General features: G+C 29.4%; 3 protein-coding genes and 1 long non-coding RNA gene across 5 annotated transcripts; 2 read left to right on the forward strand and 2 right to left on the reverse strand.

Annotated features, from left to right (window-relative positions):
• The first annotated feature begins 14,755 nt into the window (after positions 1-14,755).
• Positions 14,756-21,065, forward strand: LOC145842487 (uncharacterized). Of its 2 annotated transcripts, XM_082949940.1 has the most exons (3): positions 14,756-14,866; positions 16,652-16,748; positions 19,270-21,065. In XM_082949940.1, exon 3 carries the CDS (start codon positions 19,289-19,291, stop codon positions 20,543-20,545), a length of 1,257 nt encoding a protein of 418 aa, XP_082806066.1. In that variant the 5' UTR covers positions 14,756-14,866; positions 16,652-16,748; positions 19,270-19,288; the 3' UTR covers positions 20,546-21,065. The 2 variants fall into 2 exon arrangements, with proteins under 2 accessions (XP_082806066.1, XP_082806067.1); XM_082949941.1 differs by lacking the exon at positions 16,652-16,748 and having other exon boundaries at positions 14,758-14,866.
• Positions 21,066-28,945: 7,880 nt separating this feature from the next.
• Positions 28,946-33,840, reverse strand: LOC145842602 (uncharacterized). Its single transcript, XR_014370199.1, has 3 exons — positions 33,725-33,840; positions 31,677-31,798; positions 28,946-29,250 (listed from the first exon to the last, which is right to left on the reverse strand). It is a non-coding gene; the product is annotated as an uncharacterized LOC145842602 (long non-coding RNA).
• An 878-nt stretch (positions 33,841-34,718) lies between these two features.
• On the reverse strand, positions 34,719-35,318 carry LOC145843169 (derlin-1-like). The gene has a single exon (XM_082950630.1). It carries the CDS (start codon positions 35,316-35,318, stop codon positions 34,719-34,721), a length of 600 nt encoding a protein of 199 aa, XP_082806756.1.
• An 8,938-nt stretch (positions 35,319-44,256) lies between these two features.
• LOC145842650 (IQ calmodulin-binding motif-containing protein 1-like) lies at positions 44,257-57,336 on the forward strand. The gene is made up of 11 exons (XM_082950123.1): positions 44,257-44,386; positions 46,897-47,012; positions 48,096-48,257; positions 48,953-49,158; positions 49,573-49,740; positions 49,873-50,023; positions 50,338-50,527; positions 54,744-54,892; positions 55,647-55,796; positions 56,263-56,419; positions 57,091-57,336. Exons 1-11 carry the CDS (start codon positions 44,278-44,280, stop codon positions 57,264-57,266), a joined length of 1,734 nt encoding a protein of 577 aa, XP_082806249.1. The 5' UTR covers positions 44,257-44,277; the 3' UTR covers positions 57,267-57,336.
• The last annotated feature ends 10,305 nt before the right edge of the window (positions 57,337-67,641 follow it).

Below are 67,641 nucleotides of genomic sequence, written 5' to 3' on the forward strand. Positions count from 1 at the left end.
TTCTGGTTCAGGTTCTGGCTCAGGTTCTGGTTCAGGTTCTGGCTCAGGTTCTGGTTCAGGTTCTGGTTCAGGTACAGGTTCAGGTACAGGTTCAGGTTCAGGCTCTACTTCCACTACTGTCTCTTTTCTCGATTCCTCGACCGGCTCCACTCTGGCTGTTTCCTGCTTCGCCTGCCTACCACCAAAAAAGTCGGCCATGTTGATTGCAATGTTCTGCATGTTGTTCACAGTCGAGGGTAACCCCCCTTGACCCTGCTGCTCGTTCAGCTGGTTCACCCGCATCATGGTCGGCGCCCCATCGTTGCCGGGCATGCTGATCGAGAAGTTCTGCTCGTTCCTCGTCTTCACTGCTTCGACAGGTTCTACCACTTTTTCAGGTTCTCTACAAACCAGCACTTCGGGTTCTGGTTTAATAACTGGTTCTAAACTTACAACCGGGTCATCAACTACAACTTCTTCAAGCTCCGGCACTGAAACTACCTCCGATTTCGCTTCTTCAACTGTTTCAGGCTCTACTTCTACTTGCACAACTGTGTCTGGTTTCACTTTTTTTACAGATTCTTTTTTCTCAACATTTTTGCACTCCACAGCTTCGCTCGGCTTGGGCTCGTTTTTTTCCAAACTTTTCGGCTCGACTTTCACCACTGTCTCTTTCCTCGCTTCCTCGACAGCCTGCGCCTTTGTCGCTGCCTCCGGCTTCGTTTCGCTTGAGTTTGCCTGCCTGCCACCAAAAAAGTCGGCCATGTTGATTGCAATGTTCTGGATGTTGTTCACAGTCGAGGGTAACCCCCCTTGACCCTGCTGCGCGTTCAGCTGGTTCACCCGCATCATGGTCGGCGCCCCGTCGTTGCCGGGCATGCTGATCGAGAAGTTCTGCTCATTCCTCGTCTTCACTGCTTCGACCGGCTGCACCTTGTTCGACCTGAAGTAGGAGAACAGGCTCTTGCGCGACTTTTGCGCGGGAACGACGTCCTTTATGGACTTTTTCGAAACTGCCAGCGACGGCGCGCTTTTCTTGTTCAAGTTCTCGCTTGCAACTGGAGCGGTGGCGAGCGCAAAGTCGTCGTTTTGAGTTGCGATTTCATTGGTGAGCGAAGACTCTTCGACCTGGTTCTTTTGCGGCTCTTCGCCGCGCTTTTCATACGTCGGAACATCTGCAGGCAGCATTTGCTGTTTGCTGCTGAAGAAATCCACGAGGCTTTCCTGCTTGCTGTCACCCGCGTGGGGGTTTGTGTACCTGTAATTAAATTTTCTTGGTTGCGGGAATTACAAAAATAAGAAGTTAACATTCTAGCATAAAAAAAATATGTTGGAAAAAAATTTGACTAAACTTAAGGAAGTTTTAATTAAAGAATGCCTAAATTTTGTTCTACCAAATAAAATAACAAACTTTAAATTTTTATAGGGTTTTGTTTAATTTTAAGTACTTCAAAACCTCCTCAAAATCTTCACAGTCTTTAAGAAAATGTAAATTTAAAAGTAATGTATCTTTTCGACACGAAAAACATCTTTAATTTAAATGAAACAACTCCGAATAACGTATAACAAGCCTAACAAAGATAATAAAAAAGTCATTACCACAGTGAGTACTCTGCCAGTTCATCGCCCACTTTGTTGTGCTTCTTCATGCAGAGCGGGAATGGGCAGCAGAACAAGCAGCAGACCATGCAGCACCCCCACAAGGTGGCCATCAAGAATATGAACATTATGAAGCCCAGTCCCCCCAGTGCGTCCGCTGTGGTGAGCAATTCAGGTAATTTGATGAATAAACAAACATAGTTCAAGTAATTGTTTTTGTTTTCAAAGTTTTTTCTTGTACTTCTTTTTATCTTGGTGCAAAAAGATTAGACAAGCTTTGATTAACCATTTTTGTATTAATTCATTCTCATATTAATTTATCATTCTATTTTAACTAAGATTATTTTTATTATACTTCTAATAATGTACTCTTTCTTTTTGTTAAAACATTGTTCGACTTATTTTTGTTCGTAAAAGTAGACTAGGTGGGAAATAAAAATCTAAAGATAGTTGTAAATATTAAGTTTGAAATTAAAAATCGGTATTTACTATTTTTATTTGCAGTTTGTTGTGGTAAAACAACTAACCTGACAAAGCGCCGACTTCAGGTTTACAGTTTCCACCTTGAGCAGCTGAAAAGTTATTTTGCTTACAAAACATGTTTCTATTTATCAAATATTAATATAAACAAAACAACTTTTTCAGTTTAAATAATTTAGTTCATAACAATTTCTTAAAATCTATGCAAATTTACTAGAATTCATTTTAGTTTTGGAAAGTAAGTGAAAAACAAATGCTAAAATAAACTTAGTATTTTAATATTAAAACGATTGTTGCTACGAAAAAACCTCGAAAATCATTACAAAAAATAAAAATTTAGATTTAAAACTTTATTTACTTCTGTTTGAAAATAAAAAAAATTTCTCTAGCCTAAAGAATATGCTTGTGTCTTAAAAAGTTGTATGTTTAATGCATTTTTATCAACATGAGAATTTAAAGTTTAGTAAACATATTTAAGTTTCATATTTGAAAAAACTGTTTAGTAGATGACTTAAGCTATATTTTATTGCTATATAAAAAAGCAATCAATTTTAGTGTTCAAAAATTTAGTTACCACTACATAAAACATTGAGTCTTAACTTGAAGCAGTTTTCAATAATCTAAATTAAAAAAAAAAATATTACCAGGGTTGGGCCAAGTTATGAGAGGTACAGTTTCGTTGAGGAACGATTTAGTAGTGCCACATTGGTAAACTTCATTGGTGAACTTGTATGATGGGTTGAACATCTTTACCTCCTCTGTATTATCAAGTATAAATTAACTTTTGTTTTTGCTTCAGGAATAAGTTGCAATAGGTTGTTTTTTCTTTAGTAACACTTTTTTGTCTCAATATTAATTTACATAAGCTCAAGTCTGTCAGTCTTAAGCTTGACAAGAGTAAAGTTAAAACAAAGTTTTAATTTGTATAACTAGCAAGGTATTAATATTTTATTTTCATTTGTTTTAAATTATCTTGACATTTTAAATGTTTAAAAACTTTTCAAAATATAGTTTTCTAGTTTTTCAAATCGTGTTTGGAACTATTTTGTAGACGAAAAACTTATTAAGAGCATAATATCATAACTCTAGCCTCTGAAACTTTTTTCAAATTCTTTTCTGAACACAAGAGTAAGGGATTGAGATCCTCTATCTACTGATACTGACTGCACTTCCACTAAATACAAGTCTTCCAGTTTTTCTTTGCATTCTTTAAAATGAAAACAATTTACTACTAAGTAAATAGTTTTATGAAAACTTAATTTTAGTTATAACATAGTAAATAAAAAAATAAAAAACATATTTGATAAAATAAGATTACAATGCATTATTTTTCATGTAAAGTTTTTTTTCTTTTTAGTAAACAATCGTTGTAAAAGTAGCTTGTTTAAAGTTTAAGTTCTACTGAATTTTTTTCAATCAGAAATACTAAAATATGTTTCTAACTTTTGTCTTTTTTTAAAGCTTTTGTGTCTTTTTACAGCTGCCAAAATACTTTCAGATATAAAACAAAGCTTTTTACTAATGTCCGTTAAAACTTATAAGAACGTATAACTTTTAAACAGTCAAAGCATACTGCTAGAAAACTGCTAAAATTATTAAAAATAAATTTAATAAGCGAACTCTTAAGCCATTCTATTTATTTAATTAAGTAGAAGTCACAGAAGTCTTTAAAACACCACTCTCTCAAAGCTGTACAGTTGAAATACATATTACTTGCTCGAGTTGTTTTTAAACTAAAATTCATGACCAACCATACAGGACGGACACTTCATCAAATGAGAGCCGAATCCCCCTTAGTTTTTCGTTCACCTCAACTTTCTTGAACTGGTCTCCGCAGCTGCCGTCGTAAATGCCACTTGCTGTGTCTGTTTTTCACCAAATATAAACATCTGATAAATTACATTTTATTACATTTTTTCTTTACTTGAAAGTACAACTTTTAGATCCAAAAAATATGTACAATAGTTGCATTTTACGTGAGAATTATTAAAATTTAAGCAGTATTTTTTTACGTGATTAAAACAATTTACTAGCAAATGCTGGTGAAGTAAATGTACTTCACTTCAGACAAGCAAACTAACAGTTTTACTGTTTTGTAGGCAAGTAAACAACCAACTGTACACACATGTGTTCAGTTTACTAACAAATGGGTAAGTGTACATATTTGTAGTTTACTAATAAATGAGTAAGTGTACATATTTGTAGTTTACTAACGTATGAGTAAGTGTACATATTTGTAGTTTACTAACAAATATGTACATATTTGTAATTTACTAACAAATGAGTAAATGTACATATTTGTAACTTACTAACAAATGAGTAAATGTACATATTTGTAACTTACTAACAAATAGATAAAAGTACATATTTGTTGTTTACTAACAAATGAGTAAATGTACATATTTGTAGTTTACTAACAAATAGATAAGTGTACATATTTTTAGTTTACTAACAAATGCTGTTGAAGTATCCCTTCAGCCCGATGGCGAAACCCCCGTCTCCGGGTCCCACCGTGCGGAAGTGAATGTTCAGCTTGCCGTCGGTTGATACCACCCTCTGTTGCCCCTCCAGCCTACCTCCGTACTTTCCCAACAACACGTTGTTCGAGTACACCTTCGAATGATGATTTTTAAACTACAAACACAAGCAATAATATTGTTTCGTAGAATTCCAAGCAATAATGATGGTTTGTAAGCTATGAATACTCAAATAAGACTTTGTGAGCGTTGTCCTAACTTAAAAGTTATAAGTTATTAAATAATTATTTGACATTAGATAAATATTTAGACAAACAATTTAGTTATTAACAGCAGTTGAATAACTATCATGATATAAAAAACATAAAAAATAATTTCAACTATAGATTTACTCTAATTTAAATAGTTTTATAAGTATAAAAAAGAACTACACTAATCATAATCTTTATGACATTCAGTTTAGTAAATTAAAACGTAAGTACTTGATTACCAAGGATCTTTATAAACTTTAAATAACCAATACATTTTGTTAAAACTTTATGAAGCATCATTAACAGTCGAAATATTAAAAACCTCATTAATTTAAAACTTTTAAACACTTAGACAATTTTTACCCTAGGTATTAGAACTAAAATTATAAAAAGTATGATTTTTTTAAACAGGGGTTCTCTTACCACAATTAGAGTGTCGAAATTTAAAACAACACAACAAACAATAAACAAAATCCAAAATATATAAAAAAGAAAGATAAATTTTACAATTAAAATCTGATTATAACAATCGTCTTTTAAAATTTACGATTTTTTCAAAATTAAGCTTGTTCTAGTACAAATCTAAGTCTACTTAAAAGTTTATCAAAAAAAAAAAACGGACTAAAAAATATTTCCAATCGTAACTTAGTCAAAACCAACCAGCATCTCGTCGCAGTCCCTCAGCTTCCCCTCCTCGATGACCAGCTCCACCTGGTTGCCCGCCGTCGTGCACAGGTTGTACTCGCACTCCAGGTAGTCCCCGTAGAACTGCGGGTAGTTGGGCGTCTGGAACACTTGCTTCTGCGTTGGGGCCACGGCGTCGAAGCCGCACACTTTCGCCTCGTCCGAGGTCCTGTTGAGCGCCTCGTCGCTCACCGAGGTGTACATGCCCTTGAAGCCGACCTTGGCGAAAATTTTGTCGGTGACGAACTTCACGGTGATTTCCCGTCCCAAGGAAATGAACACCCTGGGCCTGCCCACGTCGCCGGCGATGACTCCCAGCAGCTTGCCGTTCGAAGAGATCTAAAAGTAGGTGCAAGTATTGAATAACAAAGAAGTTATACATAAAATCAAGGACTGCTTACAACAAACAACATAAAAATTGAAAATAAAAAGAAACAACAGTGAGAGCAAACAATAATCGAAAAAATTGTTAGAAATTTAAAATAAAATTAAAACCTCCATGCGGTCGCAGCAGCACTCCGAAGTGCCGTCCAAGACGGTGAAGTTGACCTTCATGCCCTCCTCCGCCGTGAACACCCACTCCCCGTACATGTCCGACGGGTACTTCTCCGGGTAGTTCGGGGTGGTGAACTCCGAGATGTAGTCGGTCGCCACAGCCTCGAACCCGAATCGCTTCTTGGTGCTGACGTTGTCGAAGAAGGTGGGCACCGGAGTGGTTTCCTGTGGTTTTTCCTGGGGTTCATCTCGAGGTGGTGGATTTGGGCTGTTTCCCGATGAAGACCCAAAGTTGTTTGAACTCCCAAAGCTGTTACTGCCGTAATTACTGTTGCCATAGCTGCCGCCATAAATACTGCTGCCGCCGTAGTAAGAGTTGTAGTAAGAATTGTAGTAAGAGTTTAAATAGCTCGGCGAGTAGAAGCTGGAGCTGCCATAGCCGTACGGGGAATACCCGTAGCCAAAACTGAGACTCGGGCTGTAGGTACTTCCGAACGAGCTGCTTCCGCCGTAAGTGTTCCCGTAGCTGTTCTGCGTGTTAATGTAGGTGTTCGACGCGCTGTTTTGAGTACTCTGCTGGTTGTTTTGCACGTTGCTAGCCGAGTTCTGATTGTTCGACGAACCGCTGCTGGAGGTTGAGCCTCCGTTTACCGACCAGCCGTCGGTAGACCAGCCGCTGTCGGAGCTACTGTCGTCGTCTTTCGCGTTGTCATTGTTACTACTAACATCATTGTTGTTGGTCTGAACGTTGTTATTGTTGGTTTGAACGTTGCTTGATGATATATACGTTGGTTGACTGTTTCCGCTGCTAATATATATTGTGCTTCCATAAGAAGGAAACGACGAAAAGTCGTACGTGTAGTAGCTCCGGTAGCTCGGCTTCAGGCTGTAGTAGCCGGTGAACCCGCTGTAGACCCCGTTCTGATCCGACTTGAACCTCACGATGAGCTCGTTGCCGTCGCTCTCGAACCTCTTGGGCGTCCTGATCGATCCCGATATCTCCTCCTTTATGCACCCGTCGCTGATCACCTCCAGCTTGTCGCAGCACTCCTCGCTCTCCCCGCTCACCACCGTCAGCTTGATCCTCCTGCCCGCCGGCGCCACCAGCTTCCACTGGCAGCTCAGACCGTTCTGGTAGCTGTCCGGGTAGCCGGGCGTCTCGAACGTCGTCGGCTTGTCGCCGACCGGCAGCACCTGGTCGCACGGCGACTTTATGTGGTACGCGCCCTTGTAGTAGCCGCTCCTGCCCAGGCTCGGCTCGCTCGCGTACCTGACCACCAGCGTCCCGTCCGAGGAGCCGTACGTCTTCTTGTTCGCCGCGTCCGTGATGGTTCCCGACACGAGCTTGTTGGCCGAGTAGGCCTGCAGCAGCTCGCAGCAGTCGTCAGAGTCTTCGGCTTCCACGTCCAGCGCGACCTGAAACCCCGGCGGGGCCGTCAGCGTCCATTTGCACGCGGTGACCCTGGAAGTGTTGGACCAGCACTCGGGCATGAGAAAGTCCTGCGGCTGGTAAGTCGCCTGCGCCTCGAACCCGCACTCCCCGTCGAAATTCTTGACCTCGGGGCGGCTCAGCACTTTGGGCTTTACGACGTAGGAGAAACGGAAGCCGACGTCCTGGTTGTGGTGATCGGTGGTGAACTTTACGGCCAGGGAGTTCCCCGTCGACGTGAACAGCATCGGGCTCTGCACCTTGCCCGACGTCTTTCCCAACGATCCGTTCCCGGAAAACACTTCGACGAAATCGCAGCAGGCCTCGGAGCCGCCGCTGATGATCGAAAAGTAAACCTGCTCGTCGTTCTCGCTGATGAACTTCCACGTGAAGCTTTCCGAGGGCGCGTAGCTGTGCGGGTAGCCCGGCGTGCTGAAAAAGCGAACTGTTTCGGTGACCTGAAAGGTGCGCTGCGCGACGAACTCGCAGGCGTCGTGGTAGTACGCCAGAAAGCCTTTGAACTGCCGCGTGCCATCGGAAAAGAACTTCAGGGACAGGAAGCCGCCGGTCGACGTGTAACTTTTCCTCTTGACGGAATTCCCCGACTCCACACCGACCAGGATGTCGTTGCTCAAAACTTCTACGAGGTCGCAGCACGCCTCGGTTTCGATTTCGACGAAAACCAGCTCGACCTCGCAACTGCTGGACCTCGAACGAATGTTCCAGGTGTAGTAGGCGTGGCCGGGGTACTCTCCGGGGTAGTTCGGTGACAGCAGGTTGATGTAGTCGTCGGTGGAGTAGAGGTCGATCGTTTCAGCGTCCGTTTCGTCTTCGTCCGTATCGTCGGACGGAACGTCGACGTACGACCTGTTCTGCACGCTGTACAGCCCTACGTAGCCCGGGCTGGTCACGCCCTCCGGCGAGCTGAACAGGACCTTCAAGCTTCCGTTCGTCGACGAAAACGTCCGCGGGCTGTCGACGGAGCCGGAAACGTTGGCGATCAGCTCGTCGCCAGAGTACACTTCCACGCAGCACGAGTCCGATTGGCCGCTGGACAGGGTGAACTCGACCTGCTGGCCGGCGGGGGCGACAAGGTCGTAGCGGGAGGTCGAGCTGAAGGGGCACTCGTAGGGGTAGCCGGGGGAGGAGATGGTCATGGTGCGCGAGTAGGCGGGCAGGACGGAGGCGTCCAGCTCCGAGTCGATCTGGTAGTAGCCGTGGAAGCCCTTCATCTCGGTTTCCTCGTCGGCGTAGAACTTGATGACCAGCATTCCGTTGAGCGAGGCGAACGTTTTCTGCTCCGTCAAGTTTCCCGACACCTCGTAGAACAGGCTGCCGTTCACCCATATTTTCAGGTAGTCAACTTCCGGCTCGGTTTTTCCGGACACCAAATACAATTTCACCTGCTTGCCCTCGGGCGCGTATATCTTCCACTCACAGTAGGCGTACGGCGGGTAACTTTCCGGGTAGTTGGGGGTTGAGAGGGTCTTGGCAGCGTACCTCGCCTCGGCGAACCTGATGCACGTTTCCACTTTGTTGTTTTCGCTTTCTTCGTCCTTCAAGAGGTCGTCCGTGGCCACCTTGTACTGCGCGTAGATGCCCTCGAACTCCAGCGCTGAGTCGGAGTAGAAGTGAAGGTCTAGAATCCCGTTGGTGGACACGAAGCTCTTGGGCGCGGTTACCTGGCCCGAAACGGTCCCGATCAAAACATCGTTGGACCTGATTTCCAGTTTGTCGCAGCAAGCTTCCGTCTGTCCGTGCAATACCAGGAAGTGCACCTGCTTTCCCTGCGGAGCCCGTATCTGGCACTCGAAAGACGTCTTCTTGCCGTAGTTTAGTGGAAATCCCGGCGTGGTGAAGTTCTGCTCCTCCTCCGTAGCGGTCAACATGAAGCCGTCGGAGCTGGTGTCCAGCTGAAAGTAGCCGTGGAAGCCCGGGTACTCCCGCACGTAGTCGGACCTGAAGTAGACGTCCAGCCTGCCGTCTACGGATTTGAACTCGCGCGGGTTCACCAGCAGCCCGGAAACTTCCCCCAACTTGGTCTTGTTGCTGTACACCTCCAGCTTGTCGCAGCACTCTTCGCTTCTACCGCCCACCACCACCAGCTTCACCTGCTGATCCGGGTCCCGCGCCTTCAACACCCACGTTGCCGTCAGGAAGCTCTCGTACGACCGGGGGTAGCCGGGCGTGCTCCAGGTGGTGGAAAACTCGACCACTTTGGGGGAGAACTTGACGGTCGGGCCCAGAGTCGTGGTTTCTTCCGTCGTCGTGGTCGTGGTGGTCTTTTTTGTCGTGGTGGTCGTGGTGGGCTTTGTCGTGGTCGTCGTGGTCGTCGTCGTGGGCGTTGTCGTGGTTGTTGTGGTGGTTGTGGTCGTGGTTGTGGTCGTGGTTATCAACTGGTACTCGTAGTAGCCCGTGAAACCTTTAAAACGAAAAAGAGGTTAGTATGTTTTGAAAAATTACAAAAACTACTAAAGAATCACTTGTTAAGTATATTACAAATAAAAATAAACATTCACAGCTGACTTTAAAAAGTTGTCATAAAAACATTCAGTACTATTCAAAACCAGCCAAAAAACCTGAAAAATGCAGCAAATAATCCGTTTCGAACGTGATCCTCAAGCCTTGCCCGGTGCCGCTCCGGTACGTGACCGCCTTCTCCACCACCCCCGACAGCGGCTCAAACTTCCTGGCGCCGTCGTACACGGTCAAAATGTCGCAGCACTCCTCGCTCCTGCCCTCCGTTATCACCAGCTGCACCCGCTCGCCGGGAATCCCCGGTATGGTCCACTCGCACTTGGCGAACGACGGGTACTCCCCGGGGTAGTTGGGCGTCGCGAACGTGTTGTTGCCCTCGCCGAGCTCCAGCGTCCCGCAGTCGTACTCTTGCGCCGGCTCCTGGCGCCTGACCCGCTTGTGCACGGTGAGGCTCGAACCGGGTTGGAGCGTCAGTAGAAAAATGATCAGACAAAGTTCCCTAGAAAGCATTTGGTTGGTCGCGTTGTCGCTTTTTGCATTTTAAAAACAAATAGCACTTTGCGTTTAGTTTACCTTTGCTACAATATAAATCGAAAGGTAAAGTTTCAAAGATGTAAAGTTGAATTTTAACTGTTTGTTTTTTCTGCACAGAAATTTAAAGAAAACTTTGCGAAATATGCAAATTTTTGTAATACATTATATGACGTATTTTGTGAAAATAAATTAGTTTCGTTTTTTTAATAAATTAGTTGCTGTATGGTTTTTATAACTAGTAAATAGAAATTTATAGTTAATGAAATAAATTGTGAACAATAATTAAAAAAAAACAATATTTTGTTTTCAAAAATCTCTCATAAAAGTTTTCATAAGAGGAAACGCTAATATATTAGATTAGTAGAAGGTAAAGTTCGAAACTAGTGTCTGAAGTAGTGATTGAAGTTAAGAACTAGATAAACCCGCGTAAAAGTTGCACGTCATGATATCTACCGACTAAAGACTTAAATTTAATCTAAAATAGTACTGATCTAAATTAGCAATATTTTTTAAAAACAACCTATTTTTACTATTCGATTTTAATAGCCCATTACTTTAGGATTACAAGCGAAACTATATAACAAAAAAAATAAATAAAACTAAAACTATTTAAAATGTGTCCTTTGAAGAATTTTTTTGATGAAATTTGTATGCAAGTTTGACTACTTTTAATGAATAAAACATTTAAACAATAGTTGTTTTAGTTTCAATGTTTTGTAAAGCTTATTTTACGAAAATTTCTTAAAATACAATCCATGTTAAAGTAGGTGAACTACTATACAATTAAAACTATAATAGTTAAAACAATAAAATTTAAACTAAGTTAGGCTTATACTTACATAGAAAAACGTATGAAGCTTAAGTTGCGGTTGAAATATTTGCACCTCAAGTATACATCTCAATATAGAGGGGTTCTTAATGGTAATAGAGAATAGTAAAGTGTTGAAGATTAATACAACAAGTTAAACAAAACTTATCTTTTATTTATATGAACTAAAAAAACACAAAGATACATTATAACTACATCACACTATACTAAAACTATAGTTAAACACACATGATCATAGATTACTAATAAGTATCTTAGAACTTAAGTAAAAATCATTTAGTTCTTAAATCTAACGTGTTTATAGCACAATAATTGCTGCCGAATGCCCTGCCGAATGTCCATAACTTTCAAAATGTTGTTTATTTTATATCAAAAGCAAAAAAAATCTTTTTCTTTTTTCTTACGTATTCATTGGAAATAAATTAACTCCTTCGAATGGACAATGTTGTTTTGGGAAGTTAAGAAAACTGCTTTGAGAAAGCTTATCATTGATTTTATTGTTACAAAAAATTCCATATTTATTCACACGCTTTAAAATTATAAAACTAAATGTTGATTTCATCACATATTAATTGATAGTTACTATGTTTTTAACTAAGTAGGTTTTTAGAAACTTAGATAATCAAAATAAAAGATAAGTTATATAAGCATAGGTTATACAGTTTAAGTGAACTAAAGTTTAATTAATATAATGTACAGTTTTCTGTATTACTATGAAATACTATAAACAAACTTAACAGTTGTGTGACAGTCATTTTGTTTATTATAACTAATAATACTCAAGTGGTTAGAGCTTTATTGTAACTATTTTGTGCATTAAGTTTTAATTAAATTATTACTTTGGCTATGTTTAATTAGTATTTTATTCATATTTTAAAACTTTAATCCGAATTTATTTTTTAAGTTACATAAAGATTGTAAGCACAAAAGTGATGACAAATTTTATTATAAGTTTTCTTTAAATAACATTTTTTTACCTTAAAATATCGTTTTCTAATTTGATTGCGTTGAATTAAAGTTTTCCTACCTATTTTTATTAGTTTTTAAACAATTGAAATTTTTTTATACGATCAGTTAAAAAGTATAAGGTAGAAAGTTAATAAAAATATATTTTTAAGAATTTTTTTTTGAAATAATTGATTGGTCAATAACCTCTTTTTAAAGCAGTGAAAGTGTAGAATGAAGTGTATTTGTATATTTTTAAACTTACAGTAAAAATATATTTAGTGAGTTTATTTTAAACCCTTATGTTATATATAAATTTACTGTTAAGGCTTAAAAAGTATATAAAAGGATAATTAAAAGTGTAGTATGTTACAATACTTTTACACATTATTACTGAAAGTAAAATTTAAGTAGATAAAAAGAATTTCATTATTAGGAATCGGAGTTTAAATAATTATTCCAGAACGCAAAACAGAAGCTTGGAACAATAAAAAAAATATTTTTTGAAAGTTTAGTTCTTTTATAAAGCACTTGACAATGCTCTATATAAAGTTATCTTTAAATACATTGTTTAAATATTTAATGTGAAGCAAAATTTGCAAAGGTTTTTAAGTTTTGGCTGAAACATAACTCATTTTATAAAACACGGGTAAAGTAACATAAACTACTTAGACATACTATGCTTAAGTTAATATTTCTAAATGTAATTTTTGTACATATTTTATTCTTATTATATTGGTTGAATGTGCTCACAAAATATAACATGAATTATCTAACTTTAAATAAATTTAAATCGTATCAAAATGTTTATCAGCTGTATAACATTATAACAGCATCGAAAATCTAATAAAAAATGTGGATGTTAATTTTTTAAATTAATATATTTTTTAACAAAGGTCCAGATTAACTTAGCTTTTTTAAATGTTTAAAAACTGCACTATTAAACAAACATTAATATTAAAATAAAAAAGTTCTTAACTTACATTACTAACAGTTCTGTTAAACATAACAACTCCCAGTTTTGCTCTTTAGAATTCTGTTGGCTGTTATAACCAGTGTGCCAGATTTGAGTTTAAAAAGCTTTACTGTTCTAAGACTATAGGTCGACTCAGTTCAAACTTTAAAAACTTTTTAATTTATACAAGCATGCTGCCTAATAAAACATGAACTTGTACTTGAAACTAATTAAGCTGTCATAACTTGTGCATAACGTTAACAATATTTTCTTTAAGCCTTCTTAGCAAAAACAAATATTGAAAGTTTAAAAAATTTATTCGATGTTTGTACAAAAAACCATGAAAACAAAGTATTACCTGCTATAGCTGTTTTTTGCAAATGGTAAAACAAAACTGAAGTTTTGTATTTAAGTTTTCAATGTAACTACACTTTTATTCAAGTGCTTCATCATTTTAGTTTGTAAGGTGCATTCATGCAATACAAATGTTTAATTGTTAAACTAAATCCAAAGTAAAGACAAATATTTATCACTGCTTGGTACAATTTGTATTGTAAAACACTAATTTTTAAGTTTATAACGAACTTCAAGAATGTTTTAAATTTCTAAGATTTTTCATTGTTATGCAAAACTATTTGTTTTGAAAATCGAACAGGAAACGTGCTTAAAAATATAAAAGTAAAGTGTTTGCGTTAGTTTTGTTTACATAAAGTTGAACAGTTGGTATTACTAAAGTAGATTCTTGCGCGCCTTTTAGCAGGATGTTTTAATCTCTGTGTTCATCTTTTTAGTTTTACAAAATAAAACATTCTATTAAAAGTAAGCGAATATTAAGAGTTACAGTTTTGTTGTTTTTAAGGTATTGCTTTAACATATGCATCAGTCAAATTGAACAGTAACTTACAAGTTTTGCCTGAAAAGTCTTTAATAAACGGTAATATGTTTAAGTAGGTTTTGTGAAAATTACATTACTAAAAGGTTATGCTTTCAATAAACTTAAATTAAGAGACTATGCTTTTATGATAATATTTTCCGTACATTTTCTTTTGTGAACGTACTATGGAAATAGTTTGAAGCTTTTCAAGAACTATAATTTTTATCGTGAGCTATGCAAAAATTTTCTTAGGCTTTAACTTTATTCATTTTTTAAATATTCAACTAATTATCAATTAAGTAACAGTGCTCGAATTTTGTTATTTTACTGATATTTTTGTCTTTTGACTAATAGCAGTGACTTTAATACCGAAAATAGAGTGCTTTTTAAATTATAAATAAGAACACAAATTTTTATCTTAAATTCAAAAAATACAAGTACGTATTCAAAAACGTCAGCGCTTATCACAAACACCTACCTAACGAAAACCTACACCGACTCAAGCTAAATCCCAATCAAAAGAAAAACCGCGTTTCGAGTTCAAACAAATTCGCTCACACACCAGAAAGCACCCTGTGTGTGTGATAACAAGCAGATATGAGAGAGCAGTTATGAGTAGCTGCTTCCTCTGCGTGTAGTGCTTGTACGTAGCGATATTAGGCTTTAGATTGGCGCGTTGATAAGTTGTGTGCTGCAAAGCTGTTGCATTTGACTTCTGCTGTGCACTTGATGTGAGTTTAAGGGTTACAGTGTATAAGCTGTTACTTTTGAGAGAAAAATTTGTACTGGTTGAAGTAGAAATAAATAAATTTGAAAAAAGGTGTTGCTGAATTGATTGCTTGTTTTGCTTAGAACTGGTTAGTTACATATATTGTTTTAAATTTATTTTGATTATTTAGTTTATATTATTTGTTATCAACATGTAGATAGCTTTGTTTAGTTTTAAACTTAAAAAAAATTTAACACTTTAGCTACAATCGAACTTAAAAACTTGGAGATATGTTTATATTTAATTTTATATAAGCTAGTTTTATGGTTTGTTATATTTTATAAACTTTTTTTGAACTAATTTAAATCAAAACCATAGTCACAACTTGATTTTAAAATCAAAAACATTTTTTTCACCTCAAACACTATTTCCCTCTATCAAGCTTTCCCAGTGAGCAGTGATTCATAAAAATCAAAACTTTTAGTTGAAAAAAATAGCGCTCATTAGCTTTCAACCACCCACGTATACTTATACAGAATATTGCTCAGCTGGTATTAGCTTAAAATTTTGTTGCTTTTGATTGAATGTGTTTGAAAAGGATATAAACACATTAAACATTGAAATTTGTTTAGAGTTTGGTTAGCATCTAATGCTTTGTTTTTTAAGTGATTTAGAAAAAACTGCTTATCTAGCTGAAGCTTTGTTTTATTGTTTTTGATATTTATCTTCATGTTTTTGACAGTTTATTTTTTTAAGTTGTTTTGTTTATTTTTGAAGTTTCTGATAAACTTTATCAACAAAATTGTTTACTAAATGAAGTTCAAATCTAAAAAATAACCGAAACCATTCATGATTATTTTTATAAGTAGTTTTACAAACTGAGACTTATTGTTATGAAATAATAATCTGCAATACAAAAGTATTTTAGAAACATAAAATTAAAGTTCAATTAAAGAAATCAGAAAGTTAAGTGTAATTAATTTGTGTTGACTTATTAAGTTTATGCTTAATCTTTTAAAATTCATTTAAACTATTAATGCTTCTAATTGGCGTTAAAAGTTGTTTGAGTTTAAACTGTTTGTTAAAAATTAAAAAAAAACTATTCATAGATTTAGTCTTACTTTGTCTCTTTTTACTTTTAAATAGTTTTCTTGGTTTCTTTTACTTAAGACTTTTTTTTTCAAATACGACACCTTACATTTTTCAACTTTACTTTTTAGACTTGAAAGTAAACTAATATTAAAAATTGGTTTTAGATGAAACACTTTTATTGTATGAGGAGCTTGTCTTGTGTTTATATTACTCTGTCTAAACTTATACAGTCCATTTTCAAAATTAAGTTCAAGTTTAATGTGCCATTAATTAACAATTAATTTGACAGCTAACTCGACTTACTCAGTTCAAGAAACATGTTTTAATGTTGATCGTTAACAAAAACATCAATTAAACATTAATAGACAGATTAAAATGTATTTAATAATAACAACATATTTAAACAGTACTCATTCTTTCATACACTAACACATGTCTTTATTAGCAAACGCTTGTATTTATATTTTGAATAGTATACATTTAATATGCATTTTTATTCAAGTTTTTATACTTTTTAATGAGCTCTAGTATGTTGTATAATAGCAAATATTATTAAACCAAAGTATGTATATATGAACTGCATTTAAATTAAACTATGTTATTTTTTGCTTTGTCTGCAATAAACAGGTTTTGAAAAGTGCTTGAACTTATGACCTAGTAATTATTAAATTTAAGTATAAACTTGTTTGTTATTATTAGTAAAACTTTATTTGTGCTAATAATGCTCAAGATAAGATTACACTTCGAATAAAGTACATATCTTGAAAATCTATGTACTTCCATTAAATCTCCTTAAGCCTTATCAATAATGACGTAATGATTCAGTTTACAATATTTGTAGATAACTAGAATTGAAATTTTTCTAATCTTACTTAATGGTTATTTAACTGTTAGAACTAACTTCTCCAGGATTTTCAACTAAATTTGGAGTTAATTAGGTGAGTTTTAGTTTTTTATTTTTAATTATAGAAACAAATTAAAAACATGTTTAGTTATTAAATTTAAGCTAAAATTTTAAATACGTTTAGAATCTGTCTGTTTAGTTACAAAAATAATCTAGTATAGTATACATTTTAATTTTTATTAACAACAACAGTCAAATATGTATTATTTTTTAATGATTTAATAGTCTTTTAGAATTGTTAGCAAGTTTATAATTTATACTTAGTCTTTTTGATTATTATAAATTCTTTATAACTATGATAACTTATTTTAAAGCTATGACTTAAAAGTATAGGTTAATTTTAATCTTTAAGAATAATAACTTTGGCTTTATCTAAGTAATACAACGCTTTCACTAAAAACTTAGATGGCTGTAATTACTGCTATTTTCATTGGTAATACTAATACTATTTCATATAAGACAGACTTTATATATTAGTTAATCCTTACAAGTATTAGGCTTTAAAAGCTTTGTTGTTATACAATTTTACAAAGCCTTGTGTATTACCAAGCCTATATTGTATTTGAAAATTTATTATTAACTTATTTTAAACTTAAATTATAATTAGATTAAATTTATCATACTTTGGTGTTATTGTTTTTTTTTTTGCTAGATTTTTCGTTTGTTATTGTTAAATTTACTATGTATGTGCTTGTTTTTTAAGAAAACATAAATAATGTATTTTTTTTAGCTGTTTGTTTATCCGCATTTAGTAGCAAAAATAAGCAAGTACTGTTGTTAAAAAAAAAGAAACATTTTAGTTTATTTTTTTCCCAATTGGATTGTTTATTGTTATATAGTTAAAAAATATCTTATAGTAAATCTTCTCCAATTTAATTTTTACAAAAATTTTAACTTTTCAATATCTTTTTCAATACTTTTTAAAACTAAAATAGCATTTTAGTATAATTAAATTTTGGTATTTCTTAAACAGTTTAATTTTAAGTAGAAGTATTTAAACACAAAACTATTAGTAAGAAGATAAGCCTTGAATACATTTAAAGAAAATTTAGTTTTAGATAGGATTTTTACTGTTCTTACTTAAAAAATTAAAGTTAATTTACTTTAGTTAATATAAGCTTTATTAGAACTTGGTATTATATATTACTGCTTAAAATCGAACAAGTTTACTTTGTAATTACTTTTTAGTTGCTTATTTTTAAACTTATTTTCTTTAGTATATTTTAGAACAACTATATATAGCAACTAGAAATTAATTTATTTTGTTGAAAGTTACAAGTTCAAGTTTTTATAAGTCGAAACTTGATCCATAGGTAATGAAGTAGAGTAATAAGTAAAAACAAGCTCAGTAAAAGCTTCATAACTAGTTTTATAAAACATTACACACCATGTTTCACTTTACAAAGAGTTATTTAAACCTATAATTTACTTGTTTTCATGTGGTTCTTGTTTTTGAAAAATGTCTGATATAATTTAACAAAAAACTATTCATGAATATTAAAATGAGATGTAACACGAATTGATTTGCTTACTTTAAATAAACTTTGTCATACATTTAAATCCAAATTATAATTGCAATTTATTTAAACAACTGTAAATAAGCTTTATCAAAAATAAAGTTTTTCTAACAACCTGATAAAGCTTTTACTCATAACTTGTTTTATTAAATAGTATTTTTAAAGTACTTTTTTTAGAATAATTTTATAAATGTTATCATTTTATAATTGTTATATTTTTAAACAACTGTACTGCACAAGTGTATTATAGTACAGATTACTGTACTATAATACAGTAATCTGCCGCTTAGGTACGCACTTTGAAGACAGCGCAAAAGTGCGTACCCAGCCGGAAGTGCGCACCAAAGAATATTGGTTTTTAATTATCTACATTAAGGATAAATACATGTTCATTTTTTTAAAATAGCTGTTTTATAGGTTCTTAAAATTAATGATTCTATCATACGGTATATAAATGTTAGTTTTATTGTTCATTTTTCCGTATATCTAAAACTTAGTTTAGAATTTTATACGTTTTTTACATTTTTGTTTTAGTAATGGGGTATGTAAATGTTAATTGCACTGTTCATTGTTTTCGTTTATATAAATTTTGTATGACCGTTTAAATATTTTTTATTCCTATGTTTTAATCATTGGGTGTGCAAATTTAAACTAATCTGTTTTCGTAACTGTTAAATAAGTAAACGGCAATATGTTTGTTTTAATATTGGATTTCATATATAATTTGTAAGTTCATAACTTTTTTTTCTAATTTGTTTAATTTTAATTTATCTGTTATTAAGACAGTTTAACTTATTTTAAATATCGTAGTTTTGTATTACTATTTCTAGATTCTTTTTTTTATTTCAAAGCCTTTTAATACAGCGATTTTAGGCTAAAAAGTGCCTACCCAAAGAAATGCGCATACCTGAGCAGCAACTTATTGTATTATAAATATAAAGTTTATTCAAACATGATTGAAATTTTATTATATTTTATTTATTTCAATAGCATGCGTTTATCTTTTAAAGATTTTATTAACATATTTTTTCCAAACAGCCTATTAAAACCCTCTACCATGCAAGTGCGCCACCACCTGGCCAGAAAGCTCCTGTACCACCGGCAGATCGACGACTCGCCGGGCACCATAGCAACCGACTTCATCTTCGGCGCCCTCATGCTCCTCTCGTCATTCGTTCTGGCGTTCCGCGTCGTCAAGCTGAAAAACCGCCGACACAAGAGGCAGCAGAGAGGCTTCAAGTCGGAAAGCGGCGACGAGATGATAAAAGATGACGCTTTTGCCCGGAAGACGAAATTCGGCGAAGCTGTTGAAACGGGTGCCGTGCTGGTGACTTTTCTCCTGTTCAGTTACGGCCTGATGTTCTTTGTGGGCGGCTTTATCCACAACGACGTGCAGAACCTGGACTTGGAAGTTTCAAAAGAGGGGAATTTCTTTCAGGCCACCATGCGCGCTTACGGCGTTGTCTTACCGTACAGAATGCTGTGGTCCTTCTGCTGCTTCTGGGCCGGGTTGGTCGGCTGCTTCTTCGTCCTCCTTTGCGCTTCGGCTGTGTCGATCAGGAACGAGATCCGCAAGAGCCTCAAGGAATCAACAAAAAGTTCATTTGAAAGTAAGTCGGAAAAAAAACCCTGTGAAAGCATGTCCGAAGCGACCGAGAACGCGATTGGTTTGCTGACCAAATCAATTGCCATAGTCATTTTTCTGGCCACTTTGGGCAGCGAACTTCACAAGATCGTCTCCTTTCACTTTCGCCGGATGAGGAACCAGGAGATCGTGGACCTCCTGAACTCCGAGGTCACTCCTCCTACAGGGAGTTCCCCAAACTCTACTCTATACTTATCCCAATCTCCCCAACTCAATATCGAGGGCTTCCAGCCGATCGACTGGTCCAACATGTGGCCGATGTTCCTGCCCACCATAATGCTGCTAACCGCCAACCTGGTCCATGCGGTTTTGGCGGTCTACCTGCAGATTAGAAACAGCATACAACGTTCGGAGGAAAGGCAGGGCGAAATTTTTTCAGGGTTGAACAGGGGCCTGTGGGCGCAGTCGGTCGGGTCCGCCCTTATGTGCCTGGGCGGCGTTCTGCAGGTTTCCTTGGCGACGCTGACGGACATGTCGGGCCATCACCATGACGACGGTCACCAGGGACTGCCGTGGGCGTTCAACCACAACGCCATCTACCACGTTACCACGGGAATCGGGGCGATGGTGCTGGCTTGGGGGCAGTTTATTGCGTTGAAGATCTGCAGAAAAATCCCCCGAGTCGAGGGGATTGGGGAAGTTAGCAAGGAATTTGTTGTTGAGCTGTGAATTTAATAAAACATTGTGTGGTTAAAAAAGTTTCAGAAGTTGTGAAAGCTGGTACTGGGCAGCCTTAGATACATGACAATTCTTTTTGTAATTATACTAAATTCTAACTAGATAAATTCAAAGTAAACGAATTCTTTTTAAAACAAAAAATAAATAAAAATAGAGAGGGCTTGATTTTTCTGTTTGTTTCAATTAGTTAAAGTTAATATTAGTTTTTAAATCACTGTAATTTTTTTTATGGCGACTAAAAGCTCAAAGTTTTCTGTTGACTGTTTGCCAACTGAATTTGAGATTGACAACAGAAAATTTTTAGCCTTTTTTTGTAGGTTAAATAGCTAAAGTTACTTTTAATGCTGTCTTGTTTTTATGTTTTAATATATTGATTGACTTTACTGTTCATAGCTTTTAAAACAATTTTTACTCTTTAGCCTCAAATTTTAAATTTTTTGTGTCACTGTAAGTATTTTAAAGATTTTATTTTTGGTGTTACATATTTTTATTGTGTATATTTAAAAGCTTATACAAAATCTGGTTATTTTACTAAATTTAATTTTTTCATTGTGTTTATCATATTTTTGTTTTCACTCTTACAAACTTACTTGTTGTGTAAAGCGTAAAATTAAAATGAGAATTTTATTTGAGATAACTCGACAAAGTTTACATATACACTCGAGTTAGAATTCTTACATCTTTAATTATTAATTTTTTTAATGATAAAGTCATCAATTTTTTTCAATAATACTCTTAAGACAAAACTTTAGTTAAACTACAAAATATTTAAAAGTTCTAATACTTTTGTGCTTATAGTATTTCTTAAATCGTGAAAACTAGTGTTCCAATAATAAACATTAGTTTTTACTTTGCTCAAACAGAGCCGCAATAATTGAGAATTCTCACAAATTTTAAACTTGCTTCAACCCCATTAAAAAGAATGTTACAGAGCCATCGACTACTTTAAATGACCTTCTTAAAAAAATCATTACATTATGATGATCTTTAATGTGGTTTAAGTACTGCTCAATTCATATTTTTTAATATTAATTGTGTAAAAGGTATTTACAAAAACGTCCAGGTAGAAATTTATGTGTTAAGTAACGTTGGTGCATTAAATCAGTGGTCGGCACGGTGTACACTGGTGCACACTAGTGTACATGAAATTTCTTTTAGGGTGCACGAGAATTTTCGGGTGCATGAAACTTATTTTGGGGTACATGATTTTTTTTTGCGCAAAAAACTAAATTAAAGTTTTTTTTTAATCTTTCTAATTTAAGACAAATTCAACCTTGATATTTAATTGACCATTTTGTTGTTAATAAAACGATCATTTTTAAACCCTCCTAGTTCTATTCTGTTACATTATGTAAAAATTCTTCCACCCTTAGCCGCCTAAAGAAAAACCGAAGTGAGCAAATCTCATAGATTCTTAAAACAAAATAAAACGGTTAGTATTCTATTAATGTTTAACTTTATTAACTCTTATTGTTTAAAAGTGTTTTGCTACATTAAAAATCACTATATTAATCAGCTTAATCAACTGATATTTGACAAAAAATTAGTTAGGTCAAAAAAACTCAATTATGTTTTATTTATAATAAAACTAAAATATAGGAAGGGTCAATAACATCAGGGCTGTCACATACTTAGGTCTTTAAGAATAATTAAGTCTAGTTATGGTGTAAAACTTAACGAGGTGTTACCGAATTTTTAGTAAAAAAAAACGATAAGTAGTGTTTACATATTCTTAAACACTAACGGCGCTAAATAATGCAAATTAGGGTGAACAGAATTTTAGATTTGTGATTTAGGGTTCACGGATTCGAAGTAGCGTGCCGACCACTGCATTAAATGATGATAACTACAATTTACAAATTTTTAAAATTGTTTAAGTTAATAATCAAAAGCTATTAGTTTTTTCACAAAAATAATTACAAAAACAGTTACAAAGCAAAATAAAAAGGCGGCTACATCGTCGTTGCATCAATTATTTTTCAAGTAAACAAAGATTATTTCAGAGCTAGTTTACACTTTAGGTTTTTATTTGCTATATTAGACATTGTAATCAAGGCAATCTCTGGCACGATTTTTCTGATTATGCGAGAATGACTGTGTCCAAAAACCATTTTAAAGTAAAAATACGCTCAGTATACGCCTTGTTGTTTTAAAAAGTACATAAAGCTCAATTTTTATATAAACTCTTTGTTATATATTTTTGAAACAAATTCTTAGTAATGTGTTTATAAATGACAGATTGTAGTTTTCCGTTACACAGAAAACCGTAAAAACCATTTGGAAGACTGTAGTAGCTGTGTACTTTCTATCTAAAAAATTTTTAGTTTAATAATTTCAAACAAATCTGCACGAAAAACCTCCGTCATACATAAAAATATTAAAGCCCAAGTTTTTATGTCAATAAAAATTTATTATTGATCGCTTAACAGATTACTTTAACTATGACCAATTACTCTTAATCTCTATACTTTATGTTTGTAAAAAGAGGCTAGTTCAAACCATGAAATGTAAGGGTTAATGCAAATTTTAAATTTAGACTGAGTTTTGGCTACATACTTCTCTTGAAAAAATATTCTAAGAATAAAGGTACATAGAAGACTTACTGAAACAAAACAAATAGAAAAGTTAATAAAAAAACAAAGTTTTAAATGTCTACTGAATTTAAGTTTGAATTGTTGTTTACTAGATAAAAACTCTACTTGTCTGTTTACTTCAGAGTATAATTTATTTAAGGTTTATTTTTTTATTTTTTAATAAAAATAATTTAAATTGGCTATACTTAATTTTACAATTAATAATTTAGGTTTCCTAATGTAAAACTAAATTTATAAATATGTTTTAAAAATTGTTTTGAAAGTGTAACACCTATTTTAACAAACATGTTTGTAAATTTTATTTTACTTTAGGAAACCTAAACTAATTATTGTAAAATGAACTATATCCAGTTTGAATTATTTTGGTATTACATTAAAAAGCAATACCTAGAGATCTTTTAAAGCAAATCTAGATTTTTTTTCCTCTAGAGGATTTCTTTTTAATTAATGTAAGGCTTGAGATAAAGTAATAAAAAAAACTTAAATGAAAAAGAGTAAAATTTTATTTTAAAAAAATATTTTGAATGTTTATCATCTATTTTTAAAATTAAAATTTTACTTTTTTTCAGTTGAAAACGTTTTCTTTATTACTTTATCTCAAGTTTTACATTAAATTTTAATAAATTCTCTTAAGTCTAGAAGCAAAAAAAAAAAGAAATCTAAATTTGGTTTAAATGATATCTAAGTATTGATTTTTGATGTAGTACCAAGTATTTTTAAGAACCTATATATGTATAAAATTTGAGTTTTATGTTACTTTTTGCTTACTTACTTTTTTAAATTTCGATTTTTAATTGTTTAGCAGACTTGTTTATATATAGTTTATTTAACGACAAAAAATACGCTCAAAATGTTTGGTCATAGGACCTGGTGCACGAAAAAACTTTTCGGTTATCGAGGCCCTCACCACGAATACCTTTTAACGTCTTGTCCAGGACAAGATATATGACGCTTCACATGTCTAAAAACTACTGTATTTCAAGTGTTTAAACTTTATTTTGTTTCTAGTTTGTTTAGTTTTAACAACTGAAAAAGTGTTTGAGAGTTTTAAAACAGTTGTCCAAAAGTTTTAAATTTCAAACACACCTACAGCTTTTATTCATTCGTATTAGAATTGTACTTTTGTAAGAATTTTAAATCTTCATGCATACATTTGAAAATGTTGTAAGTAGTTAGTAATTTGTTTTTAAACGATATTTTTCAAGCAAATATTTGTTTGCAAGTACGTCTATTGAAAACATGCAATTATATAGTATGAACAAGTTTGAAGCAGTCTAAAAAACGATATGTTATAAATTCTGTTACGGATTTAATGTTTCTACAACAGAAACATACTAAATCTAAACTACACTTATAGCATTAAATAAAGTATTCACATTTTTTCATTCATTTAACAATTTCGAACTAAAACTTAGCTAATAACAATTTTGGTTTAGAAAACTAGATCATTTTTATTTAAGCAATACTTGCTGTTGTTAGATATTTACTTAAATTTTTACTTACTAACTTTATATTTCTTAATACTTAAGTTTATTAACATTTTTATTTGTAAACTAAGTTTTGAAATTTGTTAGTTGTAAAAAAGTTTAAAGTATCATACTTGTTCAGCAACTCTTTGCGTTGAACAATCAAACTTGATTTTATTTTTAATGTTAACAAAATTAAAAGTTGTGTGTGGTGTTAACACAAACGGTTGCTTCAGTGCGTATGCATTTTATACCGCTTGGTTAAGTACACAACAGCGGTTTATCGCGACTAAACCTGCCTGATGAGTCCTAAAAAGGACGAAACCGGTCGTAGACTGACTCGGATACTGTTGTTGTTGGTCGTGCGGTGATGTTCATTGCTTATTAATGTTAACAAAAAAAGATTGTTCACAATATCTAAAAGAATTTCTACATATGTATCTACAAATACCAACTTCTGTATTTTGTTTAGAAAAGTTTTTCTACTAAAGCTTATCATTTTATTTAGGGTGTTTCAAAAAACATAAATTAAACTTGTTCATATACTTTTGTTTCTAGTTTTTAAAACACTATTATAATGATACCTATATTATTACTCTTTTTTATTGATTATTTTTGTTTATATTCAACTAATTTATAATGTCAAGTGATTGTCCCTTTTAGGTAAAAGACGTGAAAAATAGTTGTATTTTCTCTCTTTACACTTAAACTAAGACTTCTAATTGTTTTCCTTAATAAACAAAACTTAATTTTTAAATTCTATTTATATTTCGTACCTCAGTTTTAGTATATTTTTACTATGAAATAAACTAAATTTAGTATAGAATTTTATATGTTACGTTTATAGTAGACTGTTAATAGCAGTATCATAATGATAGTCAGTGCTCCCTTTTTTAAAAGGACTAAAAACTGCTTTTCAACTAAATATCTAGTTATTGAAGTTTTACAAGATTATAAAGTTGTTCTTTAAAATAAATAATTTGAACATCCCATGATCAAAAACAATTTACCATATAAAAAAGATAAGGCTCTAAAAGGTACGGATTTTTAGTAGTTTTTTTTTTTTGCTGTCTAGTAAAAATAAGTTCTACGTTTATTTTTAACAATAAGTGAGAAAAAAGCACAGAAACTACTGTTTAGGTTTCTACTGGAACTGTTAAGAATACAAACTATGTTCAAAGCAACTTAGTTACGGATGGCTTTTCCCGAATTTTTTCATTGTTTATAACAAAACGAAACGGTGTTTAAAAATATTAAAAGTTTTTAGATTAGCTATAATAATTTAGTCCCTACAGAACTAGAACTACTATCCGAGACTGTTAATCGATTTTTTCGAGATGTTTATCAAATACCAACGTTGTGTAGTTATTTTTTAAAATTTTTGTGCAAAAAGATGAGTTACAAGTCTTTATAGGAGGTATAACACATTTTTTGTATATTCAAAGGTTCCTTATAAGTTAGAGGTGGGCAACGTACGGCCCGCGGGCCGGATCCGGCCCGCAGAGTGAAAATGGTTGGCCCGCAAGCGAAGTGACATACCCGCGTAGGGTCAATATTACAAAGTTTTTATAAAACTTTGCATCATATTTTTACAAATCAAAACTGTAAGAATTTGACTTCAAAAACATGCTAAAAAATGACTTTGTAAATTATGTATACCATGTTGTCCTAATACTCTGTGTTGTTCTAAGTAGTTGGAATATCATTTTGTCAAATTACCCCAAGCAAAGTGTTTTTTAAGTACGATGTTTTACATACGTACCTGTCAATTACAATGTCAATTATATTTATAGACATTGTTTTAACATCTGACATGTCTCAATATACATCTTAAGTTGTCAGACTTGAAAGAAAGATTTGTGAACTTTAATGATTTAAAAATTTGATCCACGAAATCAGTATAATTAGATTCCGGCCGGATCCGAAGTTTATTTTTTAATTAGAATCCGACCGAATCCGGATGTCGACTTAAAATTAGTATCCAGTCGGATTCGAATCTTAAAAGTCATTATTCGACTGGATCCGGTAAATAAGTAGTTCAAAATGCTCCGGCCCGCAAAAGACTAAATATTTCCGGATCCGGCCCGTTGATTGAAAAACGTTGCCCACCCCTATCATAAGTCAACTGTAGAAAAAGAAACATTAGATAAGTTTCAATCAAAGTATTTCAATTTGTTATTATCGAGTTTTTCAAAAGTATATATCTCCTACAAAACTTTAAAAAATAAGTTGGCTACAAACCTAATAATTTTTCAACTACTGCCATTTAAGCAAGTAGCTCATTATGTTAAATGATTTTCAAATTCGACTTGATACGGCAGGACGTGTTTAAAATATGAATGTTTAATAACAAAAATTTTGTTCATTACTTTTTTTAAGTTGTAAATAAGTAATATTTTTAAAACTTAAAGTACGTACTAAGTTGATTTTACCAAAAGATATACAAAAAAAAAATCTTAGACCAATGCAGTAAAATCAAAATAGAGCCTTTATAGTTAATGATTTTTAAGTAACCATATTATAAATTTTACTATTAAACAAAAATGCTTACACGTTATAGAACATTAAGCGTATAAACAGTATATTAGACACATCATGGTTGCAGCTAAGAGGCTACTTTGAAACCTTAAAAATGTACAATAAAAAAGCAACCAAATTATATATTAAAAATGAATGCAAGTTAACTTTAAACCAAAGGTAAAAAATGTTTGTTGCTTTGAAGAGTATTATAGAAACAGGATCCAATAAAAAGTTTGTAAGCGGTCGTTATTTTTTTTTTACTTTTAAAAACGTCCTAAATATTGTATTGGTTGGGACAGACAAAAAAAAGTGTATTTAAAAAGTCTGCTTAGTGAAATGCGCTTGTCTGATTTCAATTTATAAAGCTACTGCAATTAAGTAAAAGCAGATCTAAGAACGATTACATTTTTAAACATACAACTTGCCTTGATTGAAAGTTCAAAATTATTTATAAAGTTTTAATACGAACATAAAAACTTCATGTACTTTATACAGTGTTTAAAACGTTTACTTATTTTTCCAAAGAAATAACAGGTTAGCTGTTTCGGTTATCCAGAAAATTTTTTTGTTATAAGCTTTATCAGAAAACCATTATTTTTTGTCTGAATATAATTAAATATCTGTTTTAAAATAAATTTGCAGAAATAATGACTACCAACTAACTGAAAAAGTTAGTTTTTGATATTTTAAATTAGTAGCTTTATATGTAATCTTTATTTAAAATAATTTTAGTATTTTTCATACTAATTTAGTACTATAAAAAAACTCGAATCTAGAAGGAAAAAATATGAAGGCATAAAAACTCATTATTTAAGCCATTTTTTAAACCCTGAAAATAAAACAAAACTTCAGGTTACCTTATGCCTAAAAAATTTAGTTTAAAGATTCTTTTTTTTTTCCAAATTTTTTTATATTTAACTAATTTAATTTGTCTTCGGGGGTTTAAAAAATACTAGTTAAGGAATATGTAAAGTTAAGATCAAGCGAAAACAATACTAAAATGTACTTACACTATGTAAAACGCATTTTTCTAGTTTTTTATTTATTTTTGTATAGATAAATTAACTTTTAAATAAAATTTTATTCCTGAAAAATAAACTACTTTATAATTCAAAAACTTACAGATTAAAACATTATAAAAAAATAATTTTAAAACCAGAAAGTTATGATAACAATTACTTAGAATAAGTTAAATATATCCAAAATATACAAACGTGTTCAAGAAATTAAACAAAACGTTTTTAAATTTTACAAGCCTATTTTATTTCAACATTTTCATTTTGTTGTTTAGCAGAAAGGAATAAACAACAATAGAGTTTGATTAAGCATGGCCTACCTATTATCAATAAATTTAAAAAAAATAATTTAACTTAACTAAATATTAATTGCATAATTAAAATAAAACTATGAGTGTTCACAGAAGTTGTTTTAGTGGGTAGAGAATATTTATATTATTTTTTAGAACATATTTTCAAAAATGTTAATATACTCTTATCTTATTTTGAGTTACTTTTTTATAGTCTTTAATAAATTCAAATGAAATATAAACTACAAAAAAAAACGACTATGAGAAAAGCTTTTGTTATAAATAAACTAAATAACCTAGTGTTCTAAATAGCCTAGTAATCTTTTGAAGATCTACTGTGCGTAGCTTTTCAAAAGGTAGGAATCAATAGTATAAAACTTGGTACAAAATTTTTACTTACGTTTTACGAAAAGCTATTAAAAATTATATTTAGATTTAAATATGAAACTAAAGTAGCGATGCTTGAAAGCAATATTTAAAATAGTCTCAAATAAAGCCGTTGGGAAACATTTATAAACAACTAAAGAAAAAGTACCAAAATATATGCAATAGCTACTAACGATAAACAGAAAACTCAACTTAAAAAAATAACATATGTCAGCAGCTAACAATCACAGTAGAACAATAGTTTTTGTTTTTACTATAAATTATTAAAAAATGTTCAGTAACTTGAAAGAGAATTAAACCAAAATTTAAAAGTGTTTTCATTGCATTCAAAGCTCTTAAACAACAAGGTAAACTTGAATTAAACAATTTGTACTACCAACTTTGTAAAGGATGGTTATTCGAATTTCCTTTGTAACCGTTAACCTGTTTAAAAATTAGAAAGTTATTAATATATAATTCTATTCAATCATTTTAAACTACAAGTTGTATTTAAAAATTAACTGGTTTACACCTAGCAAAATAACAACAGCAATACGATGTTTCAATTAATTAGAAATAATAAAATAAAACAATTTCAGATAAGAACCTAGTGGTTAATGATTGTTTTAAGTTGAAAAAAAACACATTTGAAATAGACAAAGGGTTGAAATTATATATTTAATGAACTTTACAGTTAAAACAAAGCATTTTATAATATAACTGTTGCCTTGCGTGCTGTAAAAACATGTTGTTTTAAATATTTAGTGTTGTTTGCATAATTATTTAAATACGGTCTCTAAAAATATTAAGTATCAAACTTTTAAACAATTAAACAACTTCTGCTTAAATAACTAAAGACATCTCAAATTTAAATCTTACTAACTTCAACCTTAAAAGCTTGCCGCCCAGCCTCTTTTGAAAAACAAGCCCAATGTAAAATAACTTATAAGCCTGTATTTTTTTTTAATTACAATTTTACTTCCATAAATTCAGGAACTTTCTTCAAACTGTCTTTAACTTTACACAAGGTTTTTTAATTTAATTGTCATATGTAAAACTATTTTCAGCTCAAAAATCGGAGGTTGCGTTTTTAAATCCCATACAGTTTACATTGAGCTAGTTTTCCAGAAGGCAAGCTTAAGAGAAGTAAGCCAAAACAACCTATTTTTTTGTGTGTGCTGTAAACAAAATTTGAAATACCGAGGGTACCACGAAAAGTAGTCAAAAGAACCAAAAACAACATACCCCCAGCAATTACTAAAATTTTTAAAAATTGTGCACAGCAGAGTTTCCAGAATTCAATTAGATTAAGAGCCACACAAGTTACAAACAAATAAATATTTACTATAGCAACATTAGTATTCTGGCAACTCTGGTGCATAGCATACGGTTGATTTTTTTTTTGTCTCAATTAATAAACATGTGTATTTATCTTATAACAAAAAATAGTGTAATTTAAATTGTCTCTATTGGTAAACAAGATGATAGAATTACGCTGAAATATTTTGAAATAAGAGTTTATACAACTATTTTTGTTGATTGTGAAATATTGCTTAATTCACTCTGTAAAAACATTATTTAAATAATTATAAACTTGCTAATATACAAACAACATTGTTAAAGTGTAGTTTACTATTTTGTTGATTATTTGACAAGGTTTGACTAATTTCTCACCGAAATAAAAGTTGATAAGTTTTAGCTTATTTTTATGTTTATAAATAAAATAGTAAATTAGAACATTTATTATTATTTGGAAAAAGAGTTTTTTAAATCTAGAAGAGAACCAGAAATATATATAATAAAAAAAAAACTAATCTCTGTAGATAAAATAAAAAATGATGTCATCAATCAAGCAGTTAAAAGATTATTTGTATTTTGTTATGGAGGGAGTATACTTAAAATGGATAAAAATCTAAACAATTTTTTATGAAAGTCATTTTACTTGTAGGAAATAATCCTAAAATTAATATTTTCACCTTGGGATTATTTCCTGCAAGTAAGATGACTATCATAAAAGATTTATTAATACCTCAAAGCCAATACCAAACTTTAAAATGTTAAGATTAATTGCTACTCAGTACTTAATTCAAACACACACAAAAATAACACACAACTTAAGCTTAGTTTAACTCTTAAAATGTGAAGCAAAAGTTTTGCTCCTTTTTTAACCACCGTTTGTTTTGTAGTATTTAAAAAATACTTCAGTCTGATTTTTTAATTTTATACTTATTATGTAGTTTAAAAAAAGATAACTCTAATATAAATAGTATTAAGTTCAATTTCTTTGAAAACTTTGCATGTGTAGTTTTAGCTTAATTTTTTCTATACATGCTAAAAGTGATAATCAAATTCTAAGTAAGTTATAAACGAATAAGAGCTCTTTTTAATTTTGTTTTGTTTAAGACTGGCATGTTTTTAATAGCAATGACTGTTAAAAGCAGTTAATAAAGCATGTTTAAATTTACTTTTGAAACCATATATATACAAAGTAAAACAAACAGGGTTGCCACTCTTTGAGACAAATTGAGTCTTGAGTGACCACAAACTGTATTAAATCATCCTAAGTTTTTTCAAATCCTTTTTAAAAATTGAATCAATAAAAATCAAGATTTTTAAACAATTGTTATAAAACAACAAAACATTGAAATTAAATCTCAATCTAAAAGAAACTTGGCCTTACATTATCAGACATTTTAAACTATCCTGAATTTTTAATTTAAAAAAATTCTGCGTCAGCCTAAGATGAAAATATAAAATCAAAATACTTAAAGTTATCCTGAGTGTGTGGCAACCTTGCACCAGAACCATATTTGCGATTTGTTTATTTTTTCAACTTAAGATACGCATTAAACTTAAAAACAACTACTCACCTGAACAGGCTCCACTTTTTAAATACGTTTTCAAAACAGCAGAGGTGTGCTGTGATCAACAATTAATCAGTTGCAGCTCCTTTCTTTTTCAAGAGTTCTGCATTGAATTGGAATTTCATTACCTATCAAAAATATTTATTTGCAGAACAAGGTATACAATTTTAAAACTTGAACTAAATTTTTATGTAATTAACACGATTGAGGGATACAGCAGATTGGTTTACATCAGGGTTTCCCAAAGTGAGTCAAGTGGCCCACTTGGGGGCCATGACAGACATTCAGGGGTCCACGAGCAGTAAAGGAGCCACAGGGAGCCATGAGGTCATAATTAGAAACTTACACTAGATATTCTCGAGCTGCAGATGAAGATTATAAGACAAAAAAAAAGGTAGTTTATGAGTAATCTTATTTAAGGGGGCCAGGGCTTTTTTAATTTCTTAAAATGGGGGCCATTTGCAACAAAAGTTTGGGAAAACCTTGTTTACACAAAGTAAACAGAGTTGATCTTTACTTGTATACAACCATTGAGATGCTTTGTAACAGGTTTTTTAATATAAAGTTAACAGTAGTGTGACCTTATAGTTTCTTTATTACAACGTTTTTTTAGACTTGAAAATAAAAAATACCTTGGTGGGTGTCGAAAATTCATCGAGGGTTACTTTTGCTTGGGTTGAAACTTTTTTTTAATAAAAAATTTATTATTACTGTTACTTTTAATCATTGGTTGGTAACTTTTTTTTACCCTTGTGCAAAATAGACCCGTCTCTTAAAAATTTTTTTAACCTAATACTTCTTACCAAATAATTTGAAACTTTTTACTATTCATAAAGTATTTATTTTAAAAATATATTAAAAAAATGATTTTAAAATTATATCAAAAAATGATGTCTTTTAAAGACATCTTGAAAAACATAAACCTTGAAAAACATAAATTTACAAAAATACTTAAAAAATTAAAAGTAAAAAGTTTCACAAAAATATCAGAAGTTAAAAATTCTTATAGAAGAACCATTATATAAATAAAAGTATAATTGTTGTAACCTATGAAGAATACCAATGTCGTTTTTTTTTTTTCATTAAAAAAATAGTTTATTTAAACGAAAAAAATAGTAAAAAGCTTAATTAAGAAATTGTTATTCCCAATTTTTGCTTTTTATAGACTACTAAAATATGAAAAGTTTATGATAAAACTAATGGGAAAACATATTTTTAGCTAAATATCCTTTATACTTATTTTTCGCTCTTTTACATTACAACAAACATTACAGTCTAATACCTAAAATTCTTGGTAGTTTACTTTTAAGCCTTTGTTTTAGATTTTCTAAACCTATATCATATAACTTAATATTAATAATCACCATCGATTAATAAGCAACTTAATAATAATCACATTAAAAAATACATTGCAAAATAAGAAAAAAAAAACTTTCTAATAAATATTCAAAGTTTTTTTTTTCATTCATACTAACTTTTAAAATTAAACAGGACACAAATTTTATCATAGAGTTAAAATATGCAAAACTACTTGAATGCAAATATATTACGAAGTTATATTATAATTTTTAAAGAACTAGAATATAAATTATTCTTTTATAACACCACACAGTAACAAAATTATTGCAAATAATATTAAATTACACCAAAAATTAAAAAAAGATACATACTTGGATCATGTATGTTAATATTTCGAATGTATTTAGCAAAAAAATTAATTACATCAACCATATGCAGAAACATTACAATTGTTTTAAAGGGCAAATTATTTGATATGATCACTGCTTGGAAATTTATATCAAAAATTAAGTATGAAAAAATAAAGAAGATACTTTAAATTTTTTTTTTAAACAAATGCTGACACTTTATATGTCTTAAATGTATCATAGGAACATGGCACAAACATTTTTGTTTTCAAATGAATGTATTACTATGCTGAGAAGCACAATTTTAGTATTTATGCTACATAAACAGTTTACATGATAAAGTTTATTAGTGTATCATTTAATTTAAAATAATTAAAGTTAATTTTTTTAGAACTTATTGGCTCTAACCTTTTGTTTAAACATATGTTTTTAACTGTTAGTGCGGATTGAAATTTATTTTTTCTAGTTGACGAATCTTCAAATGTTTAGCAGAGTTGTCATATTTCTAATTTAACTGTTATAACTACTGAATAAAATAATTATTAATTAACTTTTTAATTAATTAGTTTTGTGAAATTTAATTTATTAAATAGAAAGCACTTACATTTTATATTGTATGAAATGAATGCATTGTAAATAAAAAATTAAAAGAAAAAGTAAAAAAATAGAACAATATTGCAACTATGGAACAGGGACAGATAAACTAAAAGACTAATTTCGAGTAAAAATGCATAATAGTAAAACTTGAGGACGGAAACAAAAGTATAATGAAGGTTTTTCTTTGACTTTTACAGATGTAAAATTTGCATAAGAATGTAAACTGCACTGTATATTATACAAAACTAAAATTTATACAGTCAAAAAAAATAATTTACAATGAAAGAAGTACAAAACCTAGCAAGAAGAAGCATAAGGGTGTTACAATAAAAAAAGCATAAAATTTTTTTAACACTTTAGCTAATTCTTCTTGATTAATTACTTAGCAAATTTCTTTAGACTTCAGAAGTATGTTTTTATTAAGAATTTATAAAGAAATATTTATTCTTAGTTTATATCACAAGTTAGAATGTGGTTTAGTTCAAAAATTCACAAGTTAAAAATTCTAACAGTTTTTTTTAATGAAGGATTTCTGATACAAAATAACCTTAAGGTCACTTGTTGACCAAATCAACTCGAGATTAAAAGTTAATATACAAACTAATAATCAGACCTAATAAAACTCATAAGCTAATTTTAATTTCAATAAATTTTAAAATATAAATGTACATAATAAACTAGTCATTCTTGGAAACATTAAGATATCAGTTTCAACATGAACAAGAGATTAAAGCATTTTTACAACTTGTTTAACCAACTACTTCAAATTTGTCCCAATTCCCAGCAAAAACCTTATTAATTTCCCTTAATCTTGGGGAAGCACGCCAAGGGACTTTTTGTTCAGCTTGTAGTACAGATGTGACACGCAAATTCCTATCAAACCTCCCGCAAACTTCAACTCCAATATCACCTGCACGGCCAGCATCAACCACGGGAAACTCCTTGCCGCGCACCTGTAACCCAGCCAGAACTCGTAGAACTGATCCTTGTTCAGGAGGCACCACAAGTTCAAGGGCAGGAACATTGACGCGTCAAAAGCCCATTTTTGGAACATTAAAAGTGTCATTGGGACTGACAAGGCAAAACTGAAGAGGAGAAAAAGCGCGTAGGACCCGCGCCTTTCCCTGAACACTGTTAACTCAAGCTCGCAAGAGTAAAAGAAGTTGAAGTAGAGCACGGTGAGGTAGTGCACCAAAGTTCTGAATCTCACGGGGTAGTAGAACGCACATGTGAAAACCCTCCACAGCTCATTTCCGCTGAAGAGCAGTTTGTAGTCGAGGAACATGCTGTCTTCTGGTACTACTCCAAACTTTCCCACCAAAGGGAATATTATGAGCATGGTGAACCAGGCCTTGGATATTTTTGGGGAATATCTGTAATAAGCCTTCAGGTCAGCGCCAGACATTTTAGTTAGATTTTAATCTATACCTGAGAAATAATTTCATTTGTAAGCTTATAATAGTTTTTTTCTAAATAAACAATATGTAAATTATTTTATTTTTAATTTAGTTAAAAACATTTTTTTAAATTAGTGTGGTCAAAATAAATAGTTTTAGTACAATAGTTGTAACAGGGTTGCCAATCTTTGAGTCAAAAAACTGTCTTAAGTGACCTATCGTTAGTCCACTGAGTTTTTCAAAAAAAAAAATTTAAACATTTCAGAATAAAAACAAAAATTTAACAAAACTTGATATAAAATAATAAATATTGCAACTAAGTCTCATTAAAAATCTAAAAAACTGTCCTGAGACTTCTAATAAATCTTATAATTATCCTATTTTATAAATTAATAAAAAAATCCTGAGTTATCCTGAGTGTGTTGCAGCCCTGCTATTATATTCAGTTTTACTAAAATGCTAATCACTTATACATTGCTAAAAATCGTCAGTCATTTTGGTTCAAACTAAACATTGCAATTGGTTCTGAAAATTAGCTCAAGATATTATTAAGATACTATAGCCTGTATAAGTATATTTCTAAAGTTGGAACATAAATCTTGTTAGAAACATTAAAACTAAAATGAGCCAAAAGGCAAAAACTTATAAAACATACTATTAATCAAGGTTTTTGCCTAAGGTTTTTAGTAAATTTTATCCAGGTTTTCTGAATTTCTTCTAAATTTTTTGTCCATTTCTAGTATAAGACTAAATTTGAGTTTAAAAACTGTCATAAAAAGTATAACAACATTGAAAATATACTGTTAAGCTACTTACAATGTATTTTTTAATGAAAATAATTTTGAATGTTACAATTTTTTTTTAAATATTTTTTGTATCTAATTGAAATTTTGTGACTTTAAACAGGGTTAAAAGATAAAAACTTTTGAAAAAACTCTTGCAGGTTTTCTGAATTTCTTCGGGTTTTTGAAAGTACACACTTTTGAATCTATTTTTAGTGTCAAGTTTAGTTAAAGGTTAAAAACTGTGTTGAGTACTATTAGAACATTGAAAAGATACTGTAAAGCTACTTAAAATGTGTTTTTATAACAAAAAAATTTGATGATGAAGTATTTTTTTTGTATGATAGATTTTTCCTTTTAATTTATAATTTTTCTACTTAATTGTAAAAGTTGTTTAAAAATCTAGGTTTTTCCAGATATTTTAATAATTTTTGTTAAACATTTTTCAGGTTTTTTATTCAAAATTTCTCAAATTCCAGGTTTTTTGGCCTAATTTGTAAAATTATAAATTTTTCCAGGATTCAAGGCTTTAAGGCAACTCTGATTTAAAGGTAAAAGATTGGTTTAATAGTATAAAACTATTAAAAAAGACTGTAAAATCACTTTAAATTTTTTTTATAATGAATAAATATCTGAATACACTTAACATATAAGTGGACCAAATATTTATTTTTTAACTAGCTTAATTTCAATATTTTACATATAAAATTTATTCAATTCTATAGTTTTAATAATATAGATTCTATTTGAATAAAATTTGTTTACAACAACTGAGGATCTCCTATATACATAGGAGTGAAACATTGTTTTGTTAGTAATAAACTGTTAAGATAAGTATAGATATAAAATTTATCCAATATTTTGGAAAGTTTTACAATGATTTTTATTCAAAAATCATAGTTTTTTCTTTATTTTTTTTGGATATCTTTCAAAAAGTTTTTGCTGGTAAAATAGTCACCCTGTTTAAAGTACCTGATCTAAACAGTATAAAAACTTAGAAAAACAAAACAAATCTTAGAAAGCTTTGATTAAGGATGGGCATCTTATCAAGATATATTTGTGTTTGAAAACCATAAGTTTTGTTTTGCAAACAAAGTATAAAAGTGTATAAAAATGAAAGTTTGTATACTCTCTAATGATGACCTCAATGGGTGCATGTTTCACTTTTGATGCGATCCGTTGAGTAATTATGATGTCACAGCAAATTGCATTTTTCAAATCTATATCTTTTCAAAGTATCTAAACTTACAAATTTCCCAAACAAACTTTTTGTTTAAATTCAGCAGTTCTATTATTTAATATGAAGTGATTAGCTGAGGTTAAATCAGACAATGAAAAGGTCTAAAACTTTTTTGCTTATTTATAAAACTATAATAAACTGGTTTTGGAATAAAAACATAGTAGTATTTTAAGTTGGACAAAACATACTTTATCTTATATGGGTAGGAGTCAAATATGCACAAAGGTTCACTTTTAACCCAAGACATATTTGCACAAGTTTTTTTTTTCTTTAACTATCACTGTTAATCTTAACCCTTAGTCAACTAGAGTTAATGATAACTTAATAATTAATACTAATAGAAAATTTATTTGGTGTTACAATTTTTAGTAACCTCAATTGGTCTGATCATATTCAAGCAGTAAAAACTAAGTAACTGAAGACAATATGTATTTTATACAAAACAAGGTACTTTTTATATCAAAATTCCTTGTATTATTGCATCTTTAATTCACTTCTGATGAGTCATGTAAGATATGGTTTTTTGTGTTGGGCTTAGGGGAGTAAAACTAAAATTACTGAGATTGATAAACTTTAAGAAAATAGAGCATTAAGGTGCATTCATTTTAAAGGTTGGAATGAAAGTGTCAACAATATAAAACTAGAAAAGAAAATATTAGATGTTGAAAGTATGTTAAAGTATGAGTTAGGAGGTTTTATGCACTAATTTAAAAGGGATACTTTGCTAGTTAACTCAAAGCCTTACTTTACAAGAGTAAATAAAATTCACAATCATTCAACGAGATTTTTAGAAACAAATTATTATATCCCTAGAGTAAATAGTCTTTATGGTTCAAAAACATTATCCTATTTTTGATGTATTGTATTGGAGGAAATTACAAGAAACCTAAAAAATCAGAGCTGCCATAGAGGTTTTCAATCTGGACTAGAAATAGTTTTACTTAAAACCAATCAGATAGAAGTCAAACTTAGTTTTTTCAATATTTTTTTAAAACTAAGATAAATTTTTGTATTGGTATATTTGCAATCTATTTTTGGACGGATTGATGGTGGTTTGACTGGTTGTGGGCAGAGATGGCTTAGCTTTGTTTTTTTTTTAAGTTGGCATTTAGCTTAATTGTTTTGTCTCCATTGACAAACTGTCTAAAAATAGGTTTGTTGAGTTTTTATTTTATTTAACTTGATTATTATTTCTATTAATGAGTTAGATGAATAGAGTTTTTCATTTTTTACAGAGGTATAATATTATATTTTACTATCTTTAATAATTTGAAGTTTATTTACTTGTTAGATTATTAATATTGTTATCAAAAAACAGCTGATAAGTCCACTATACAAGTAATATTAGTTTTCAAGTATGTACAGTATTATTTGATAGCATTTTTATTTTAATGTGATTTTTTTGACTAATATTTCTTTTTTTCTCTTGATCTATGATTAAGTTTACTCTATAAATTGGAGTTTTACTTTTTAACTTGTTTTTATGTTAAGTTTGTTAGATATCTATTAAGTTTTCTTCAACATCTATTTGTACATTGAAAAGTATGATTTCTTCTTACATAGATATTTACATTGCTTTAAGTTTTTACAACAATTATAGTTATGAGAACTGGCAATCATAATTGAGATACAACATATATTAGAAGTACTAAATATTTTCTTTAAACAAATTTAAGCACATATAAAGAAAATTTACAGATTTTCTCAAAGTATAGTATGATTTACAGTTTTTGTTTTATACTCATGTTTATTCTTATTTATATATTTAAAGATGAGATATATGTTTTTCTGTTTCACAGCATTTTTACCACTTCTTCCTTTTTATGTTATTATGGAACTTCATATTGCATTTTTTGACATTTTTTGAGGTTGTTCTTGTAAAGAGAGCAACAATAAAAACGTGAATGCACATGATCATAAAAATTAATCCAAGGGGAGGAGATAGTGTGGTTCCCATGGTAGACTATGGTTTTCATAGTCAATATTGGCAGAAATGGGTATAAAAATGAGTGCAGACCAGTTTTTTTATTTTTGAAAAAATAATTTTGTTTTGGGACAGTTTAGATAATAATACTTGAGAAAAGAAAAAAACAAAAAAAAACAACTAGTTAATAATAATATTGATTTTTCACTGATCTTTTGTTTCTTTATATTGTTGTTTTAGTTAAAACTGATCAAAAAATGTTATAAAATGCATGATGTTGATGACCAAAAGGTTTTTCTACACACCAATCTATTGAACATTGTTGTTAGCGTTCACATTTTTCCGCTCACAACTATGTTCGATGGATTGGCCTGGAGAATTAACTAAGATTTTTAAGTAAAACTTTTTTAGTCCAGATTGAAAAACTCCAAGGTAGCTCTGATTTTTTGGGTTTCTAGTAATTTCCTCCCATACTTTACATCAAAGATAGGATAATGTTTTTGAACCATAAAGACTATATACTCTAGGGATATAATAATTTGTTTCTAGAAATCTTGTTAAATGATTTGGAATTTTATTTAATCTTGGTAAGTAAGGCTTTGAGTTAACTAGCAAACTATCCCTTTTAAATTAGTGCATAAAAACTCCTAACTCATACTTCAACAAATTTTCAACATCTTATATTTTCTTTCCAATTTTATAATGTTACCCTTTCTTTCCAACCTTCTAAACTTGCTCAGTAGACTGGCCAAACTAGGATTTGCAAAACTACATATGTTCTTTATGTTTAAAGTATTTTAAGTCAAGTTTCACTAAAGTTATATTTAAAAGCAAAATCTTTGTTTTAAATTTTTTTTTTTTGTAATTCAGAAACTATAAATCTTTCTAAACATATCAGGTTTAATACTAACCAATTACATATAAAAACACATTTTTAGCTGTACTACTTACAGGGTAATTGTAAAGGGAACTTTTTATTTTTTCGATATTCGTTTACTACCAAGTCTTTACAATCATACTTTATATAAACTCATTTTAAAAATACAACAAAGTACTGCATTTTTTAGAAAAGAAAGTATTATCATTTAAACTTTTGAAGAAAAATTGTTAACAAAAAAAAGTCTTTAAATTTTTATTAAGTGTTCAGTTCAACTAGATTACAGTTACCAAATATTTTACCAAAAGAGCTACTTTTAGATTCTTCAGATATAAGTTTTTTTATAGTAGAAATTATAAAAATTTAGTTACATTTATTCCGTTTGTTTTAAAACAATACTTAATCGACAAAACTCGACTAGACAGACCAGAGTTTCCTCAACTTATGCCTAAATTTAGCAGAAGTAAATAAAAACATATCTCTTTTATAAGATATCGCAACTTTACTACTTTATATATCATTTAATTTTTTTTCCCTCTTACTAGTTATTCCCCTTTAATACCAAAATTGCCTGCTTTAGGAAACCCTAAGCTAGACGATCAAAGTCTAAGAACCTATAGGCTACAGCACTTACAATTTCTAGATTTATGCCATACTTAAATTCTAGCAAGTAGCAACTGTGTCTTAGCCAGTACTAAGGTGTACAGTGCAATGCACAAAACTTACTAGGAACGAAAGAAAAATCAACTTTCAAATATTTTATTAGTAATTTCAACAAACATAGTTGAACATTAATGAGCATCAAAATATTTTTCTTTAAATGCTATCACTATTCACTGCAATACAAAACTTATGTAACATAAGTTATGTTTTTAGATATAACAGTCTTAAAATGCTTTCAAAAAAATATTTTTAAAAATAACTTAGATTTTAATCCGTGTAACCCAGTAATTACAGAAGGTTTCACTTTTTTTTCGTTTATTTAAACAATTTTTAGACTAGTTGACAGACTAAGCTCTAACTGCCACAGTTTTGTAACAATAACTTTTAATTTATGTTTAAAAAAAAGCTTTCAAAAACTATTTAAGATCAAACATTTCATTAAAGTAACCCATGCAATACAAAAAAAATATCACGCTAAATTATGTTTACAGATATAACTTATGAACTATTCGAAAAAAAAAATAAGTGAAATAAATGTACTATTTCTAAGTGCAAATGTGTCCCTTTTTTGCGTTTTAGGCTCATACGTCTAACCTAAAAAAGATACTCAAATTTAATTATTTTTAAGTAGAAAAGGTTTCCAATAATTGGTACTTTTTTTCTTACTTCTTTTTACTAAATTTTCTTTGAATACTTAAAAAGTATTTCAAAATTTTTAAGCGTCGGCTGCAGTTCTGAGGTCGCTTCTGATTGGCTTATATTTTACTTACTTTTATTATAAGTTTCAAGAAATAAAACTTTTGTTTTTAGTCTATTTTTAATGTATTTGGGTTAGGGATGAGGGTATAAATGTTTTTAATATTTTGCTGTATTATCAATTAAACTTATTTGCATAATTTCGCATAATGTTATGATGGATTAAAACATTTCCAAAAACTTATAACTGCAGTCAACCCGATGTTTAGCAGTAGATTTAACTATTAGCCATTTTTATAGCTTACTCAACCATGTAAAGTTCTGTTTGAGAATCTAAGATACAGAACAGCTATTTACAAAAATACAAAAACAACAAGTTTTGGATTATCTATATCTAAATTATATTAAGTATTTTAGTTGTCTTAAATAAAAGAAAAGAAAGACAGCAACCCTGTCTTCACAATCAAAATATGTATTTTAAAAGAACAAAATACTTTAATCAATAACAAAATAGCAACAAAATAAAGCCAAAAACCAGAACAAACAAAGCAAAAAATAAGTTAACTTGTACATAAGTTGTTTTTTAAATAAGCTTACTAAAATTAATTAATTATATTCGAAACGTCATAATGTGTTCTTTCTGGATTCTTTAAAATCTTTGCTATGTGCGTTCTATTGTTCTGATGAAATGTGTTAAACTTGAAAATTAGTAAACAATACTAAAATTAGTTGTTTTTTTGTATCATAAATAAGTTTTATTATATGTATTTGTCGATATAACTTCAAAAAAAATAAACTCTCTTTTTATTCGAACTAAGTTTGTCATTTACAAATATCTGAAATGTAATTTGTTTAAACTGTTGTTTAGATCAAGGTTTTGAAAATGTTAGCACTTAATCACAGCATTTTGCAAAGAAATTGATTAGCTAAAGACCTTTTTTTCTTTTTTTTTGGTAGAAAAACATCAGATTTACTCTTTCCTCTACAACAATAAACGTGTTTTGAAGAAACCTAATCACAAAAAAAAAACATATACAATTTTTTCTATGATTTAAATATTATATTTTTTTATTATATTAGTTTAAAATTTGTTTGATATGTAATAAAACTCTAATTTCTTTTTTTTAAACAAAATTTTAGTTGAAAGAAAAAATTAAGCCAAGTTTTTTTAAATGATCTGCTTTAGTCTAGATAAAGAATTTTGAACAATATAAATTATATATCTTTTTCCTATCCATCCTATAAGACTGTTATACATTACTAATCTTTAAATTATACCCTGCAAAATGTTTATTTTTTTTTATACATGCCAACCCTTGGGTTTCAATCTTTCATTGTAGAACTCAGAAGTTTTTAAAGCTGTGATTACGACCTCCACACTACCAGGCCATTCTTTATCAACATTACTATAAACCTATTTTCAAATTTCAATTGTTTCAAATTCTCACTGATAACTAGTGTGTATTTATTGAAGATCTTGATCATATTATATTTAGACCCTTATTTTACATGCACCTCACCTTAGGTTAAGTAATATACTCCTACTAGTATCTTTAGTTAAATTTCATCATTGATACTTTTTTCCTCAGAACTGGATCATTTTGTATTTGTCAAAGTTACTGCACAGCACATGTACAGTATAGTTATGAAAATGTGTGTACTTTATACACATTTTTCATAGTTTCAAGGTGATCCATTTATAAATATGACATGAACTCAAAAAAAAGCATAATTATACAAAAAGATAATATATATTATTTTTGATAATTTAAATAAAGAATAGTAACTATACATGCAGTTACTTTACCAAAAAAAAGGTTATTTGCTAAGAGAATTTTTTATTGAGATGTCATATATACTATATGGATCAACACAAAGTATTAAGAAGAGAATTTAAAAGGTTCTCAAAAGTGAATAAACAAGTTTTCATAACTATATGTGCAGTAACATTGCAAAAAATAAGGTTGTTATTTTTACTGCATTCTAACTGTTCTGTGATAAGAATTGGAGCTAGGTCAGTTAGCAGACTCCCTGGGTAATTTTGTTTTTATTGAAAGTTCATTTTAGCTACATTAAATAAAAAAGTCCTTTGCATAAAATAAATACATAAAACATAAGAGTATATAAATGAGTAATTCTGTGTTAAAATAAACATTGATAGATAAGAAGAACAACTTACTCAAAAGTATTAAAAAAAGCATATTTGTAAGTTTATTGTATAAAAAAGCGTAAACTTACTTTTCTGCATTAGTCAGTTTTTAGTTTAAAAACACTTCAAATGCCACACTAAACCCACGGGCTGCAGTTTGCCAACCCATCCTAGATACTAAGTATGTAGTGGACTAAGTAAGTGATGGTAATTTACAAGTTTAACTTTAACTAAGATTTATTTAAATTTAGGAAAAGAGTGTAAAATATTAACATTAGTATGATTTGAGATACACCTAATCTGGTTATATTAGTATGTTTATCTTAAAGTTTTAAACATAGTTATTCTTTGAAGTTTATCAACTTACTTATAAATATATAAATTGATGTTTTCAAACTAACATATTTGTAACAATTATTAAAACATTATTTACTTTAAGCTTTTCTTTTGTTCCAATTTTATAAAATATCAGTTTAAACTTATTTTTCAATTGTTTAAGTACTATAACTTTGTTTTTTATTTTGATAGTTTTATTTTTCATTTAACTTACTTGAGTAAATTTAGATAGTTGAGATAACACTAGTTTAATTTATACTGTGAATACAGAGTTGTATAACAACCAATGTACTTAACATAATGTCTAACAGTAGCACTAGTGAGGAAAATCCAGATGTTGTGAAAATTGCAACAGAAATCCTTGAGACTGAACCAAAAAACGTTCCATTGGTTTTGCAGCAGTTAAAAGGTTACCTTTAAAAACTGTTAAAAACTTGATTGTATCGGCTTTGCAAGTAGTTATATAAAGTTATGCAAGTAGTATGCTTTATTTTAGCTTTTTAATATTTTTTTAATTGGTTTTATACATTTGTATTGATGTACATTTTATAGAATTTGTTGAGTTATTTTTAGTATTAAGGCCATAGGGGGGTAGGCCATGTTTTTTACAAGTTGATCTTATTTTATAGAGATTTTACTAAGCTTCAAGTTGCTTTTTACCGTTTTTAAAAATTCGAATTAGTTTTTGAGATATGACTGGCCAAAGTCGGGCCGCATAACAGGTTCCTTATGGGGAAGGAAAAACTAAAACGGCAAAAAAAGACTAATGCATTCAAAATCTATCTCCTCCTTCATTTTTTAAGCAATCTTCTTCAAACTTTCACAGTCTATTTTTTATACAATAACAAAAAAAAACGTTATTTGTGACTTTAAAAAATTTCAAGTAAAAATACCTTTTTTTAGAAAAAAAAAATTTTTTTGATAAAAAATCAATTTTTTTTTTAATTTTTGCCATAAAATTTTTATTTTTTAAAATTATTAAAATTCACAAATAACGTTTTTTTCTCATAAGGTAAGGAACATTTCCTGAAAATTTGAAGAAGATTGCTTGAAAAATGAAGGAGAAGATAGATTTTAAAGCCCGTTTTTAAAAACTCGAGAAAAACGGCTTTAAAGTTACCCTTTATATACCCTTTATAAAGACAACCCTTTATATAACCGGTCATAAAAAAAAAGTTACTTAATATTTTTAAAATCTAAAAAAAGCATCTGAAAGATTATGAAATTTACTATAATATAAGTCTATATGTTATTTTTGGTCAAAAAATGGCTTCTACCCCCCTATGGCCTTAAATTTAATACAACTTAATGAAACTTGCAATAATGGATAAAATTTCATTATTGTGTTGTTAATTTTTTTAAGGAAAATTTAAAAAGGGAACTTTTTTATAAAACTTTCTTGCACTAAGTTGTTTTTTATGCTTAATTACTTCTTTTTGACCAAAATTTTATTAAGAAAAATAAAACTTTTAATATAAGAAAAAAAAATTTACTGCTAAGAAAAAAATATTCAAACTTTTTTTAAGAAATCTTTTAGATATTTTTAACTAGGTCTTTTTAATAAATGAATCTAATATACAATTTATACAAATACTTTTCTTTAATCTTTGTTTTTTGTTTAATAAAAGCATATTGGTTCAGAACTTTTGCATAAGTACCAATATAGATTAGATTTTACATATGGTAAATAAAATAAATCTGTTTTTTAATAACTTTAAATATTTTATTATTTTTAGAATAATTAAATGCTTTAAGAGCTTTAACTACATAAAAATTATTCCTTTTTTATGAGTGAAATATATTTAAACTTTTAAAATTTTACTGTTTTCTTTAAAATTTTAGTTATTTGGTATGCCAGAATTTGTTGCAGTAGTAACAAACTTTCCTATCATTTATTTTTTCATGTAAAGCTAATCCAAGCAAAAACACATAATGTTTTTTATTTAAAGTTGCAAGTTATCTTGGTATTGCTGTAATAGTTTCCTAAAATAATTTAACTTACCTTTACAAGAAATAAATTTTATGTAGCTTTAATAAAATTAGATAAATAAACGGTATGTAACTTGTTGACCAAAAGCTCTTTTTGTGCATTCAGTTCATTTGACCATATATTTGAGCTTCGATTTCTAATTTTTTTAATACACTTTCATATCTACTAAAAGTGTATAAAGTTTTACTTGTTTAAGATTAGTATGAAATAAAAACTTATGTTTCAACAGTAACAGTGATTTGCACTTTCTACTAAACTCATTTGTAAATATCAGTTTAATAACTTTTATTTTTTAAATAGATTCAAAGTTATAAATTTTACTAAATTATGAATGTATCCCGAGTTTTTTGTAGTCTATAGACAATATCACATACTTTTATAAATTTTTAATTAACTATTAGTCTTAATTAAAATCACCATTCAAAATGATTTTTTCAAAATGCTTTTTATAAGAAACAGTAAAGTTATTTTGATTAAAAGCAACAGCATTAGCTTTCTGAAACTTTGCTCAATTTTTTTTCTTGATCTATCATAAATTTAGAGATGTAGCTTTAAAAAGGGAATGAGTATACTTAAAAATAATAACACTTAAAAATTAAAATATAAAATATGCTTTATAAGTTAATAATTATTTTAGATAAGATAAACTTTTGTTATATTTACAAAACCATCAACTATTCAAAATTACAGTTTTTATGTCTCAATATTATTAAATTAACTAGTTTTTCAAAAATGTTTGAAGCTTTGCAAGTAGAAATAGTATAATTATTACAAAACTAAATCATCTCTAATACCATTAAAAGTAACGATTGGAAAATATTGTTAAAATTATTTTTCAGACTTTTTTCACCGTCAACATTCTATGTCGTGTGTAATTTTTGAAATTAACTTTTCTAACTTTTCAAAAATAATAACTAGTTGTTCTGCAGATATTTTGGACTCGTTAGAAAACGACAGAACTCAAACCAAAATAGCCCAGCAGACCATTTGGAAATATGATCTTTTGAATTGGTGCGTCAGTTGCCTGTCTCCCGACTACAACTTGGTATGTATTCAACATATTATTGTAACTAAAATTTTTCTTATCATTGTTTATGAAGTTTTTTTAAACGCCAATAATTTAAATTTTTAAGTGAAAATATAGTAACCTTAAATAAGACTTGATAAAAAATGTACGGTTTTTAATTAAGATTTTTATTAAGAAAAAGAATTTTCTACCATAAGCCATAAATTTTTTTAGTTAACCAAGCTAAAATCGTATAAATATTTACTAAAAGTAGAATAAATAGCTTGGTAAAACATACAACATAGTTACTATCTAAGTTAGTTTGAAAATTTTTATGTAAATTAATAGATGACTATTAAGTAATCTATTTTAATTGTTAACATTTCAAACTATTTTTTAAGTGGTGTTTAAAATTTATAAAACTCACAGACATTATTATTAAAAAAACCTTAATTACATTCAGAACTATTTTTAGATATACTGGAAATCTAGGTATAGTTTGTTTTTAGTTTAAAATTTTGCTTTTATAAGTAGTGTTGTTTACGAGTCTTACAGTAATAAAAATTATCTAGAATTTTAAAAATAGTTTTGTTGCTTGGATTTAAGTGTTGGAATGCTAATATATGTTCTAGTTACTTCATGTAGACTAAATAATAAAACTGTTTTGGTTTGTGAATAGGCCTTAGTGTACTAATAAAAGTTTTAGCTGTTATAATCTTAACTAATGGGTATTTCAATCACACATAGATGGTTCAAATGGTGTAATGGAAGTTAGATGATTGATTCAGCAAAAAAAACTGTTTTTTTTTAACCTGTTTAAAAATAAGACAAAAATCTTTGTATAGTTTTAAGTTTTTGGTTATTTATTTTACAATAGGTTTAAATAAAGAGCTTGATTTAGAAAATCAGGAAAATTTTAGCAAAAAGTCAGGAAAGGTCAGGAAATTTTTCTCAGCTTGATCTGTGGCAACCCTGGTAACAAAAGAATATAATTGTTTTAGCCTTAGTGTACTAATCAAAGTTTTAGCTGTTTTCATCTTAAGTAATGGATATCGGCTGTTGTTGTTTTTTGTACAAAAATTTCTGCTATGTTTTTTACATATTTTATGTTTTATTCTTCAGGTGAAGGAGCAGTTTGAGCTGCTGAGGAGCGTAGTGAACATTTTGTACGAGTGCTGCTACGCGGTGAACATTGAGGACAGCGAGGAATTTTCAACAACCTCACTTCCACTAGCCGTGACATCGTGCTTGAACATCATCAGGCAGTTGGCTGCCTACAGAAAAGTTTGTTACGTTTTGAATAATAATAAATAATGTTGCTATGCTCGTATAAAACTTTACATTATTTGTAGATATTGTATGATATAAAGTATTAGTTGTTTTATAAATAGTTTAAATAGTTCGTAAATAAAAATTTTAGATTGTTTTTCAGTGATTTTTAACTAACAAATACAGATAGCTAATTCTACATTTTATTATTCTAACTAATTTTTTCTTAAAAATATGATGGTACATGGTTGTGGCCAGAATAGACTGTAAAATTCTACACATCTTATTCTAATACCAACTCTTTATCTTTTGTACTGTAGCTCTAATTTTCTTAGCCACTGTTGTAACAGTGTTTTTATGATAGCTTACTGATTTAGTTTCCGTTGTAAAAAAAATCTATTTTGAAGTAACATAGCTTAAAAATGTCTTTTTTTTATTTATAATTCTAATACCAATCTTTATCTTTTGTACTGTAGCTCTTATCTTCTTAGCAAATGCTGTTACAGTGTTTCTCTGATAGATTACTGGTCTAATTTCATTCAAGTTTGAAATACCCTAGCTTGAAAATGTCTGTTTAATTAGTTATACAACTAACATACCATCTCATCGTTTTTATGTTTTTTATTAAAACCTGTGTGTACTTAAACTGAAGTGTACAATTGTTACTAGGAATTTCTACAGCAAGTAAATTTTCAACTTGTTTTTCTCAGGAAGGAAACCCGCCAATGGAGCTTCACCTGCTGAAGTCGGACCTGCTCAGGCACTTGTACAAAATCACAGCTCACTATCCCCACCTGGTGGCCAGTAGCATCATCCAATCAAAAGACCTGCTGAGAATCATCATGGAGCACGAGCGAGACGTCAGCTTGTCCATAAAACTTATCAAGATCGCCCACAGGGCTGTGGAAGTTGACAAGTGAGTTTCCCTTTCTATTATTGCAAATTATTATTTTTTTAATTTTGAGTTTGGCTTTAAGTAAAAAAACCTAAGTAAAGTTTTTGAAATGTATTTCTATAGGGTTTTACAAAATAATCCCAAGAAGAACTGTCATGATACATTCCAAAAAAATTGTTTAAACAACATCGCCACAATCTAAAATCGCTTTAGTTCACATCATTTTCCAGAATATCATATTTCTTATTATTTAGAATTTGAAAATATTTTTTTGTAAAATTATACCAACTTCTTACTCAAAGAACTCTTATAACAATTTTTAAACAAAGTATCAATGTTATAACAACCTCAGCATAATTAAAACTTGCTTCTCTGCCATAGCCAAGGATATATAACTTTTCTTTTCCTTTTATTATATTAACTTTTATTTTTCAGGACTTGTGTGACGTCACAATCGAGTCACGTGGAGGCGCTGTTGGACGAGCTTGTGTACAAGATGACGTCATCGGGCGACGAGCAGGTGGCAGTGACGTCACTGAGGCTGATTCTGCTGGTTGCCAGGCAACACGAGCGCTTCGAACACCTTATGAGGAGGAGATACAAGTTGGTTTTTGATAAGTATTTTTTCAATTTTTTAGAAAAACTTGTCTTTGAACCCTAATTTTTTTTTTGTAGTAAAGTTATTGTCAGTTACCATAAGTAAAACAAATTTATTTGAATATTAAAAAAACACAGAGGGTTGAAGGCGGTTTTGGGGAGGTGGGAAAACAGAGGGATGAATGAAGAGTTGGAAAAAATAACAGAAATTCTTCAGGAACCTCAAACTGTTGACAAAGTTCAAGCTGATAAGATGAAAGCTGCAAAAACTATATGGGCTTACTATCAGGTTTGTGTGTAAAATATGAATTGTTTTGTAATATGTTTACTTTTTGTCTTGTCATTTTCAAAATGTATATAACTCACAAAAATAAAATATGTTTAAGAGTGTTTTCAAGAGTACTAAACTTATGTTTATTCGAAAGATTTTTTTGTGAAAAAACTTAGATTTAAAAAAGTTAAAAACTAAGCTTTACAAAATTTGTTGAGTAAAACTTATTAAGTAAACATGAAAAAAAAGTCTTAAGTTAAACTAATCACTTGTATAATTCTAACTCATCTGTTACTAATTTTATCAGTTATCTAATTTCAAAAATTTTCCAGGGATACAAAACGAGGAAGCAAATGACGCGTCTCCGCAGTCTTGTTCCCAAAATTCAGCAATCCTTCAGAAGAAAGCTCAAAGAAAAACGAGAGAGCCAAGTAGAAGAAGATTCGAGAGAGAATGAAGAAATACGAGAGAAGAGAATCAGAAAGGAGAGGAGAATGCATTTGCTTGAAATAATTCCTGCAGGTTTGTTAGTTTAAATACTTTTTTTAAATGTTGCTTTTAATTTTATAGTTATTTTACTTTAATGGTATATTTACGATACCAGTTGGTAGTTAAATACCGTTTTTAAGAGATATACATTGCAAGTTTATAGTTTATTAGACGCCATTTTGAATTTTCATTAGTCATTGTCAATAAAAAAAAACTGTGCAAAATAACTAAAAACTAGTGTTAAACAATTAAATATATAAGAAAAATTAAGTACAAGGTTGCCACACACTCAGAAAAACTCAGGGCAGTTTTGCTTTTTTCTAGAAATTTCAGGGAAGTTTTAAGATCCTTTAAAAAACTCAAGGTAAGTTTTTTATAGATCTAAAATGAGGTTTAGTTAATCCAGTTTCAATGTTTTGTTCAAAAAAGTAATTTTATTTATTTTTAAGTGCTCATTTAGAAATGTTTTAGCCTTGCGGCTACTTCTTCAATATTCTTCGAATTAAAATTGTATTTTTTTTAAGTAATATAATTATATTTTTCATGACTAAAGTTAAAAAAATACTAGCAGTTTAGAGATATAAAAGTTGTGGTTAACTATGCATTGAAAAGTTCTAATAAACTTTTCTTTTTAATTTATTTAGTTTGATAAAACTATGTTCTACTATAAGTCCTTATTTTCAAAAAAAATTTTTTGTTAATTGTTTACAACTACTTGTTTTAGTAAAAAAAATCAAAAATGAGTGTAGATTAGTGTTGCCTTACTTTTACATTAGAGGTTAAATTTTTATTTATAATTAATTACAAAAGTAGCTGTAATGGTAATTAATTTTTTGATGTCAATTTTTTAATATATTAATTTTCACAAAAAAAAGTAGAGTTAGGATGTGCTGCTTCTACTTTAATTTAAGATTTGCTAAAACAAGGTAAAGTTTCTAACATTTTTTTTAAGTCACTTCCAATTGAATGTAAACGTTTTATATTTGCTATAATTAAAATAGTTAAAACAAGAATGGCTGTTGGTTTGAACTTTTTTAAATAGGCTACTGTTTCAAATCCGGCATGTCTAGTCGGAATGGGTAAAGATCGTTGTGTACGAAACTTTACAAGGTTGGTCCAACAACTCGTCAGCATGAAGATACTAAAGGCAAAAGAAGGTGATGACAGCATTAATCAATACGTTGATTTGTTAAGTTCTTACAACACTCGAATACTTTTTGAAAGTTTAGTTGATGAAAATCACAGTTTAGACATCCCAAGCAAGTATAAAGATTTAACAAGAGTCCTTGAGGCTGTGTTTGTGCTTCACAATTGCCAGGCAAGTGTTGAACTGGGCTTTATCTTAAATAAAGAATTAATATCATGGGAGAGATTACAATAAGGTCCAGAAAAATAATCAAAGATCATCTATATGCAAACAGTCTAAAACCAAGCGCAGTGGAACTAAGTTTTGCCTCGTTAAAAATTGTAATATCTTCTACGGCACAATTTTTGGCATATCTTGAGCAACAATGCTTTGTTCAAGATGTTCCAAATAAAGGTGATGCTTTGAGCAAGTTAGGAGAACAAAAAAGTAAACTAACAAAGCAACTTAAATGTTTGAATGAAGACTATGACAAATATACTGCAGATGCCAACAAACAATCTGATTTCGAAGCAATGAAAAATTATTAGAAAGGGGAAGAGCTGCTAAGGGTAATGCTGATAAACTTTAAAATGAAATTAAAACTACTAATTCAAAAAAATAATTGCTTACCTAAATAAAGAGTAAATATTAAGATATTTTTATTAGACAATATATTTTTATTAGGTTAGGTAATGTAAAATTATTTTTAGATCAAAAATAAGTTTTTAGTTATTTAAAATAGATTTTGTATGAACATCTTAAACCCATTAAAAAAATAAACTTTTTACTTTTAGATTATATTATATCAGTTCTTAGGTATTAAGTTGTACTTTGATATGAGGTATTTCTTTAGTAAGTTCTTTAGACTTTTTTTTGCATGCGTTTTTACAGTAATGTTAAGCTTTTAAATTTTGTTTACTGCATTCAGACCAGTTGCTAGCAAAGACATACATTGAAGTTATAATATATGCATTTAAGTGAGTACTTCATGTGGAAGTTATTATTATAGAATAATTAAAGTTTGTTAATTAAAATATCAAAAAATTTAAAATATTTTCTATTATGTAAAGAGTTAACTAACAAGTTTATACAAAATTGTGAACAAATTTTATTTTTTAATCTCAACTGATTTAACCTTTTCTCATTAAATTTTTTAAAACAGTTTTTTTCATAAGTTTAGTAAGTATCTAATGCAGAAGCATACACATAAAACCTTCCTTTTATTATTAAAGAAGAAAAATGACTATGAGGTTCAAGTAATTTGCACCAGAAGCAAAAAAAAAATTTAAGGATTTGAAAAAAACTCAGGAAACTCAGGGAAGTTTAAGGTTACTCAGGGAAGTTTCTGGTTATTCAGGGAATATTTTTTGACTCAAAGAGTGACAACCCTGTAAGTAATAAAATAAACTATATACAAAAAGTTATATATTAAAATTATAAACTATAGTAAAATTACAGGTTACAAAAGTATTTATACAATGTAAAAAAAAAATATATATAACTAATCAAAAATTCTTAGTGTGTGGGTACTACCCGGTTTAGTTAATTGTTTGTTTAAAATGGATTATAACGTTTAATTAAAATAGCTTCGCTGATCAGGGTCTCGAGTTTGTTTCTACATTCTTTTAAAATACCAAAGTTGTTAATAGTTATTCTCTCATTTTACAAATATTACAATTACTAATGTGGTCAAATACAGCTGTTTTACCTTTTAAATGTTCTTTTACTCTTTCTATTAGTGGTCTCGAAGTAAATCCGATATATTGGATGCTCTTATCCTTAAAGCTCTTATATTCGCAGACCACGTAAGATTTCAATTCGTGAGATGTCCTGTCTTTGTTGCTGAAGTAATTGCCTACTTTGCTTGTAATTAAAATAACTTTGAAGTCTTCAATATAATTGTTTAGTAGTTTTTCTAGTTCTTTTTTATATTCACTACTTGGTTTTCCAATGTAAGGTACTTTTAGGATGTTTTTGAAGTTTGAACTGTCCAGTTTTTCATTAGTGCGTTCTTTATTGTTGTTAGTAGATCTTTCAATTACATCATCAACAAATTTCTTTTGATAACCATTTTTATGAACTTTTTTTTAAGTTTGTGATTTTTGTTTGTAAATTGTATCAGAAGAAACTATAATTTTTGCTCTATTCAAAAACTATAATATTAAAGCCACTTTCCATTTAATTTATGTTACTGCACTAAAATTTAGAATAACATCTATATCAATTTATTTTTTGTGTACCTTTGATATTACTTTATCTGTCGTTAATTTGATTTTAATGTCCAAAAGTGGGAGTTCGTTTCCACCTAATTCATAGGTGAACTTAATTGATTTATGTAGTTTGTTTCTTTTTTTTGTGGAAATTTTTAAATGAAACATCTTTTCGGAAGATACAGAATATGTCATTCACATATCGGAGGTATAGCACTGGATTTTTTTCATCTTCGGTGTTTAACAGATTTTTTTTCCAATATTTCCATAAAGTCATTTACTATAGTAGGAGCTAACGGGTTTCCCATACTTACGCCACCTATTTGTGTAAATAATTTCTAATTATACTGAAACAAACCTCCTGTAACAGATTTTAAAAGTTTTAAAGTATTTAAGAGTTAGTAATAAATGAAAACAAAGAATAACTATAGATCTTCCAAAGACTCAGGCCATTCAAACTAGTTTGAATTTTCGAAAAACTAAGGGTAGTTGAATATTTTTCCTAAATCTTAGGCTAGTTTTAAAACTAAAAAATCCTCAAAATTTGTGTAATTTTATTTCTTTTGTTAATATTTGTGTATCGACTTGGTTAACTTGTTATTCAACTTCGGGTCATATTGTAATATATTTTTTTTTTCTTGAACTCAGGATAGCTTTTGGTCTCTCACACTGTATTTTTGTCTCAAAATGTGGCAACCCTGACTATAGCTATGCTTGAAAATTTATAATTTTTATCTTTACATATCAAACCTGGTGTTATTTTCATAGTTTATTACCCTAACGCAAGTTTTTTACAATAAACTTCTCGAAATATCCTTGTTTTATTAAAATACTTTATTGATAATAAATTATTGATATACAAACATCAATCCTTATTAAATATAAAAAATATTTAGTTTAAAACTTGGTGCAGACAAAATGGATGAACATTTGAACGAGGAGCGAGAGTCGGCAGCAGTCAGAATACAGTCTTGTTGGAGAGGTCGCGTGACAAGAAGCTTGTATGACGTCACAAAGATGGATGTGAGGAGGAGAAAAGCCGCCACTGTCATTCAGAAAGCAGTTGGTCCTTGTGAATAAGTTTATAAGATTTTTTAGCAGTAGTTTATTAAGTAGAACAATCTTGTTGTTTTAATTTACAAAGGTTCTAAAAGACATAAGGTTGATTACTATGTTTTTAATAGTTTAAAATACATTTTTGTTTGTTTTAATGTTTAGTTTTATTTATTTATATTTACAAATCTCACTTGCAATACTAGTAAGTATATTCTTTTTCATTTGTTTCTTCATAATAAGTAGCTACTTTTTGCTATTTTAGAAGGCTTAAATTACCTTTATAAACACATCTACAACTAAGACATTATTTTGTTATAAATTTGATTTAACTTTCATATTTTCTACTCATTTCCTAGTTGTACGAATTTAGTTTGATACAATTCCACCTTATTAAAACTCACTTTGTAAAATTTTTTTTTGAAAAATAAATAAAGTAGCACCTCAGTTTTCAAAATTCAACAAATAAAGTTATGTTAAAAAATGTTACTTGAATTTTACTTAAGTATACCTTGTAGTATAAAAAAACAATAACAAGCCATATTTATTAGGCTATACTAAAAAAAGTTGTCTACAATAAATAGCTTTCCTTTATAAATACCCAATACTAATAAACAATCTACATGTATTTGAAAAAAATGTAAGTCTACAGTTTAAGTTTAATGTAATCCTGTGAATGTATATACTTTCAAAAAATATTTTGAAAGGTTGTCTTATAACAAACTTTTAACTTCTAAATTTTTTACATATTATTTTTTTTAAGGTTCGCTTATTTTTGAGTAGAATTGAAAAGAGAAAACAAAATATGCTCGATGAAAATAAATATGCTTGTCCAATTATGTCCAGTGAAGTAAGCAAAGAAAGAAGAAAAGAAATTGAAGTAGAAATTATGCAGTGGCAAGCTATACATAAGGTAAAAATTATAAATTATAATGCATAGTCTTTAAGTTTACTTTCTAAATGTAAATAAACTATAACAAATACTTAGTGAAATTATCATATTTAAAATAAATATTTGAATTAGTTTTAAAGCTTTAACTTTATGTGATTTTTTTTGTTTAGTCAGCTAATAGAAATTGGTTGTTTAACAATTATATTCTGTAAAGTTTAACATTTTAAGAAAATTTGATTTATTTAATATTAATTTAAAAGTTTTGTCACTAGAAATTTAATGACTGTTTATTTTAGGATGATTTTTAGCGTTTTATTTTCTTGAAACTTATTTTTTATTAAACTGTTAAGATTATTTTGACTAATTTTAAGCCGAGTTTTAACTTTTCGTTGAAATATTGACTCTTAAAGCTCTACATAAATTGATCTTGTACAAACTTTGATGAATAATGTGTAAATAAATTCAAAATCCTGATGTATTTTCAAAGCGTTTCGGGGTGCCATCAGACGAAGTGGTGGAAAATCACGTGAGAGCTCAGCAGATTGTGACGTCATACTGGAACAAGAGGGCGACGGAGGAAGAGAGAAAGTCGAAAGTAAAAACCCTGCTGGCCAGGATTCGCACCCAATTAGATATTGTGCAAAGTTAGTTTGTGAAAATAAATAAAATAAGTTTTATAGAATACTTTGTTTTAGTTTGTTTTGGAAATAATGTTATTAAGTTATTTTGATACTATTTACTATAGATATATTTTTTGACTAAAACGTTTTTAAGAAATTATTTTTGGCTAGTGAGCTTTCCAATTAGTTAATTTGGTTTTAAATTGTTTAATAAAAAATTTAAGAACAACTAAAAGTGTTTAAATTTAAAGAACCTTTTATTTTGTACAAAAATGTTGTTTTGGAACTTTTATTCAATCAGATGAAGTAGTTTAGAATTTACATTTTATAATGTCCTCATCAGATATACTACTTTTATTGGTAATCTATGGTTTAAGTTTTTATTAACAATAAGAAGCTAAACATTTTCATTTGTTTTTAAAATTTTTGTCAATATTTCTCACAAAAACCTTCAGCAACAAACATTGTAAATTGTTAAACAGTTTGAGCTTTAAACTTTTATTAAACCTTGTTTGATCATGTAAACAATATAAAGTGTTTTTACGTTTTTTTCAAAAATTTAAAATTAACAAAGTTAAAAAAAAATTTATTAGATATGCTTAATTATTTTAAATTTATTCTGTATTAAATTTATTTAGTTTATTCTGTTTTCTGATTTTTTTTTATTATAATGACGTTCTATTTTCAAATAAAAGGCATTCCGTCAATATGCGAATGTAACGAGCCAATCAGAGAGCTTCATTCGAACCAGTCGAGCGTGCAGTTCGTTGCGAGAACCAATCACAATCGAGATGTGAGGAGAATGATGTCTCGTGATTGGTGGAAAAATTTGAACGAAGACAAGAGTGGCGATCTTGACATTGAACTTTGATTTTGTTTGTTTGTTTACACTGATAGTTTCAATAGAATATTTATTGATGTAAAAACAGAATAATTTTTTAATCAGTTTGATGATATATTTTTAAATCAAATTATTTAAGAATTTTTTCTTAATAAATTCTTTTTTTATTCATTAGATAAGTTGAAAAGTTTTGTTTGATTAAATAAAAACTGTGATTTTTTTTTTGATTAAAGATTTATCTTAAAAAATTGATAAAATATTTTGAATTGTTCTCTGTAAAAATAGATTTCTGTATATTTAATATTTACACTGTGGATTTTAAACAATTATTTTTGATGTAAGGTTTTTTTTTAATTTGATTAAGTATTTCAGAATTAGTTAGTTTTTATAATTGAGACGTGATAAAACTAAACTTATTAGTTTTAACTTGTCAATCAATTTTTGAAAAAAAAAAAAAGGTTTTCAGTGTCTAAAATCTAATTTTTTGGTCCCTGTATTTTAATTTGACTTATTATCTGATAACTAGAAAAAGACTGAAGTTTTAAAACTTTTTATTTTCTGAAACTAAAAAATATAATCTATTATTGCTTCTTTGCAGAAAAAGTTTTTAGCTTGGTACACTCAAGCTAAAAATATAATCAATTTTTATAGAAGTGATTTGTATTGCTTGTTTAAACATAAAAGTTTTACTTCGGCACATTCAAGCAAGGTTCTACTGTGAAATTAAATGATCATTTCTTTGTTTACTTTCATTTATTTTTCAAACGTTTTATGAAAAGTTACTTTTATTATATGGATGGATGTATGTATATGGAATAAAAATGTTTTAACTTTTTTTTGTCATATATGAGGTTTTCTTATACTGAAAGTGTTATTGAGTAAAGTAGTTCATTATTTATTGTATTGAAACAGTAAAAAAAATTGTTTTTATTATTTTTAAAAAGCGTAGTATTGAACAAAAAACTACTTGTAGAAAAGTGTCACTCATTGATTCTAATTTTTCTAGCGAAATGTTATAAAAGTCTCCGATACAAATAGATTTAAGATTTAAACTAGTTTCAATTACTTGTTAAGAAATAATAAAGAAATTGCGCTTTTTTTAAATCAGTATAAACAACTCTTTATTTATTTTGGAAAAATGTCATTTTTGACTCGTCCATTGTTTACGAATGTCATTGACATATTAAATTGACAAAGGTAAATACAGTATACTACCGCTTAAGTACGCACTTTTTTTGGTACGCATCACGCCTTAAGTACGCACATATCCAGAAAGACAAAGTAAAGGATATTATACTAAACTTCAAGAAACTCCAGTTTTTTGCCTAAATTTTCAATCATCAAGTTTTTCCAGATTATTTTATGTTTCCAGGTAGAATGGCTAACCTGCTGAGTTAGCCTGATACTTTCACAACTTTTAAACTAGGGTGAGTAATCCTGAGTAGGCCAAGTGGCCTGAGATTGTGACAGTGGCCTGTTATTAAATGTTAACAAACTAATTACTTATGTTGTGGTTGCAGAAAAGTAAAAAGAATAATAATATTTGAGCTGTAATGCTATAAAATAAATAAATATAGATGACAAAGTTAAAAAAAACCTGCATATACAAAATAGTTAAGTCATAATTTAATTTAAATGTACATACATTGATGTTTTAAAAATGTTTGGTAGACACAAAGTAGTTTAGTACTTTTCCTCTAACAAAACAAAATGTAGCTTAATATTTATTTTTAAATCATTGACTGACATTGACTTTCTATATTAAATGTATGTATTAATTATGTAGAAGCTTTTTATAGAAAAAAAATCATTTTAAAATCTATTAAAAAAATTTGCAAATTAGAATTATGTTTTAAATGTTATTTGAAATAAATGACTTGTTTATTTGGCTTAATTATTTGGTGGCTAGTTGTAAGAAAGAAAACAAACAACTAAATTTCATATTATACTATATCGTCAAAAAGTACGCACTTTTTGGTCGGGTTCAATTTGCGTACTTAAGCGGTAGTGTACTGTATGTAAAACATCAGAATAAAATAAATACTTTGATTAGGTTTACATGACAAAAGAATATTCCAACTGAGTTTAAATAAAACAAATATTAGGACAAAATGGTGCTTTTATTACTATACATAAATTAAAAAACAAATATAACATGTTTCTAGACTCTTACGTTTTATTTTGCACAAACTTTATACAAAGATTTATACAAATTTTGTAACATTGGCCTAGGCGGGCTGGTCCCTTCGCCCGCGGGCCGGCCATTTTTACTCTTTAGACCGGATCCGGCCCGCGGGCCGTACGTTGCTCGCCCATGTTCTACGTCAATCAAAGAATAGTTTTTGGAAAAATATAAATCTCGATCTAAAATATTGATACAATGAACTCTTTTGTTAAACATGAGCTTGTCTCGCGGATACGAAAGTCCAGGCTTCTGCACTGCAGACTTTCACCGATGTTTTTTTTTTTGTAAAAATAGGTGAAAAATTTATCAAAAAAACAAATAGTTTTAAATATTTGGGAATAACCATGGATAGGTATTTAAATTTTTCAGAACAAATTGAAACCTTAAAAACAAAATTACAAAAAATATTGGGTGTTTTATATAAAATAGGACATTTCTTAAATGTAGAAGCACTACATTTATTGTTTGTGAGCAATATTAGAAATAGTTTGTTGTGCTGGGGAAGAGCAAATAAAAAATATCAATGTTCTTATAAACAGAGCACTTAGTTGCATACATTTTAAGAACATGAAGATAGTGTTAGAAATTAAAAATAAATTAAATGATGAAAGTCTATATTACACAAGTTAAGTCTTTTTACGTTTAAAATTAGCAATAGTTTGTAACCAGCTAGCTTTTAGTGTTAGAAAGTTCATTATTATCATACTTAGCATTCAGAAACAATTTTTTTCCTAGATTCAACAACAAGACTGTTCACAAATTGCTAGCTTCCAAGGCAGTAAATTATGGAATGAGCTGCCATTATGTTTAAAAAGTTAAGTCATTTTGGTCATTACAGGATGAACAAATGTATACTAAGTAGTGATTATGATTTCTAAATATTATTGTTGTATGATGAGTTTTGAAATTAAGACAGGTTGATATTAAGATACATCAAAAACGATTATTTTTATTCTTTTTTTTCTTTAGGCTACTATTATAATTTTAAAACTTCCCAGTATAAAAAAATTCAAAGAGCAACTTAAAATTTTAAACTATAAACCTTATTTAAAAAATAAATAAATAAAAAATTAATAAATATTCTTTTAGTTTTTGCTTAAAAAGTATAAGAAAAAGTAACTAGAAAATTATAATTTAACCAGAGCAAAGCGACTCAAAAAGTTTATAACTATTAGGAAATACCTACTATAACTTTGTATTTAATTGCTTACAAACACTCTATTTATCATGGTTCCTAATCAAATTTACTAAAATTTATTGTGATATTTTAAGAAGAAACATCCAGAGCTCTAAATCTATTTTAGAAATTTAGCATAGAATCACAGCATAATATGTTTATAAATTTCTTAAATTTAATTATGTCAAGCATTAAAACCGACCAAGATTGAAACACACCTAACAGAATGGTTGATAGAGAAAAAGTCGTTATAGGAACAAAATGTGGATCAAAAGACACAAACAATAAAAAAGAAAATAATAAAGCTCCTCAAAAAATATCAAGCAAAAGGAAGATAATAAATCAGCTCCAAAACGTCTCTAGAATAATAAAGCTCTTCTAATAGAATTCAAGAGTAAGAAAGATAATAAATCTTCTCCGAAAATTCTTAAACTGAAGAAAAATAACAATGTTCCTTCGAAAAATCTTGAAAAGAAGGAAAATACTAATCGAGAAATCTTAATAAAAAGGTAAATAACAATGTTCCTCCGAAAAATCTTAAGAAGGATGAAGTTAAATTTTTGAATGATGCCAAATGCAGAAGGCACTTACAGAAAAGAAGTTCAAGAAAAAAGTTAAAAATAAGAGTATCAAACAGTAGGTTGGAATAACGACTTAGTAACTTGCGGATCAGACAGTTAGAGATGGAAAGAGTTGTTTTCAGTAAAAAATATAACCTAAAAAGGATAAATAGTGATACAAACTGCTTGAAAAGCGTAAAAGTGAAAGAGTCTACTTGTGCAAAACGAAGTTTAGCAAGTGATGGAATCCTGGAAAAAGGTTTTGATGCTGATACAAATGTTAAAGCTATTTCTGATGAGGTAAACCCTTAATCTGATGAAAAAATAAGTATTATAAAGCTTAAACACTATGAAAAACCTAAATATTTTGATGAGACATCTAAATGTGAAGACACTTTAAATGAACTAGTAGGTTCATCATTTAGAGTTGCACAAAAAGTAATTGTAGAAAAAGTTAACAAAATTAATGTAAAAGTCGAAGAAGCTACAAACAAACTGGTGTGCGCTTTCAACACAACAACATGCTTGATTTTGAGTGCAGTTTATTGATATTCACAATAATATCTAAAATTTTCTGGCTTAAGAAATAATTGGGTCGTATAAAAAAACTTTTGAATTTAGCAATATTTTGGGCTGTTGTTCACCACTGGGCTATCAACCTTTTCAAGTTTATTTCCTACACAGCAGGAGTTTAAACAATAATTTACTTGGTCGTAGCTATACAAGACTTTTGTGCCAGATTAAAGCTATATTTATTTTGTTTAAAGAGGATATTTGTATTTAAAAATTGAGGCTTAAGAAATAATAATTAGTGTAATTGACTAGTACAACACTTGTTTTTATTTAAATTGTGAATTTTAAAATAAACTGTATTTACTTAAAAATATTTTAACTATATTGCATTTTAAATAAACTGATGTACTAATTTGTTTAACTTATTTTATAAAATATTGCTATATACGTGTAGCTACTATTTCCCATGTTTTAGCTGCACCATTTCCTTTTATCTATTTTTTTTCAAAATTATTATTATGGAGTAGCGTCTATTTAAATAGTTTACATGTAACATACTGTCTTATGATATTCACTTTAAAATAAGAGTTAACCTAGATGTTTATTATTTATTTGATGAAGTAATTGCAATTTACTAAAACCAAACCGATAAATTGCTACTTAAATATAGTTAAAAAAATAACTTTTTTTTCATCAGTGTAATATTACTGTAGTATTGTAGATGAGGGCAAGCTTGTACTTGTAGTGTGTGCTGTCGACATACTACGTGAAAAGTGTTTAAACTATTATAGCTACCATTATTAAACATATTTTTCAAAGTTTATAAACTGTTTTAATGTAAAAACATAAAACTAAAAAAAAAGTTTTAGCTGTACGCTTGTGGTGACTTGGAAAATTTTTCAAGAACACTCAATTATGAATTTAAATGTTTGATTACTCTTAATTCTATAACGCATTTATGCTTTTTAGTCTATTTAAAGTTATCGACTTTTTTTTAATATGTGTGATGACCACTTAATAATATTGTTTATTATACGATAAAAAAGCGCTCAAAAAGTTTGGTCTAAAGACCTGTTGTTCAAAGAAAACTTTCGGTTATCGAGTCGTACACCACCGTAATAAGTACTTTTATGTCGCTTGATCTAGTTCTAGTGACAATTTGGCACCTACCAACACGGATTGGTAAATTTCAACCTAAAATTTTGCGTATTAATTCTGATGGTGTGTGATCCTGCCTGAAAAAAGTTCAGTGAGGTCTTTTAAGGGACTTCTGAGTTTTTAACACGTAGTATATTGTCCTGGACAAAACGTTTAAAGGTATCCGTGGTGTGCGAATCGATAACCGAAAAGTTTTTTGTGCACCAGGTCTTAGGACCAAATATTTTGAGCGTCGGTTTTGTCGTTCAATAAACTATATAATGTTCTCAAAAATTTTACTAAAAAATTTAAGTTTTAAAAACGAATAGTGTATTAAAATGTTAAAAAATTCAAAATAACTGGTATCATTTTCAATAGGAACTATATTATGTCATATAAAATAGCTAAAAAGAGTAAACATAATAGAAATTGATAATCAAACTTGTATACAGATGTTCTTAATAAGGTGCCTATGTAAAAGTAAACGCAAAACAAAGCAAGTATTTCAAGTACTTATTTTGCAAACATTAGCTTTAACTTAAAATACGTTTTTTGTAAGAAAATTAAAAATATCCTGCATTTAATTTTACATACTTCTTAAATACTTAAAGCATAAGTAAAACGAGGCAAGCTTTGAATAGAAGAAACCCAGTTCTATGTACAGCTCTTAGTTTGTTATTCTAGTCACTAAAAAAGTAAGTTACCGCTTGCGACCCTACTATGTATCTATTGTTTCTGTATACAACCAAAAGCAAACGCTATTGAAATGCCCACAACTCAATGACAGCTTTAAGTGAGACTGTATTTTATGTCAGTTTATCGGTTAAGAAGAAGCAACGTTTTGGTTTTTGTTGACACAGAAGAAAAACTTAAGGAGTGTGAGCAACATTTTGAGGAAAGCAACTTATTCTGATTCAGTATGGGTCTCAAATCCGTTCAAGAGGTTTTCAAATAATCTTGCTCTAAATTAGTTAGTAATAGATGATCGTGATTTTTTACTGACTTCGTGTATTTTCAGAAAAACAACATGAAACTTCTGAAAGACTTTATCTGATATGTATTTAAGTTCGTTTTCTATTTGGTTTATAGAGTTAGTCTTCAAGAATAATTTTTTAACAACTACTTTTGTAATGTTGCGCTCTGGAGTTTGAGTACTAACGCGATCGACTTTTCGAGGTTTAAAATTTTTCATAGATGCTTGTGAAAAGCATAAAAAGTTTTTTTAAGACACTGAAAGGCAACTAACAGGGTTAAAAAGGTTATGTCTAGAGTTGAAATATATATTTTGTGTATTTTAACCTGTATATAGATGTTTCATTAACATTAGATATTCATACTACACCTTTTTGTTTTGGTGTTTTAATTGCTTTTGCGATTAAAAGAATTTGTATGAAACATTATTAAAGTTTGACACGATCTACAAAATGTTTAAACAGGTTTTGGGAAGGAGTCTGAAAAAAATGTACCAAACTTCAGATTAACTAAACAGAACCCTAAATACAAAACAAACTATTTAGATGCTAAAGATACATATTTTTTGTTTCAATTGTACAACAAAATTTAAAAAAATTCAACAGTAGCTTCTATAGCCAAAATGATCTAAGTTTACTTGAATATCATAAAAAATACGTTTCTAATCAATACAGTAAAATATTATAAATATATATTTAAGTAAAATAGGTAGAAATAAAAAAAAACCTATCTTAAACATGTCACTTCTAACAAATTATTTTTAGTGCTTTTACTAGCTTCAAAATCATAAATATATTTAAAGTTTATTTACTTTTCAAAATAATTAATACTTTTAGTTATTGTTAACGTATATTAAGCTTATATTAATTTCAGTTTTATTTAATATTATTAAAGCGTTTCTTTTTTTTGCAAAAATCGTTGTAAGAATTACTGAATATAATGATTTTTCTAATTTTACATTGTGTTTGTAAGTTTTTTGAAATAAACCTTTAAACAAGTAGCTTAACAAATAAAAGCCCATAGCTAAAGTAAATGTATTTAAATCAATTGAAAGTTTAAGTAATTAAAAATTTTTTGCTGTTTACAGTTTCGCTAAAACTTGTCTTTTTTCAAATAAAGAAATACACGAAATTTAGCTTGTTTCGTTTGTTAAAAAAACATCATACAACATGTTTTATTTTCACTACAACTTTATTAATTTATTAGGTTACTTACAAATAAATTTAAACTTTATGTTGTGGTGTTTGTGATTAATTGATACGACGTAGCTTACATATAAATGTTTTTTTTTTTACATAATGTTGTAATTATTATACAGTTTAATTAATTGTTATGTTTAAAGCAAAAAATACTTTAAATTCTGAAGTTTAAATTGATAGTATTTAAAATTAAAGTATATGAAAACATTCATTAGCAGACAACAGGGTTACCATTTTTTTACTTAATTCAAGATTTTCTAAATTACTTCAAGTCTTTTGAAAGCACAATTTTAATACCAAATTATAATTATGGTGAAAAAAACAGCCTTAGATTGTAAAAAATATCGTTAAGGTACTGCAATACTACTGTAAGTGTGTTTGATAATAAAATTCTAAATGATACAAAAAACATTGCATGTAATAGATTTTTTCTGTCTAATCAAAAGTTCAATACCTTTCAAATTTTAAGTGTTTTTTTAAGTTTCAGGATTTTACAGTTTTTATCTGCCTAAATTATCAAATTCTAGGTTTTTTGGTAACTGTGAGAAAATATTTTGAACATTATTAAAAAATCAATTTTTTATAAAGACTACTTGAATTGAAAAAATTTTTTTTTAACGTAAACAAAAAGGTAATTCGTCAAACGTTATATGTAAAAAAGTGCTTTAATTCTTGTAAGTACACTAGTTGACAAAATGATAAAAAATATACTACCACAAAAATTAGATTATTATGAAATTAATAAACAAAAATACTTAAATTTTTAAACCAAGTGTAATAATAAAAACAGGGTTTTAATAAAAAAAAAAAATTAATGTTAACATTTACAAAGTTGTTGATGTTAAATTCTGATGTTGAAGATTGATAATTTTTAGAATAAAGTATACTTTTTTAGGGTGGGTGTCAGAATGACACAGCGACAAAATGACACGGTGCGTCACTTTGGCACGGTGCGTCACTTTGACACGGAGGGTCACTTTGACACGGCGCGTCACTTTGGCACAGCGACAAAATGACACGGTGGGTCACTCTGACACGGTGCGTCACTTTGGAACGGAGGGTCACTTTGGCACGGCGACAAAATGACACGGTGCGTCATTTTGGCACAGAGGGTCACTTTGACACAGCGACAAAACGACACGGTGCGTCACTTTGGCACAGCGACAAAATGACACGGTGCGTCACTTTGGCACGGTGCTTCACTTTGGCACAGCGACAAAATGACACGATACGTCACTTTGACACAGCGACAAAATGACACGGTGCGTCACTATAGCATGGATTAACAAACTTATAAGCAAAACTAAACTTTTTCAGTAATATAACTTTTAATTGTAAAACTTTGATAGTAATTAGTTAAACAAAAGATTTATTATATTTTTTCCTAACTATAGTAGCTTGATACATTTCAAATATATGATACAATGCTTTAAAATTTAAGTTTAAGTATAAAAACAAAAATATTCTTAAGTTTTATTTTTTGCGTTTCACAACTTTTCATATTTATGTAATGAATAAAATTTAGTATTTTTTGTTAAACGTTTAATTAATTATTATCAGGAATTGTTATAAAAAATAACTAAGATTTAATTTTATACAGTGTTATTTAGTTGTAAGAATAAGTCATGCGTGTTTTAACTCTAGTTTTTGAAAATACAGAGTTTAGCTGCTTTTGTAGTATTTAGCCAGTTATATTAAATATGTTTAATATTTTAACCTAGTAGTTTGTTTAAACATAAAAGTTTTATTATTACTGTTTTTTAAACGACGAAAGGTTATCGCTCGAAAAGTTATACCAAAGAACAATTCAGTTATCGAGTCGTAAATCACATGCTTTAACAATCTATTACGTGCAGTTAAAAATATTTTTTTTTTAAAGTTAAGTCCTAAATTTTCAAAAACATACAAAAAAAAATTCAACAAAAGTTAATAACTTAGGATGTTTACTGTATTGAAAATGTATAATAAACTTGTCTAAAAGCAAATAATTAAAATAAACGGTCCTGGAGCCTAAATTTTTGAAAAAGTTAAAAATAGTATTATGAACAGTTGAGAGAAAATTAAGAGTCTGATGCAACCATTTATGCGCATTTATAAATTTATCACTTTTAAGATAATTTAGCACTAGAGGTTATACGACTTGAGTCCTAATAAATCAAAATTAGTTGTTCTTAAAAATAACGTATTAAATGTTAAGTTTATCGTCAATTTAGTTAATTCTAATAAAGTTAATACTTCAAGTCTTTTTAATTTTTACAAAACTTTGTAGCCTAAAATATAAAGAATTAAACTTAGAGTATGACAGATATTATAGTATTTTTTTGCATTTAAGGAATTAAATAGCATTTATACTATTAGTTTTAGTATTATAATAGTAAGAAAAATTGTACTTTGTTAAAGCAAGTCTACAATAGTCTGTAACAAGTGTGTAATAGTGGTTTATTGAGTTTTATTTAAAGAGATGCTTGATGTAGGGAATGTTTTGCTAAAAAAACTAATTTATTTGCGGTTGTTTTTACTTATACTTTTATCTATGCATTTTTAGTGTTAGGTGCACAATTTTATTTGCGAAAGAGCATTATACTTCTACTTCTAAGTGCACGATATATGTTGCAACTAACAAAAGTCGCATAGAGCCGTAAAATTTTGATCTTTTAAGTCA

This window comes from Thalia democratica, chromosome 8, assembly GCF_965202585.1.
Source record: "Thalia democratica chromosome 8, ktThaDemo2.hap1.1, whole genome shotgun sequence".
NCBI lineage: Eukaryota > Metazoa > Chordata > Thaliacea > Salpida > Salpidae > Thalia > Thalia democratica.

Bases quoted from the DNA above. Each gene is read 5' to 3' on its own strand.
- LOC145842650 (XM_082950123.1), top strand. From the start codon at position 44,278: ATGTCTAACAGTAGCACTAGTGAGGAAAATCCAGATGTTGTGAAAATT. The intron at 48,258-48,952 runs GTTTGTTACGTT...TGTTTTTCTCAG, and splicing joins AGTTGGCTGCCTACAGAAAA to GAAGGAAACCCGCCAATGGA. The intron at 50,528-54,743 runs GTTTGTTAGTTT...AACTTGGTGCAG, and splicing joins GCTTGAAATAATTCCTGCAG to ACAAAATGGATGAACATTTG.
- LOC145843169 (XM_082950630.1), bottom strand. From the start codon at position 35,318: ATGTCTGGCGCTGACCTGAAGGCTTATTACAGATATTCCCCAAAAATA.
- LOC145842487 (XM_082949940.1), top strand. From the start codon at position 19,289: ATGCAAGTGCGCCACCACCTGGCCAGAAAGCTCCTGTACCACCGGCAG.